The 72,089-nt window shown below is 30.1% G+C and overlaps 2 protein-coding genes and 1 long non-coding RNA gene across 13 annotated transcripts; 2 read left to right on the top strand and 1 right to left on the bottom strand.

The window, feature by feature from the left end:
• Positions 1 to 25,710: 25,710 nt before the first annotated feature.
• LOC111304419 (putative F-box protein At1g67623) lies at positions 25,711 to 26,655 on the bottom strand. The gene has a single exon (XM_022900972.2). It carries the CDS (start codon positions 26,653 to 26,655, stop codon positions 25,909 to 25,911), a length of 747 nt encoding a protein of 248 aa, XP_022756707.2. The 3' UTR covers positions 25,711 to 25,908.
• A 2,459-nt stretch (positions 26,656 to 29,114) lies between these two features.
• Positions 29,115 to 42,575, top strand: LOC111303945 (uncharacterized). Of its 8 annotated transcripts, none has more exons than XR_016327103.1 (6): positions 29,115 to 29,331; positions 29,543 to 29,618; positions 30,196 to 30,319; positions 39,537 to 39,674; positions 41,381 to 41,435; positions 41,751 to 42,575. It is a non-coding gene; the product is annotated as an uncharacterized LOC111303945 (long non-coding RNA). The 8 variants fall into 8 exon arrangements; XR_016327104.1 differs by having other exon boundaries at positions 41,096 to 41,435; XR_016327106.1 differs by lacking the exon at positions 41,381 to 41,435.
• Positions 42,576 to 44,998: 2,423 nt separating this feature from the next.
• LOC111303943 (uncharacterized) lies at positions 44,999 to 56,648 on the top strand. 4 transcript variants are annotated; one of them, XM_022900482.2, is made up of 12 exons: positions 44,999 to 45,354; positions 45,554 to 47,702; positions 47,886 to 48,125; positions 48,600 to 48,729; positions 50,087 to 50,239; positions 50,375 to 50,619; positions 50,703 to 50,772; positions 52,276 to 52,482; positions 54,185 to 54,420; positions 54,788 to 54,866; positions 54,942 to 55,079; positions 55,888 to 56,648. In XM_022900482.2, exons 1-12 carry the CDS (start codon positions 45,303 to 45,305, stop codon positions 56,086 to 56,088), a joined length of 3,900 nt encoding a protein of 1,299 aa, XP_022756217.2. In that variant the 5' UTR covers positions 44,999 to 45,302; the 3' UTR covers positions 56,089 to 56,648. The 4 variants fall into 4 exon arrangements, 3 of the variants coding, with proteins under 3 accessions (XP_022756217.2, XP_089598925.1, XP_022756216.2); XM_089742799.1 differs by having other exon boundaries at positions 45,155 to 47,702; positions 50,129 to 50,239; XM_022900481.2 differs by having other exon boundaries at positions 45,155 to 47,702.
• Positions 56,649 to 72,089: the final 15,441 nt, after the last annotated feature.

The following is a 72,089-nucleotide window of genomic DNA, read 5'->3' as shown; positions in this document are numbered from 1 at the left end:
TATTGACCAATTCAAAAGATCGATAGGAGCATTCCAATGCTTCTTCAGCAGCCTCTACATATGGAGTGTTTAATGGTTGAGTCACCAGCATGTCTTCCTCCCCAACTACTACTACCAATTGACCTTCTACATTGAACTTGATCTTTTGATGTAAAGTAGAGGGCACAGCTCCTGCCATGTGAATCCATGGTCTTTCTAATAAACAGTTGTAGGAAGGAGAGATGTCCATCACTTGAAATTTTACATTGAAGGTGCATGGCCCAATTTGTAATGGCATCTCAATATCTCCCAAGACTTCTTTTCTGGTCCCATCAAAGGCTCTCACAATCATCTGAATATCTCGCATATGAGAATAGTCGATGGGTAGCCTTGCCAAAGTTGACATAGGCATGACATTGATGGCTGAACCATTATCGATAAGGACTTTAGCTATGATATGGCTCTGGCACTTTACTGTGATATGCAAGGCCTTAGCATTTCTCTTTCCCTCCAAAGAAATCTCATCATCACTGAATGAAATGTGATTTGGCATGACTAAGTTTCCAGCCAAGTGATTTACATATTCAACAGACACGTTATGTGCCACGTATGCCTGATTCAACACTTTCAGCAAGGCATTCCGATGTGGCTCTGAGTTCAGCAACAGTGATAACAATGAGATTCGAGCTGGCATTTTATTCAACTGTTCCACAACTGAATATTCGCTATGTTTTACCAGCTTCAAGAATTCACAAACCTCCCTTTCTGATACTGGCTTTGGCTGATCTTCTTCAGGCTCTATCTCTGGATTATTTCGTCTTTCTCCTTCTTTAACCTTCTCCCTTCTAGCCTTTTCTAGCATTTCTGGGGTGTAACATCTCCCACTTCGAGTAATGCCTCCTACACCAGTAATATTGGAAGCATCAGCTTTGGAGACCTCTTCTTTTTGCCCCTGCACTATAGTGTCACATCCATATCTCCAGGGCACAGCTTTATCATCTTTGTATGGAAAAGGAGTCGGGACTTTAAAAGTTACCGGCCTAGGGAGGAGCTTGTCTATGACTGATTTTGGTTTGTTTCCACACCGAATTGTAACTGGTTTGGGAAACAGCTTTTCAGGCCTATCAGTCATGCACACCTCAGCATTCTTCAAGCTTTCTTTTTCTTCGTAGACCTCCATCTGATGTGAATTCAAAAGTTTTTGCACCTCTCGATGAAACTGTTTACAGGTCTCAATGGAGTGGCCTCTTGCCCCACTATGATACTTACAACTAGTACCAATTATATATGCTCCATGATAGCTGTGTGGACTTACCAGTTGTATCATGTCTGCTTTTCGTAAGACATCAAACAATTGATCGGGAGGTGTCTTAATATCTACCACCTCTTTCTTCACTTGGCGCTCATGCTCTTCACCTATAGCATTCACATTATGATTTGGCAAAGGATTGCCACTAACATTTGGTACAGTCATCCCTCCAGTATCAAAGCAGATCATCCCATCCTTAATCAACAGTTGCACTTTATATTTCAGGGTAGTGCAATTTTCGGTGGAGTGACCAGCAATCCCATAATGGTAGTCACAGTGGGCAGTGGGATCATACCACTTTGGGTAAGGTGGCTTGAGGGGTTCTAATTTACTTGGAGCAATCAAATGATTGTTGTAGAGCTCCTTGTATAATTCCGTATAGGTCATGGGAATAGGGTCAAAAACAGGTCTTTCACGAGTGGTTCGTTGCTCCCGCGAGCCACCAGCAGCGTTAGTTGGGCGAATTTATGGTTTTGGGGTGGGTTGAATGTTAGAACTGTATATGGTGTTTTGGGGTCTATGAGAGGTTTGATAGGTTTGGGGGTATGGTGGTTGGTATGGGTGAAAAGAAGTGTTATTTACAGTGGGGTGATAGGGCAGATATTCTGGTGGGGGGTAGGGCGAATAACCCCTAAGTTGCTGTTTATCAAAGCTCACAGCCTGAGCTTCAGTTTCTTTTTTCTTTGGGATTCTTTTGCTAGATGCTTCATTCCCTTCTAGCTTGCCATTCTTGATGGCACTCTCAATGATTTCTCCCGAAATTACCATATCGACAAAATTCTTTGTTGCATTCCCTATCATCTTTTCATAATAGAGAGGTTTTAAAGTGCTAACAAATAGCACTGTAGTTTCTTTCTCGGTCAGAGGAGGTTGTACCTGAGAAGCAATATCTCTCTACCTCTAGGCATACTCTTTAAAAGATTCGTTTGCCTTTTTCTCCAGATTCTGCAAAGACAAACGATCTGGGGCCAAATCGATGATATGTCGGTATTGACTGATAAAGTCATGTGCCATATCGCTCCACGAGCGAATGCGAGTTCTGTCCAGCTGAACATACCATCTGGCCGCAGAGCCAGTAAGACTGTCTTGGAAAACATGCATCAAGAGTTTCTCATCCTGTGCATGAGCTGCCATCTTCCTGCAATACATGGTGATGTGGGTTTTGGGGCACTTTGTACCATCATATTTTTCAAATTTTGGTACCTTGAACTTATGGGGGATAACCACATCAGGAACTAAGCAGAGCCCAGCGGCATCTACTGACCCATAGAAGCTAAATCCTTCCACAGCCCTTAGCCTTTGCTCTAGCATGCTAATCTTGGAACTTTCTTCAGCCTCTACTCTCATCTTTTCCTTCTCCTTCTCTTTTAAATCATCTAGATCAGGAATTGGTTCTACTGCCTTTTCAGTGAAGACAGGATTTATATAGCTATTATACTGCCCGGGGTTGAAAGTCGATGGCATTCCAGGATATGTTGGATATGCGAAGTGTTGTGGTGGGACCTCTTGAGCAGACTGAGCTTGAGGTGGGCCAAAACCTGGAGGGTACAATGGGTCAGCCACTTCTTGCTGGCTTGTACTTCCTTCAACTCCTTTTCCTTTATTCATATTATTAAGAGCCTCCAGAATCTTGCTTAGCTCACCCTCAATCTTCTCTTGGGCTTTCTCTATCTTTTCAAATCTTTGGGAATTTTCCTGCTCCATTTGCCTTACTCTGAATCTGGTGTTGAATCGATGGGTTGGATTTTCGCTAGACGGAGCTATCCTGGAACCTTGAGTACCATATCTTAGAATCAGTAAATTGGCATGATCATCACATGGTTATTTTGTAAGTGTAATGAATGAGAATGCAATGAATGAGAATGTAATGAATGAGAAATGCATGTATGCAAAGAACATTTGCCTCAAAACGGTATTCAACTAAAAAATTTCATTTATTCCAAAAAACTTTTGTCTACATTAAGTTTATCATCCTAGCATTATAGCCATAAAATTGTTTGATCTGTTCATACTGAGCTTTGGCTTCTTCTATGAAGTTCAAGAGACGCTGTCCATGTTCTCCTACTGGGGCCACCACTTGTCTTAATGCCTCTGCCTCTTCCACCATCTCTCTTGCCTTACGCACCCCTTTATGAATTTGGGCTGTTAAGTGCTCAATGTATTTCTGCCTCCCTAGGTTCTCTCTTTTACCACACCAGACTTGGTATGATAATTCTCTATGTTCTCTAACCAATGCAGCAATGTGGTCTCCTTGTTCATCCAACCTTTGACTTAGCCCGCTCAAATAACTGTTTAGCATGTTAATTTCTGCCTGTGCTTCAGTACTTTCTTCTTCTAATTCGGCATACTCTTGCTTCAGTCAGCTCGACAATGGTTATCCCTTTAGCCCTTTCTCTCACACATAGCCTCTTATGCTCCTGGTGTAACCTTGCTAGATCTTCAGTAGCTGCATCACGTTCTCTAGCAATCTTATGAACTTTAACTTCATAATTTTCAGCTCTACCTTTCCACTGGGCTTTTTCTTCTTGAAGTTCTTGAATCTCTTTCTTTAACTTGATCTTTTCAAATTCAAACTCTTTTGTTGCCAGCTCTAACTCTGATGGTATCTCTTCAAGCTTTTCTTCTGTCGGTGGTTGAGAGACTTCATAAGTGAATACCATTTCCTGTCTTCTCTTTGTTCTCCAAACCAAGTAACCTGGAGTGACTTTTTCAGTGAATGGTCCAGGACTCACTCTTTGGGGATTTTTCCATGCTTTGATCATCCCATTCATCCTCTGAAATGCTTTAGGCTCACTATAAGAGAAATCTAACTGATGAAGCCCATAAGTCATAGGAATAAACTGTTCTCCTCCCAATTGTCTCCTCACTAAGAGCGGTGCATAATTCGTCACTCCCCATAAACCTAGAAGTGGAACCACTGTATTATCTCCACATTGGTATAACATAGGCTCTCGATTCATCCATGGGGCTAACCATCTCACCTTGGCACCTTCCAACTTTTGCAAGAAAGTTATCCATTCTTGTTTAGACTTCTGCTTTGACCACCCACTTTCACAGAACTCTTTGATCGGAAAGCGATTACGGACATAAATCTTCGAGAAAGCCCCATTTCCTTGTTCAAAATGGCTTTTCATCCATACGTACAATAGCTGTATGCATCCTATGAAGCGCCCTCCATTCCGACGACAATAACTCAAAGATCTGATAGTCTCTGCTAATATTACCGTTGAAAGATTACAGCCATTGATCACACTCTCAAAGAAATCAACCACTGCTATCTCAATATGTCCCAAAACCTTTGAAAAGATTACCAGTCCGTATATAGCCAAGGCAAATATGTCTAACCCTCGTTCTTCATTGATGTGTTGCATCAGAAACTCATGAAAGAACTTCCAAGGTAAGCAAACCTGTTCTTGTTTCTTCTTTGTATGAGAATCCACAACTTCCTTGTCTATCCCCATGAGTTGAGCCAGACTTTTACGAAATCCTGACTTATGTTTTTTGACATATATCTTGTCAGGAGTCTTTAGATGCAAACCCAATAAGACCGAATATTCTTCTATGGTGGGAGTCATATCAGCTTCGTTAAAGATAAAACACCTGTATGCAAGATCCCAGAATTGTGTTGCAGCTCTAATTAGTTGATCATCAACAGCCACTGCTAGAAGGTGTGCTATATGCCCATGCTTCTGACAAAACTGCCCTTGTCTTGACAGACTCATCTTTTTCCAGATGTCAACCAAATCTTTTAAATTGTTCTGTTTGAGGAGGATAGATGTTTCTTGAGACAGAGTAGACTCATACCCAATTGGCAAGTAATCTCCCATCTTCAATTGAGTCTTTTCTGATAGGGCCCTTACTTCATTAGGTGTCCCACAGGGTGCTAATACTGATGAAGAGCAAACTAGGCGTTCATTGGTGTCCATGAAAAAAATTTGTTGAAGACCGTTTTTCAAGCAAATGTTCTTTTATGCAACCTTATGATATGCGTATGAACCAATGCAAAAGAAATAAGAAAAAGGTTAGTATACCCAGAAAAAGAACAAATAACTAAGTAATTTTACACATCACACATCACACAAAATAAAAGGGATGAATCCTATGCTTTTGGTCAATTCTAAAAAGGAAGAGTGATAGCTCTATCTATAGGTTAGGCATTCTTAAGGTTCACTATATGTGGTTTTAGGGTCAAAGTCTAAAGGTCCTCAAATTGTTCCTTACATCCTTGTCCATCACAGACTAGTAAGGCACCCTAATCCTCACCCATTACAGGCTACAAGCGGAAAAGGTTCAATTTGAGTGGGAGTATTTCGCTAGCCACTGCGGAGGCATTAGACCTCACGAAAGCAATAGGTACTTTACTCCCTCCTAGAGGGACGAAGCTCGGGTATAGAGCTCATGTTATGCACATGCACATGAATGACATAATTAACAAGATAAATAAACAGGAATGAATAATAACACATATATACAAAAATGGTTCAATTTTATTAGGCTTTTGGATAACACAAATTATTTGCTGGCCTGACTCTCAAAGTCCCCAGTGGAGTCGCCAAGCTGTCGTAACGTCTAGATCCGGGGATCTATCGCTAGACATTGACTTTAGGGAGTCGCCACCAATCTTTTTTGTCTAGGTGCGATTGGCCACCTAAGGAATCTGTCCTTCCAGGGAACACCTAAGTTTAAGGGTCCCTAAAAGAATAGGTTCAGGTCTACAAACCAGAACAGGGTTCGGGAGTTCGGTTACGTGTGAGGAAGGTTATAGCACCCTCACAACGCCCATCAAAAGATGGTACCAGCTTAAATTTGTGTTATCCAAAAGCCTTAAAATTTTACCAAGTAATTAATTATTGGAAATTTTCTCAATTGACTCTAATACTTTTAGCAGAAAATTGAGAAAATTCCCTCACCTCAAGAGTATGTAAGAAAAACTACTGTTTCACTTGCAAAGGCTCCGTCGTCGGATTATTTAAAGAAAAAAAAAACAAAATCAAAATTAAGATAGAAAAGAAGGAAAGAATGAATTTTTTTTAGGGAAAATTGATACTTTCAACTTTTCCTCAAAAACCCTTTTTTTGAAAATTTATTTCTAAGGAAAATTGATACTTTCAACTTTTCCCCAAAAATATTTTTTTGAAATTTTGATTTTCAAGGAAAATTGATACTTTCAACTTTTCCCCAAAAATACTTTTTTTGGAAATTTATTTTTCTTTTAAGGAAAATTGATAATTTCAACTTTTCCCTAAAAATATTTTTTGGAAATTTATTCTTAAGGAAAATTGATACTTTCAACTTTTCCCTAAAAATATTTTTTTTTGAAATTTTTTTCTGAGGAAAATTGATACTTTCAACTTTTCCCCAAAAATATTTTTTTGGAAATTTATTTCTAAGGAAAATTGATACTTTTAACTTTTCCCTAAAAATATTTTTTTAGAATTTTTTTATTTTTATTTAAAGAAAATAAAATAATAAAAAATAAATAAAAAGAATATTACATAAACCTAATCTAATAAATAAAAAATAAAAAATAAAATAAACAAATAAACAAAGAAATAAAAAAAATTCAAAAAAAAAAAAAAAAAAAAAAAACCTGGAGCGGCTCGGATCTCAGCTCGACTCAAGGAAGAGAAAACGGCTCAGGGGAGCGGCTTGGCGGCTTGGCTCGGCTCGGCTCGGCTCGGAGTGGGCTGGCACGCGCGGGTCAGAAAGCGGGTCGACGTCCGGGTCGGGTCGGGTTGAGGCAAAACGCGCGGATCCTCTGGGTTACTTAAGGCCAAAACGACGTCATTTTGGGAGGGTATAAAAGGCACCTTCCTCCATTTTTCGGCAGAACGCTCCTCCCCCTCTCTCTCTCTTCTTCCTTTTTCTCTCCCTTCTCTCTAGAAACCGAAGAACACCGGTGCCGAATTCTGGAAATTTTCGCCGGAATCTGGAAATTTCACCGGAAGTTGGCCGGAAAGTCGCCGGTTTCTGGGATTCTTCGCCGGAAACTGGGCAGGTCGCCGGAAACTTCAATGTTGGTCGGAATTTTCACCGGAAAATTCAAACTTCGCCGGAATTTTCGTCGGAATCTGGAAATTTCCCAGAAATTTCCAGAAAAAATTTTCGCCAAAAATTTCTAAAAAATTTTTCTCACTCCCAGAACACTCCTAAACTTTTTCTAACTTCCTATACGCCTCCTTTTCTCTCAAATCAGTAGCTTTACTTACTATTTTCTCTGTGTTTCTGAACTGTTCCAGGAGGTGCTTTATATAGGGATTGATCAGGAGTTTCTGATCAATCCCAATTCCTCCTTGGACGGGAATTCAATCTTTGAATCCCACTGGACTCTTCTGATTGAATTCCCACTTCCAATGGGATTCTTCAGCCTTCAATCTCAGCCCTCCAAAATCAAAATAAAAAAAAAACTAGATAATTAGAAAAGAAAATCAAAAATTAAAAATAATATCAGATAATTCGGGAAAAAGAAGATAGAATTAACAGATGATTAAAAAAAAATAATAACAAATAAAATAAGATAAACCCAAAAATATATTACACAAAAAAAATAATAATAATATATAACTGTATAAATAAAATACATATAAATCTAATCTGAATAAAAATAAATAAATAAATAAAGATATACATAATAATAATAATAATAATAATAGAATACATAAAATACAAAAGAAGAAAAAAAAATATACAGGATTGAAATGGGCCTTACCCATTTGGGTCAGGCCCAATTGATCTGGGCCCGGACCCAATTGGGTGTCTACAATATGTATTTCTGATATCGGAGTAACTTGGCATCTCTTATCTCCCATTCTCCACGCAATTGATAAATTACCAAAACTAAATCTCCAAACACTCTAGCACCTCAATTTTCTTCTCAATTGCAGCTTGTAGTCCCATTACATATGCTTCATATTCAGTTACATTATTAGTACAACTAAAATTTAATCTAGCGATGATTAGGTAATAATGGCCATATGGGGATATTAATATTGCCCTAATCCTATGTCCAAAAGTATTTGGAACCTTATCAAAGAACATCTTCCATGACTTTTTTATAGATACATCTTTTTCAACAATCATTAAATCTTCATCAGAGAAATCAAATTTTATTAGCTCACAATTATCAGTAGCTTAGTCTACCAAGAACTCAGTTATTGCACTTTTTTTTATTAATTTTTGAGTCACATAAACAATGTCGTATTTTGAGAGTATGACTTGTCACTTTGCGAGTTTTTCAGATAATGAAGGCTTTTCAAAAATATACTTGAGAGAATCTAATTTTTTATTAAGCCATATTGTATGGTATAACATATATTACTTAAGTATTCAAGTTATCTAGGTTAGTACGTAGCACATTATCTCAAAAAGTGAGTATCTTAACTTATAGTTAGTGAATTTTTTACTCAAATAGTAGATAGCTTGTTCTTTCTTGCATGACTTATCATGTTGCCTTAATACATTTCCCATGAAATTCTCATTCACTATTAGATACAATATCAAGGGTTTGCTTAGGATTGGTGTTACTAATACTAATGGGTTTGATAAGTATTCTTTTATTTTTTTCAAAACCTTCTTGACATTCATCATTCCATGCATTTGGATTGTTTTTGTGAAGTAATTTGAAAATGAGATCACATTTAAAGGTAAATCGAGAGATAAAATAGGTAATGTAATTCAATCTTTGTAGAAAGCCTTTCACTTCCTTGTGTTCGTTGAGGAGATAGTTATTAAATAGTATATACTTTATCTAAATCAATCTCTAATCCTCTTTTGTTAACTATAAATCCCAACAATTTTTTAGATTTTGCACTAAATGTGCATTTGATTGGATTTAGCTTAAGTTGGAATTTACTTAATCTTTTGAACAAATTTTTGAGATTGGTGACATGATCTTTTCTTTTTCGAGATTTAACAATCATACTATCAATATACACCTTGATCTTTTTGTGCATCATGTCATGAAAGAAAGTTATCATTGCTTTTGATATTTAGCTTTTACATTTTTTAAGCCGAACGGTATTACTTTGTAGCAGAAAGTTTCTCACATTATTACAAATATGGTTTTCTCCATGTCTTCAGAGCCATCTTAATTTAATTGTAGCCTAAAAAGCTATCCATGAATGAGAACATAGAATGCTTGGTAGTATTATCTACATTTGTGCCAATATGTGATAGTAAAAAATTATCTTTAGGGCTTGCTCTATTCAGCTATTGATAATATACACACATTTTGACTTTGCTATCCTTTTTGGGGATTGGGATTGTATTAGCCACCTATTTAGGATACTTGGCTATTCAAGAAAATTAGCATCATATTGCTTTTTGACCTCTTCTTTGATTTTTAATAATACTTCAAACTTCATGCATCTTAGTTTTTGTTGCACTAGCTTGCATTCAAGCTTCAAGGGTAACTTGTATTCTACTATATCAGTATTAAGCCTTAGCATATCTTTATAGGACCATACAAATACATATATATATACTCATGAAATAGATTTATTAACCTTTTCTTTATCATTTAGTGATAATGTTATGCCAATTTTAACCTCTTTCTTATTTTTTTTTTCTTCCCCAAATTAATCATTTCTAAAGCTTCTTGGTGTGGTTCAATTGGTTTTTTCTCTTATTCCATTAATCTCATTAATTTAGGAGCCAAAGTATAGTCATCTGAAAGTTTTTCTTTACCAAGTTCATCAATATGAATAGAATTTTTAAAGTCATTTTAGATTATTGTTATAATTATCTTTACATTCATTATTGGAAACCTAAAAATGGGTGTAATGGAAGGATGTGGACAAGTGTTTATGCAAAAGAATGAAAGAATGAAATTAAAAGAGGAAATATAATGATAATGGATTATACAAATCATTTTATTGGAATAATAATGAGTAAATTAGCTCATACATAAAAAATACCCCTAATGCTTAGGCTTAAGTAATTAGGGTTTGACTCATTACATTACTTTTTCAAAAGTTTCAAAGATAATAGGTAACATTGTCATCTTTCAATTCTTCACTTTAGTGCCTAGCAGGATAAGATACAAAAATGGCTCCTCTGTTTGATCTTTAATATCTTCATCATTCATTATCATAATAGCGACCTTAGAAATGATTTTTCCTAGATTTCATGCCGTATCCTTATTAGTAGTTTGAAATGACTTAGAATAAATGCATGCTTTAAAATGAAAGCTATCATAGAGATATGAAATAATTAATTTCTCATCCTTAAGTTCATATCCTTTAAGATCGGCTATTCTTTTTTTTTTTTGGCATTCACCTTTTTCATCTTGTCTATCCTTGTTGGCTTATATCCTAGGCCACTTTGGTCCTTATTTTTTGGTATCATTATAGGTTATTTTATCCTTTGTAGACTCTTTCCTAATCCTTTCCCAAGACACTAACCCTTTTCAATGACTTTCTTGATAGTCATACCTATACTTGCAAATAGCTTAGGAGTATAGAGTTTATATCTTTCCTCCATATATGATGCATTGATTAGTTCAAAGGATCTATATGAGCACTTCAATATTTTATTAGCAACTTTCACATATGGAGTGGATAATAGTTGTATCACCAATATATCTTCTCTTAAAATACAAACAAGATAGCTATCAAAAATGAATTTGACTTTTTTGTGCAAAAAAAAAAATGATAGCACCTGTCTTGTGAATCCATGATCTTTCCAATAGGCAGTTGTATGCTAGAGATATGTCCATCACTTAAAACTTAACACTGAAGGTGTAAAGACCAATAGAGAATGATATCTTGATATCTCCCAACACTTCCCTTTATAAACCATCACAAACCCATACTATCATATGGCTAGCTTTCATATATGATGTATTAATAGGTAGCTTAGCTAAGGTACTGGTAGGTACCATATTAATTGAAGAGCCATTTTCAATCAAGATCTTACAATGGTATGGTTTTTACATTTAGTAGTGATGTGAAGGCCCTTTATGCTTCATCGACCTTCGGATGTATTTTATCATCATTAAAGGCTATATAGTTTGAGGCCATCAGATTCCCTGTAATATTGCTAACATCATCCATAGATATGTTATGGGACACATATGTTTGATTCAATACCTTCAACAAAGCATTCATGTGGATTTCAAAGAAAAAAGCAGTGAGAAAAATGAAATCCTTGTAGGCATTTTGTTTAGCTATTCCACCACATCGTATTTACTTAATTAATTTCAAGAATTTGCAAGCTTTTTTTTTAGTGACTAATTTTTAGTATCCTATATCAAGAACTTTTATAGGTTGTTCTTATTTCTTTCTTTTACTTTTTTAGTTTTCTCTTTTTGGGCCTTATTTATCATCTCAAGCGAATAGTTTTATCCATTTTTAGTCATGCCCTTACTCCAATTACATTGGCAGTATCCAAATTTAAGGTTGTTTGATCATTACCCAGTTCTTAGGTCACCATATCATAATTATACCTTCATAATATTGCCTTGTTACTTTGGTATGAAAAAGACATAGGACTTTGAATGTCATAACTAGTCTTGGAGCAAGTATTTCTTGACTTTGAGCTAGCTTACAATAAATTATGAAAGGCTTGACCAATAACTCTTCAATCATTGCATTCATTACAATTTTTTTAAGCTTTTTATAAAACTCAATTTAAGAGGCATTCATTATTTTTTGTAGCTCTTAGCGAAAGGCATCACAATTCTGAATAAAATGCCTCAAAACCCCTTTATGATATTTGCAAGATTGGTTTAAATCAAGCTTGTCATAGTGGACCTTGTGACTTAAAGGTATTAGACGAATCATGTTTGCCTTCATTAAAGCATCCAATAGTTGATCCAAAAGAGTCTTGACATCATTAACGCTTTTCTTGATATAATAGACCTTCTCAACATGATTTGGTAATGGATTTCCATTGTTATTTGGTCTTTTTGAAGTATCAAAATTTAGTAAACCAGCAATGATCAGAAGCTGCACTTCATGTCTTAGAGTAGGGAAATTTTTAGTTGAATAACCTGTATTCCCATAATGATAGTCACATTTGACATTAGTATCATATCATTTGGTGTAAGAAGACTTCAAGGGTTCCAAACGGATAGGTGCTGGGAGATGACTTTTTACCAGTTGAAGGAATAACTTAGTATAAGTCATAGGGATGTGGTTTATTTGAATATTTTCTTGAGTATTTTAAGGCTTTCTTGAGTAACGAGTTTATGTATTCAATTAGGTAATGGGTCTAGTGCCACGCATAAGTGTCATTGGTTAGAAGCTATGCTGATAAATAGGTGATGTAAGATGGTACGGATAGATGCTTGATGACATATTATGGTGAAATGGTAAGGGCCTTGGTACATAGGTATTGAGGATATCAATGATATCTTTTAAATTGTTATTTTTCTAAAATATAACATGAGTATCAGCCTCATTTTTTGGTGCAGTTTCCTTTTTTACATTGGATGTCTCACTCTTTCTAACTTTTCATTTTTTATAAGATTTTTAATGATTTCCCTAGTAATTATCATATTAGCAAAGTTCTTGGCGGCATTACTAATCATTCTGTTATAATAAGGAGCTTTTAGAGTATTGATAAATAGAACTATAGTTTTTTTTTTCAGTTAATGAGGGTTAAACTTAAGCAGTCATGTCTCTCAATCTTTAGGCATGTTTTTTGAAGCTTTTATTAACCTTTTTTTTCATATTTTAAAGAGACATATAGTCTGGTGTTAGGTCTAAAACATGCTTGTATTATGGTATAAAAACACTTGCCAATCTCTTCAATCAAGTTTGCAAGACCTATCTAATTGCACATACCATATTATGGTTAAATTAGTGAGACTATCTTGGAAAACATAGATAAGCAACTTTTCATTATGTGTGTATACATTCATTTTACGATAGTACATTGTTACATGTGTGATAGGGCTTTTGGTTTCATTGTGTTTCTTAAATTCAAGCATCTTAAACTTTGGTGGAATCATAACATTAAAAATCAAGTATAATCCAGCAGCATCTATTGACCCATAGAAATTTATCCCTTTAATTGCACTAAGCCTCTCTTTAATAAGATCTATCTTTTAAGATCCAAAGCTTTCTTTAGCTTTTATAAGGCATATCTTTAGCTTCTCTTGCTCATTTGGATAATCTAGATTAGGAACTTGGGTTGGATCAGATGTCTTAACATAAAAATCATAAGCAATATGAGTAAGAGCAACATTTGAAAGCACGTCAGCATGCACATAGGGATAACTTGCAATGAATAGCATTTGGTATTGGGCCTCTTGAGATGCTTGAGCTGAGTATGGGCCAAAACCAAAAGGATATAATGAATTAGTTTCATTTTGGACCACCATCTTTTCCATTATTTTCTTCCCCTTGTTCATGGTTTTTAGCAACTCGATAATAGTCTATAATTGCCCTTTCAGTTCTTTTTATGCCTTTTCTAGCTTTTGAAAGCACAAAGTTTTTTTTTTTTTTATAATCCTCACTTGGTATCTAGTATTGTAGCGTCTTAGATTGTTTAAAGATTTAGCTATCCTTGAAACCTTGATTTACCATAATTTTTAAAATTAGGATGACTTATTACCATACAAATTTAGAAATAGATCTATAATGATTTGGTCAAGTAGGCACTCCAATTGGTCATGTTTTCTCACATATGCCTCATTTTCTTACTCATATTCTTCATTCACATCTCCAATTTGTGTTCTAATTTCAACAACAATCCCATTCAACATTTGGATGTACTTTTATGACTCAAAGAATGCTTTCTCACTTTTTTTCACATTTGCTTTCAACTATCCATTTTCCTTTAAAAGTTGGGCCAACTCAAGTGGTAGATGATAGTGTGATGTTAAGATAAAAAAAAAATAGATTCTTCCATTTATCAGCCTTTTATTTTCTAGCTCCAATTCCTCATTTTCAACATAAAGCTTTCTTTTAACAGTTTCCACTACTAATAAAAGATTAAGAGGTGGTGATTTTACTGGGCCATTTGGGGTTGTTTCTTCAGGGAATGCAATTTCTTTACCTTGCCTAATATGCCACAAAAACATTTAAGGTAACCCTATTTGATCACCTGTTTCGATCTTCCCTTTAAAACAATTTCTATGCTTGCATAGCCTTTGCTATTCTCATGGAGGCATCAGTTTCAAAACAGGAAAACTCCATCTTGCTAAGTCCAAAAATGGCTGTGATAAACTATTCATAGTCATATTGTCTTTGCACCATAATTGGAGAATAACTTATTATACCTTAAAGACTTAAGAGAGGAACCCAAAGCTTATATTCAGAACCATATAATACTGGTCCATAAAGCCTCTAAAGAGTTTTCCATATCATATCTTGGCCAATGAGCTTGCGTAAAAATGAGATCCATGACTCATTGGATTTTTGTATAGGCTATTTATTCTCATAGAATTCCTTAATGGGAGTACATGTGGTGAAATATGGCTTGCGAAATTTACCTTCATTGTTTTCGATATGGCTTTTCATCCAAATGGTTAACAATTGAGCATATCTAGTAAAACACCCATTTTTATTTCAAGGGTAATGGTTCAAAGATCTAATAATTTCAGCCAAGATTGTAAAAACATGGTTGATTTGATAACCAATTTAATCAAAGAAATCCATCACTGCAACATCAATATACCCTATTACCTTTGGAAATATCATCATCCCATACAAAGTTAATGCCATTAAATCTTTTCATCTCTCAATGCCCAAATACTTGTATATAAAGTCACAAACAATGGAGCAGGGAATGCCAGTTCTTTCACCCTTTCCTTTTACTTAAGTATCAATAGTTTAGACATATACTACCAGTAATTGAGCAAGCTTTTTTGATAACTAGTTTTCTTGTTTTTCCAATATACCTTGTTAGGATTAGAGAGGTCCAAATGGATCCCAAAACTGAATTGTTGCCCTAATAAATTGATCATCTATAGTAACTAAGAGAACTAATGCAAGATCCTTAAACTTATTTTCTAAGGTTTCCTTGGTAGTGATATTCAATAAACTCTAAATGTTAGCTAAATCACTAAGATCATTCTTTTTTAGGTTAAGACGAATTTTAGCTTGAAGAGTAGACACATAATTTATTGGTAAGCAATCACCTTCCTTAAGTGAGCGTTCTAGAATTTCATTCTTAGGTCAATAGGGGACTTTGATAGGCTCCCTATAGATGAAATTAAGATTCTTTTTGTTAAATTATTTTGTGACAATCACTGCTTATGATAAATCTAATGATACATGCATATATAGTAAAAGAAAAAAAAGTTAGATGCATATAATATATACGATGAACAATATAAATTTACAAGTAGAATAATAATAAATGTCCCATCATGTGTCTTATTTAGGATTTCCTAATAAATGGGAGGGTAGGGCTCTAACTTAAGTTCAGATTTTTAAGATTTATTTACATACTAAGTTCAAAGGTAAGACACTTTAAAAGCTCCCAAATTGTTTATTATATCATTGTCCATTATAGACTAGTAAGGCACCTCAATCTTTACCCACAAGAATAAGCTCAAATGGAAATAGTTTAATTTGAGTAGAAGTCTTTGCTAGCTTACATAGAGATTATCTTCCAAGAGTATAGGTATTTATTCCTTCCTAATAAAAGACAAAGTATGGTATAGAGCTTATGTATGAATGTAAGAGTGGTGTGTATAGAGGAACATGCCAAATAATCAAATAAATCGGTTCATAAAAAAATAAAATATGCAAAATAAATAAGAAATCATAAACAAATAGGTTAGTACACATAGAAAATCATAGATAATTACATAAAACCATAAAGTGGGACTTAAGATAACACACAACTAACTGATGGCTTGACTCTTTAAAGTCCCTAGTGAAGTTGCCAAACTATCATAATACTTAAGCTCGAGAACCTGCTTATTAGGCACAAAAATATGGAATCACTACTAATCTTTTTTATTTCGGTGTGATTGACCACTTAAATGAATATATTTTTTTAAGGTTATCCTAAGTCTAAATGAAGGATCCTTAAAAAGAATAGGTTTTGGTCAACATCAATAGAATTAAGTTCAGGAGTCGATTACATAGTAGAAAGGAATTAGTGTCCCATTACGCCCAAAATTGGTATCAAATTTATTATGTATTATTTTGCCTAAGTCTTAATTTAAAGATGGTTTTATATCATGCAAATTATACAAAAATCAAGAAACAAAATACAAATCATGCAAATCTATAAAAATCATACCAAAATTATGCAAAGATCATGCAATAACTATAAAATCATACAATAACCATTTAAAAAAATATCATAATAAATCAAGTAAAAATAAACATGTAAATATATCATGCAAATATTTAACAAATTATGCAAATAACAAATCATGCAAAAAATACAAATATATTAGTAATCATGCAAATATATTAAAAATCACACAAATAAAATATTATCATGCAAATAATAAATAATCATGCAATTATATTAGTTATCATACAAATAATCAAACTAATGCAAAATATATATTAAAACACTCGTATAAAAATAAATACTATGCAAAAAAAAAAAACACTATATTCATCATGCAATAAACTATAAATCTCACCAAAATTTCCTTTTTTTTTTCCTTATCCATTTTTAACTCAATCACACAATTAAAATAAAAGACAAAATAAAAAAAAAAAAACAAAAACAAAAACAAAACCAAAAAATAAAAATAAAATCAAAATAAAAAATAAAAAGAAAAACGAAAAGAAGAAACATACAATCGGGTTAGATTTTGACGTAGGTCGGTGCATGGGCTATCAGGTCGAGATGCTGATCAAAGGGTTTCTTTCAAATGATGCCATTTCACGTTACTATAAAAGCCAACTTTCAGCCATTTTATCTCAGAATTACTTTTTACTCTCTCTTTCTAAAATCAATTCTTTGCCTTTTCACTAGGTTCCACCAGAAATTCAACCAATTCCAAAAACTGATCACAAAACCCAAATTTTGGTGTCAGAAAATTCAACCGACCGTAAAAAAATTCAAACTTTCCTAGAAGATTCAAAGAACTCAAAAACCATTAACCGTAAAAACCCTTCGACCATTATGGACTTCATCAAAAAATTTAAATCCTAGCTAGAAAGTTCACACAGAGTGTGAAAACTCTAGATAACGCAAAATTCAACCACAATTTCAAAAAAACAAATCCGTAAATTTAAACAAAAAATGTTAGAGAAAGCTCAAAAACCCAACATTTCAAAACAATTCTAAAATCAAAACAAATTCCCTAAAGCCCAAAAATTCAAAACAACTCTAAAATCAAATAAAAAAAAACAAATTCAAGAAAAATCTAGAATCCAAACCTAGAAATATTTCTAAAAACCAACAAAAGATTGAACTAGTACTCATAATAAAAAACCTAGAATTTGCTCGAGGCTATACTATTTATTACTTGGTTGAATTTAATAGATTGCTTGATGTGTCCCTTATATGTGTATAGACTGGATTTTTTATAGGTATTGAATCCCTTTCAATTTGAAAATATTCAATTCTATTGATTCTAGGATTCCTCTCCAAATTTTATTTTTTGTGTAATTTTTTTAATAGATTGTAGCCCAAGTTTTTCCATAATTAATCAATCAATAAATTCAGAGTCTGAGGTTGAATCTAAAACCAGAATCAAATCCAAGATTTTTTTTTTTTTGCAAAATCCAACGATTTTCTTCTTTTTTTTTAATTTTTTTTTACTTTGACCAATAAAATAAAATAAAATTCAAAATTAAAATTAAAATTAAAATCAAAACCAAATTTAAAATTTAAAATTTTTTGCTTTTAATTTTTGGGTCTAAAATTTTTCAATTGAAACCTAATTTACAATTGAAGGTCCGTTTTTGTACCAAAAAAATTCTCAGATAAAATGAGATATCTACATTTATATAACAATGCAAATCTAAATCAATTGTTTAAATTTATCTTTCAAAACATAATCAAGAAATAATAAAATAGACAATTTTAAAAAACAAAAGAAAGTGAAAACTTAAAAAAAGGCTTAAGCAAAAAAAAGAAAAAAGAGTCAAATTGGAGTGCCATATGCACACCTTTATTTAGGGATTTAATAATTTAACTTGACTCTTACTAATACCGCATTGAGTTATTATTTTTTATTCTTGGTCCAATTGACAGATATATGTATAATCACATCTGGCTTGACTTAACTCAAAATGAATTCAATAATTTTAATTTTTTTATAGTATTTATAAAGCTATTATTTTTTGCCAACAATCGCATAGTCTATTGGTAAAGTGTTAAATTCTTAATTTCAACAATTAAAGATCAAATATTGGTAGTTTTAAGAACAAAAAATGTAAATTAGTATTTTTTAATATAAACTACATTTTAATTATATATAAATGTAATATTTATTTAATTAACATATTAAATAATAACTTGATTAATATAATATATAATTAAAAAAAATAAAAAATATAATTTTATATCTCGAGGAGGATTGAGGTGGAACATCCTAAATCTACCTCCGACTCAATCCCAAATTTTAAAAAGAAAAAATTATTCAATCTTGAATCAATCTCTATTTTCAAAAGAAAATCACCCTTATTAGATAGGGACGAGTCGAAATTCATCAGATATGGGTTGTTTTATCATCAATACCTCTAATGAATCATTTCCATACAAAATTTATCTAATTAAAAAAAAAAACTAAGAAAATAAAGAGAAGTAAAAAAAAGGCCAAACAAAAAGTGCCATATGGACACCTCATTTGGCCATTTATATTTTCAAATATAATTAAAAAAACTATAATAAATAATTTAAAATATAACAAAAAAATTAAAAAAAGCTGGAGTTAAAAAAAGTAAAACATGGACAATGTAAAAAAAAAAAACTAAAAAAAATCATATGAGGTGTCATATGGACATTTTTTATTTAAAGATAATAACAGGTTAGGTCGAGCAATATATGCGCACTCTGACCCCAACCTAACTCTTTAATATTTGCCTCTTTTAAATCGAAGTGGTTCGAAGTCAATCTAATAAGATTTTGCATTAGTAACTTTATTAATATAATATATATTACAATGTAAAATTAAATAAATAATAAAAAAATGTATTTAAATATATTTCGAAGTAGGTCGAGATAAAGTACTTTAAACTTATTATCATAACATAGAAATCCGTAAATCTATAACTAGATTTAATAAGAAGAGTCACCATCAATCTTTAATCTAGGTGTGATTGACAACTTAATGAATCTATTATTTTAATAAGCTTTTAAGCTTGACTAAGGGTTCCTAAAGGATAGGTCATGACCTTCTAAATATAATTAGGTTCGGGAATTCGATTATATGTGAGAAAAGTTATAATACTCCCATAACGCCTATCCTAAAATAGCATCATTTAATTTTAAATTATTTTAACAATTAACTTGGTTATAATGGTCTTTATTTTAATGTTAAAATATTGAAAATGACTTCTAAGATTTCTCCATCAATCTGATAGAATTTTTAAAAAGAATTTTTCACCTCAAGAGTATTCAAGAATCTAATTTGTTTTCTTAAAGAAGCTCCATCGTTGGAAAGCTTAATCAACTATTTTATTAATTTTTTTTCTAAAATATATCTAATTCTTCCACTATTTGGGTTTATTAGAAATATTTTCTCACCTAGAAACACCTTAGATAATCATTCATTTGCAATTATTAAGAATTTCATCATTGAATTTTATTTTTATAATTTTTATTTTTATTTCTAAATTTTTCATAATTTGGGTATATTTAGAATCTAAAGTCTTATTAGTTTCTTAATCCTTAGAAGGAAAATAATATGACAACTATTTTTTTGAAGTCTCATTTAAATTCTTTCACTATTTGAGTTGAATTTAAATAAAATTCTCACTTAGAGATTTCTTAAGAAATTTACCATTTGAAATTTCTAAGATTCTCATCCTTAGATAAGTGTTAAATATTTTCCTCCAAAATTTTAAGTTATATTGTTAATTAAAATTTTTTATTTTAATTTGAAAAAGAATTTAATTACTTTTATTGAAATTTTATCTAAATTATTCCTACATTTGGCTATAATTTAGAAAAACTTCTCACCTAGAAATTTCTTAAAAGATTTACCATTTGAAATTTCTATAAATCTCATCATTAGGTAAATAGTATTTAATTTCAAAATTTTTATTAAATTTGTGTTTTTTTATTTTTATTTTTTTAAAATTAAAAATAAATATTAATTATTATTATTGAAACTTTATCTAAATTTTCTTCCATTTGAAACAAATTTTAAAAAATTTCTCACTTAGGAATTGTATAGAAATTAACCTTTTGCAATTTTAAAAAATTCTATCATTGGATAATTATTATTTATTTTCAAAAGTGTATTAATATTTTATTTTATGTTATAATTCTCTTCCCTAATTTTTCTAAAATTTAATCATGCATAATATTTTAAAAAATAAAAATAATAGCATAAAACAAAAATAAATAAAATAACAAAAATAAACAAAATACCAAAATAAAAGTAGTTCGGCTTGGCTATGGCATGGCTGCAGGGCGACAGGTGGTTGAAGTGGCTGACTTCCCTGGCTTGGCTTGGCTCAAATTGAAGACTGAAACATAAGTCAAAGGTAGGTCAAGCGTTTGGGTCAAACTTCTAAGCAGTAAAATGCGTGGATCTTGTCATACTAAAATGCCAAAAACGACATCGTTTGGTAGACGTAAAAGAGGGAAAAAATTATTTTTTTTTCTCAAACTTTTTTTCCCTTTTTCTCCTCTTTTTTTATCTGTTCTCTCTCTAAAACAAAGATAAACTCCGAATGAAGCTTTGTTGGATTTTGGAAAACAATGCCGAAATATGAAAAATTTCATCGAAAGTCTTGTCGAAACCTGGATTTTATCATCTGGTTTTGAAATTTTCACATTGGAAGCCTGGGTTTCTGTCGGAAACTAGCTGAAATTTGGAATTTTTCAAAAAATTCAAAATTCTAAAAATTTCTAAAAAATCTTCGAAATAAAAAAAATTTTCAATAAACATCAATCAAACTCTTTAAATCTCACCAATTTGATTCCCAAGCCCCAAAATCCTTAGAAAAACCAAATCTAAAATAAAACCCTTAACAAAAACTTTTCTAAAAAAATTGAGTTTGATTGCTTTCTTCTTTTTTTTGCCTCTGATTTCTGCGTATATTTATTTTTATTTGCTATCTCCCTCTATGTTCTATTATTTGATTTGGGTTTGTATTTATAGAGATCTGATTATAAAGAGTTTCAATTACTCTTCAATTCTAACTTCAAACTTTAAGTCCAACTCAATCTTTACAATCCAAACAAATAATTTCATACAAACTCAAACACTTGATTTTTTTTTATTTTCTTATTTTTTTAACAAATTAAACAATTAAAACCCAAACATATTAGGGTGTTTACACCTGTTTTCAATTTGGCTATTTCTTTTTTAAAGAACCCAACCTACTCCAACCCAATCTCTATTTTTTTTTTAAAAATCACTCCTTATCAAATTTGGGCTAATCAAAAGCCTTTGATTACAGATTGTTTAGCTGTTTCTATTTACCAACTTTTTTTATAGCAAAATTTATTTGATTATAAAACATAAAAAATAAGAAAGGTAAAAAGAAAAAAAGAAATGGAATGTCATGTGTACACTTTCGTTGGTTTCTTTTTTCACAAAATTTATCTAATTTAAAAAATTAAAAAAATAAAAAAAAAACCAAAGGAGTAGAGCAATCTAAACCTATCTTCTACCCTATCATGATTTTGAAAAAAAGAACCACTTGCCTCGATCCAATTTCGATTTTAAAAAACCACTCATATTGGATTAGAACAGGTCAAAACTGATCAAAAATAAATTATTTTCTCATCCTTACCTACATTAACCTAATTTTTTTAAATAAAATTTATCTAATTAAAAAAATTAAAAACTAAAAAAGGAAATAGCAAAAAAAAATCATATGAAAGTGCCATTTGGACACATCCATTCGCCTCTTTTTTTATTGTAAAAAAATAAACTTGTAAAAAAAACTTAAAAAGCAAAAAAAACAAACAAAAAAAAAAAACAAAACTAAAAAAAGAAAATGTTGAGAATAAAGAAAAAAACAAATTTGGATATCACATTGACACTTTCTTTTAGTATATTTTTTACAAAATTATCTAATAAAAAAAGATAGAAAAATTTTAAAAATTTAATAAAAAATTCGAATAGACCCCCACAAAGTTTCTTTAAAAAAATGAGAATAAAATTATTTATTAAATATGAAAGAATAAAAAAATAGAAAAAGTAAAAAAAAAAAAAAAAAACAGAAAAAGAAGAAGAAGAAAAAGAAAAAGGAAAAAAAAGCAAATAAAGAAAAACAACTCATTGGGATGTGCCACGTGGTAAAAAAGAGTAAAATTTATTGTATAGATAGATAAATAGATGTGAAAAAGAAAATTAAAGAAAAATAAAAAAGGTAAAAGAAGAAAAAAAAAAAGGCTTATGGGATGTGACGGTGAAAAAATGAGTAAAATTTATCGTACAAATAGATAGATAATAGATAAATAGATAAATATCATTTTTGCTAATAGTAGATTCAATATCTAACCAGAATAATGAGAAATTACTGTCGTAGACTACGTTTCTAGAAACACAAATTTTCTCAAAATCATGAATTGAATGAGGAGAAACTGTAATTTTTTTATGCTGGTATTAATTTAACAAAACTTGGTAAAACTATTTTTTATCCTGCAAGCAGATATATCTTCTTGCAGGATAAAAAATAGCTTGAGTACTCCATTAATTTATGATCTACTTGGTCTTTCTGGTTATTCAAAGCTGCTTTATGTACATAAATAGATTTCTTTTAACAGGTTTGATTTGCACCACCACATAATTTTCCTTAACAAGTAGTAAAACTTTAACTGTAAGAGTTAATTCCTCGTAGTTCTCAGTACCCACATTGCTATATTCAAAATGGAGCTTTGATTCTTTGACGGAGTAAATTGCCTCAGAAGACATCCATATTTTGCAGATTTTTCATAACAGTAATGATGAACAAACAAATTGTTCAAAAAAAAATTCTAGAAAGAATGATAACAGATTCAAAGTAGATAGAAAATCTGAAAAAAAAAAAAGTTGAATATTCTATAAAGGGAAGGGAGTCGTGCAATTCTCACATGTGATGGAAAAAGACAGAGAACTTCACCTAAAAAAGATCAGAACAAACTGCAGTAGGAAATTCTAGGAATTTGAATCGTTGGGTTCTCTTTCCTTCCATGAGTTTTCATCTATCATCCTCACCCTTCTTTTCTTTGGAGGAGTTGAATTAGATGAATGAGTCCTTGAGAAAAAGATATTACCCTATGGATTAGAAAGCATTTACATATGAAGGGGACATGAGAGGTTATATAGAAAAGACCCTGACAATATTAATTTTTTCTTGAGGAATCTGTAAACATCATGGAAGACAGCAGTGACAGCTCCCGCTATCCAGGTACCAAATTCTTGCTACTTTACATTAGTTTTAATTTTCCCTTTGCAGATGGATATGACACCACATATTCTGAACTACCTTAATTTATTACTATTGTTGACTTTATTCCCTAATGCTGTCCACTCCACTCTGCATTGTCACTTTTATATATGTATCATCATCACCTCCCATAAGGCCATACGGTAGTAGAACATACGGTTCTGTTTCGAGTATAATGATTTTCGAAACTTTTAAAAAATAGTTTTAATATTTTCAGATATTTATTTTGAAAAAAATTGGCCTAGGAACATTTTTTTAAAATTTTCTTACAGATTAAAAAAAAAGATATTTTTCAAAAAAAATGTTTATGATAATAATTGCTTATCAATGTTTTTTAATATAATTTTACTTATAAATAATATTATATTAATATATTAATAAATAATATAATATTAATATAATAATTTAATAAATAATAATATATTAATATATTAATAAATATTAGTATACTAATTAATTAATATTATAATAATATATTATTCATAAATAATATATTAATAAATAATATAAAGAATAACAAATAATTTTATTTTTAAGTATTTTTATATTAACATAATATTTTAGTATTAAATATTATTATTAAAATATAATTATTTTTTAATGTTAATAATTTTAATAATAAATAATTTCAATATACTTTACTAATAAATTATTATTTAATATTTTAATAATTATATTAATATTATTTGAAAAAAAACAAAACTTTCAAAAAACAATCAAATAACATAAAATATTTTTCATTAACTTATTTAAATAATAAAAAATCTCATTCAATTAAAAAAAATGTACAAACTTTCATTTTTCAAATATTATTTTTTGCAAAACAAATAAAGCCTAAGAATCTTTTTAAAAATAGTCTTGCCCTTGAATTACTCTTAAATATATAAAATCATGGTAAATCCAACCTTGTTTATACTTAAGGCTACTAAGATACAAACTTAGATCACTAAAATTAAAAATTTAACGCTCTAACTTATAACAAACAAAGGTTAATGATACTTTTAAAAATTATTATTTAATCCAGACACACCAAGTTGGGGTTAGAGATGTTTATAAAAGCATGGAAGCTTTCCTGCTATATTGAAACACTTCCTTTTAAAAATTATTATTTAATCCAGACACACCAAGTTGGGGTCAGAGATGTTTATAAAAGTATGGAAGCTTTCCTGCTATATTGAAACACTTCCCCTCCATTGTCTTTCCCCGATAAGGCAATATCATGCATATTAGTTTTCTGAAATCATAGTAACATCTGATTGCCAGTCTAGAGTTGGATTTAGTAACATTATATATCAACTTGAATTATTAATAACATTATCGGACTTCAGAAGCTCTTGAAAATAAATTGAGAGATTAGCATGATAAGAAATACGAATAGCTTATATTAAAGCTGTTGTTATTTGGTTTTCGGTTATCTGAACACCAAACTCTCAAAAGCTTTAGCAAAACCACCGTCAGAGTTGGAAACACTACAGAAACAGCATGAAAAGAAAGGATTTTAAATCCAAGAGATCAAGAGACAAATCGAAACTGAAGCTTCGCCTGGAGAAGAAGAAGAAGAAGAATCAAGCTTTCAATAACCTGGGCAAGAAATACAACAGCCTGAGAGAGGAAAATAATGCATTCTTGGGTGAAAGGTCAAGGTAGCAGAATTAAACAATTGCTTCAGTTTCATCTTGCAAGTCTCGCATATACTACCCTACCGACCTGACATCATATGTATTAGAAACTGCTCGCTGTATATGCTTTCTCGTAAATATTTAATGTTGTGTTTAGTGTATCGTTCTGTTTAATTACTTTGCTTTGTTAAGACCCTTTTGGATTCAAACGGAGTTTCGGCGCAGCATGGGTGGGGTCATTTTTTTTTCTTGTCTCAACTGCTACACCACCCATTTTGTTCCTAGAGGTGTAGCATGGTGGCAGTATTTTGGGTATTTACTAATTGGAGCCAATTTTTTTTTTTTTCAATTTTCACATGAACCAATCTTATTGTCCATCCAAGTAGATCTAAATTGACAAGATTTCAATCATCTTTAATTATTGAAAGCAGCTATACTTAAGCACAACTTCTAATTAATCCAATTATATATATTAATTTTTGTACATATTTATATGCACTGGACCAACAAGGACTTACCGACTTTAATTAACTAGGAATTTCCTAAGAATACTACAAAATAAAGCTGCTTCACGGTTCCAAAAGCAAGAATCACAACAAGGGAGGTTATCAACTAGGTTGTTGCTTGCTTCCCAAGACTGGCCTTCTGAACTCAAACAGTTTGGTCTTGGCGTAACATCATGATCATCACAATTGCAGCACACTACTTTTGCATTGTTGACACAATATTCTTTTGGCTCATCCAGCGATACATAGACCCACATGCTGCTCAGAAACTTCTTTGTTTTTGAACGGCAGCTAGCAATCTTGAAACTTCTTTTGCTACAACTTGTCATGAGATTGGAAGAAGACAGAGCTTGAAGCCCTTGTTTCCTTAGCTCACCCCCCAAACATATCAAGATAATACCATACGTATATATAGCTTCGACATGACCTTTTTCGACTGCTTTCTTCAAGTAACGCAGACCTGACTCAGCATTCCTTCGACTAAAATAATTGACCATTCCTTTCCTGTATAATGCTTCTGCATTCCTGGCATCTTTGCATCTTTTTAAAAAATGTTTCTCGCTTTTACGCCATGGGACGAAACTGAGTTTCTTCATTGAAACATTCTCAAAGATATGATCATAGTTTGATGCTTCAAGAAAAGCCTTACAACTTAGCTTGACATTGACGAAATCATTAACTGAATTGGAGGCCGCATGCATAAGAATCTCTGACAACATCTCCTTTGGAAGAGACCCAACGATGTTGTTGGTTTTATTCTTCATGGTTTTGATATTAAGAAGCCTATTCCAAATCAAACCCTTCAATACAATTTATTATTAGACGTAAAAAGAGGGTTAAGAAGAAAGCTAGGTATATATAGGAAGGAAATCATTAGAAGAAAAAAGTCCTACCTTACCAAGGATTAATGCAACGTTCCATTTTTTTCGGCCATCAATGCAACGTTCACTTTTCCTGCTTATTATTGGCCGCTGATTCTATTGCTATTTCTTTTTACTTAAAATATCCCACAATTTTAATAGGCTAAAGACTAAAGAGTTTTTCCCGATTGTAAGACACATCTAAATCTTTCTTCTAAGCTAAGAGTAATTTTAATATTTCTTTTCATAAACAAGGTATATATTCTACGTCGCTGCCATATCATTATCTAATTATCTATATGGCAAACGTTGTAAAAAGATTTAAAAAAAAAAAACCAGTCTTATTGTATATGTAGACCCAATTTTTTGAGATCCCTCCAACCGATTACTCCACTACCAAATCACACTCCCTTCACCTTTTCTTTATAAACATCCACACCTTCTTTCCTTAATCCACCAATATTTCACCATATATATATAAATATTTTTAAGGTGATTGACTACATTATTTGATTTGGATTTTTAAATTGTTGATCCCAAGCTTTCAAGTTTTTAGCATTAGCCTGATGAAAATTGGAAATGATGATTCTGGTGGCAATTTTAGTGAAGCTAATAGAGGAGTACACAGTATTGCTGGCTAGAATAATAAACTTGTAGAAGTAATAAGCAAATAACAAAAGCCAAAAACCAAATAATACTCAAAGTAAAACCAATCGCTATGTCTGCTTAGAACTAATTTTTTAGCTCATCAGTAGTTGCAGAAGTACCATATTCAATAAACTGTAACAATCCTATTTCAGTTCTAATAGAAGATTGGGGATAGAACTTCATCATGCCGAAGGAATTGGGGATCTGTGCGAACGGTTGTACGAAACGGAAGGATGTTTATATTATTACAAATTTGTTGATTATTTTATAGGAAAAAGGATAAAAAAGAGAGCTTTGGATGTTGAATAAATATGGGAAACTCAAAAGTGAAGACTGGAAAAAGAAGAATGGGGAAGAGTGGTCCTTTGTTAAGGTCCCAAATTCGAAAGAGAAGTGCTTTTTTTTTTTTTTAAACCCAGGAGGGAGAGAAGGAATGAGGGAGAAATCTAAGAAGAGAGATAAAGTAAAGTGCTTAGGTGGCTTTCTTGATGCTTACATGTAAAAAATGCTCCATTTGAGGAAATAAGAATTAAAGTAGCCCTCCCAAGGAATTAAGAATTTTTAATTCCTTTGTTTGGGAAAACACTCGAAGACTAAACTTTTGAGTTGTTGTGTTAATAAAGATCATACTTATTTTTTGTTTCAGACCAGGATATTGCATTTTTTTTAATTTTTTTCATTATAAATTAAAAAATATATCTAAGATAAAGAATTATCACTTTCCAACGCACTATTTTTTGAATTTTCAGAATTGGTAGTCTTACCGTTTGAAGAAGAGCAATTCATTGCTCAAAGTTTTTTATATACCAAGGGAAAAAAAGAAGTTAGGGCAGTCCATTGCTATTCAAAGGGTAGTAGACTTCCAATTTTTTTTTTTTTTCAAAATTTCAATTGAAAGTTAACAAGCAAAACAGTTGATAGAACAGTTGTTGCTCTTAATCCTTTTTATTCTAAAGGCTTATTTTCACTTTCCAACATGCGAAATTCAAACTTTATATAAATTATATGGTTTCTAACCTTTATCTTTTATAAAAAGGAGTAATGTCACAAATAATTTTTAAATTATAATGACATATTTAATATAGCATAATTTTATAAATTTATAATATTATAATTAAATTATAAATTTATTAATTAATATGATATTTAAATAATTATTTATGAATCATGTGTTATTATTTGAAGTTAATAATTTTTAAAAAATATTATATTAGTTAATATATTAATAATTTAAACATCTTATTAAAAATTTTAAAAGTTCATATATCGCATTAAATTTTATTATACTTTAAGGGTAATTGTTGATTAATCCTTTATTAAAAAAAAACATTTTAGAATATTCATTATTTATAATATATACGTGAAATTGGTGTATAAATGAACTTTAGGTGACACTTGATAAGGCATCTGATGGAGGGAGGACGTTCCAAGCAAAGCTGCGGCCACTGTTGTTTAGACTTGAGACCTTAGTCTAGGGCTGAGCAAAATTCTACTAAAACCGAAAAAATCGATCAAAATAAAAAATTTGAGGTAAATTAGGTCGATTTAAGTGGGTTAGATGAATATCTCAATTATTGTTTCGGTTTCAATGGTTTAATGATCGATTTTCGAATTTAGAATTTAAAATCGAATAAATAAAAAAACCCAATTTGAAATCAAGGTAAATAGTTAAAATAAAACTATTAATAATATTTCAAACCCCTTTTACTGTTTTTCTTTTGCTTGTAGAAACTCTAGCCGCAAGCCATTATCACTCTCGACATTTCCCATTTTCCCTCACTGCCCCACTGCCATCTTCTCCTCCAGTCCGCCTCTCACCACACCAGTCTCCAGACACCTTCACTGCCTCACTTCTCATTCTTCACAGATTTGAGATCTGAGTCTTCACACCTTAGAGTCACAACCACTAATCGTCGGTCCCCCTTGCCACCAGTAAGTTCTTAGCCTTTTGCCCTTCCCGGCTTCAATCAAAGGCTAATTGAGAATGAGCTATTGATATTTATTTTAGTTGTTTTGTAACTTTAATTAATTTTACAGATCTTGTGTGTAATATGATATGTGACCAGCAATGCATCAATTTCTTCAATTTCATTCTTTCTGGTGGTTTCAATATGTGTAATAAATTTTAATGCATCTACTACAGATTAAGCAAGTTTGCTCTGCCCTACACGCATAGCCTATACACTCTAACAAATACAAGCTGAACTATAGCATCAAAGGTATATACAAATCACCATTTTTTTTAGTTTATGTAAATATGTGGTGAACCTTGATATCTTGAGTTTAGCTTTGAAAAAGATTTTGAATATATGCTTAAAAAGTCTGAAATTTTTTATCTTGAGTTTAACTTTGGCAAATACATGCTTACATGTTGCCTTGAAATTCTGGTTATTTTCGGCTAGAATTTTCGGAGACAGAATCAAATTTCTGTTTTAAACTTCTAGACTCCAAGTCAACATTGGCTTTTTTTAATGCAAAAGAAATTAAACTTTTTGTAATGGTAAGAATGACTAATTTTTAAATAGGAAGCCAGTTTAAATTTGAACTCTTTTATAGAATCAGCCTATGCATCAACATAATTACAATTTTTTTTTTAATTTATCCTTGTTTATGGTCTTTTTGTGGAATTTAAATTATACCATTTTTTCATCATAATTATACTGTTGGATGCAAGCAGTTAATTTTCATTTCTTCTTTTCTTGATAAGTTATTTTGAAATTTGCTTTCATGTCCTAGAAATGCTATTCATTTCCTTGTGTTTATATATAGCTTAACTTTTTAATTTTTTTCTTAAAGGTGTCAAATGAAATGACCGATTGAAATCCTACACAAAAGGATATTCAAAGTAGACACACATGGAACAAAAAGTGAAGTTGTGACTATTCAATTGAAAAGGAGACGACCAAACACATGGTTGGATGTATGAGACTACTTCACCAAATTTACTAATGATAAAGGTGATCTTAAAGCTAGATGCAATTATTGTGATAGGGAATTTTATTCTCACCCTAAAAAAAAAGGGAACATTTGCATTAAAGAATCATGTGGGTTCTTGTATGAAATTTCCTCATGCTAGTGGTGATCTTTCCTAAACAAAATTAGTTTTTAGCTCGATAAGAGATGGATCTTTAGATACTTGGAAGTTTGATCAAAATGCCATTAGGAAATGTGTGGTTGAAATGATTATAATAGATGAGTTACTTTTTAGATTTGTGGAAGCGAAAGGATTTAGGCATTATATGTTTATTGCATGTCCTAAATTTTGTGTACCATTATGATGGATTGTTGCTAGGGATTGTTTCAAATTTATCTAGATTAAAAAACTTGCCTAAAGTAATTTTTGAAATCTTCTTCTACAAAAGTCTATCTTACCATTGACACATGGTCTTCATTGTAAAAGTCAATTATATGCATCTCACAGTTCAATTTATAAACAATTATTGGAAACTTAACAAAAGGATATTAAACTTTTGTCCCATTTTTAGTCATAAAAGTGAGGCTATTGGTAGAACAATTGAGAAATGCTTATGTGATTGGGGATTGTAGACACCTAATTTTGTTTGAGCAAAAATTCGGTTATTTGTGAAGCGTTTTAAATTTTGACTCAGTTCAAATCTAACATTTCTTTAATTATGACGAATTTTTAAAATAAAAATTGAGATCAATTTGACCAAAATGCCACAAAGTTAACTTTGATTAAATTTGGTCAAACTTGGTCAAATAAAGTTAAAATTAGTAAACTTGATCAAAATTGATCAAACATGATGAAAACGGATAAAACCCGAGTCAATATTCAAAATTCAAAACTAAATTGAGGTCAATGTGGTTTAAAATAGAAATTTATAATTTTTTAAAGCACTAAAAATTTTAATTTCACTTTGAAAAGTGTAAAATTACTAAAATACCCTTATGAGTATTTTTGTAATTTGACTTTTTCGAAATCAATTTTTTGTGAAAATTTTTAGATCATAATTGAATATTTTAATGATTTTTTATGCATTTAAAACTCAGATCACATCTTGGGAGGTGTGAAATTACCAAATACACATTAGGGTTAATTTCATACTTTGACCTTTTCGAAGTTGGTTTTTCACGAAACTTTACAGATCATGATTTTATAATATTTGATGATTTTTTATGCATTTGAAATCATAGCAATACCTTGTGAGGTGTGAAATTATCAAAGTATCTTTAGGGGTAATTTCGTAGTTTGACCTTCTTAATGTCAGATTTTCATGAAAATTTTTAAATTTTAATTTTATAATGTTTTATGATTTTTTGTACTTTAAAATCATAAAATTGACCACGAGAACATTGATTTCCAAGAAAATGCCCTAAATATTAAAAACTTTGTGCTAAGGGTAAAATGATTATTAGCTTTATATGTTAGATGGTGATCCAATAGGGGGTGAATTGAATTTCTCTAAATTTTTTTCAAACAAATAATTTCAATATAGTTGAATGAAAATTAAAACAATAAGCACTTTTGATGAAAATATAATGCAAACAATAACAATTAATGAATCTAAAATCAAATATAAACAATAATAAATTGTAAAGAGATAAGGATAGAGAAATCAAACACAATGATTTATGGAGGTTCGGTTCTTCTTCACAAGGCATCTACGTCCTCTCTTCTTGGTTGTCCACACCAAGGCTTTAATCCACTATTCTTGAATTGAAAATACAACTTATCTTTTTCTTTCTAAGGCTTAAGATAACCTCTACCCTTTGTAGTATTTTACTTAATCTCATTACAAAGCTCTCAAGAGGATATCTCACCTCATGTTCTCTTCCACCATTGTATATCAAAGGTAATTTTGCAAACAATAGAACAACCTCTCTAAGGCTAAGTGTTTGCTAAGTTTAAGTACAAAAAAATGATGAATGAACAACAAATAAAAATTGGATACAATAAATACAAAGATATAAACTTTGAAGTTCTAAAAACTTTTGATTCTTTGTGAGAATGAAAATGTGGCTTATTGACTCTTACTCTCTTGATTCATCAATCTTATTGGTGTGTTGGAGTGCCCAATTTATAGAGAAATTGAAGAGGTAACTGTTGTAAGTGTTTGGGAGAAGAAAATAGCCGTTAGAAGCACCAAAAAGTAGCCGTTGGAGTGTTTTCACCCAGAACCGATTGATCCCCTCCCATAAAGGGATCGATTGGTTCATGTTTTGAATCAATTTTTTTTTTGAAAATCATGACCCGATCGATCCCTTCCATGAGGAGATCAATCATGTCAGTGACTGGGTGGTTATCTCTTGTTTTGCACTCTACTCACTAATTTGTTCATATATTGAGTTATACAAATCCAAATCACAAACTGTTTGAAGATTTAGAAACTAGACTTAAAGGGCTTTCTATCCATATAAAGTTCATCACCTAATTCACTATACAAATTATAGTGAATTTTCAAAGTTATACCATGTGCAATTTTTCTGACAACTGCAGAGTGTCTAGTAAAAATTCAAAATCTTTTCTTAAAAAATTTGGATTTTGATTTTGTTTAATCCATTAGAAAGTAAACTCAAATAACTTTCCAACCATATAAAATTTAAATATTAAGACTTTGTGAATTAATACAGAAAAATAAAACAAGTTTGATGTTGGAAAACTTTATTATTGTAAAACAACTTTCTTAAGTTAATCTATTTCTTAAAACCAATATTATCAAAATTGTATTAAGTCCAAAATGAATAAGTTTACTTTAAAAATAACAATTGGACTTTCATTTAAGCTCAAATAAATAATTTTTAAAGATAGATTTGGTTTCAAAAATATGAAAACAAAGAAAGGTTTGTTTAAGCTTTGAAAATCATATTATTTATTTAGTACCAAAATATAAAACTTAAGAACATGTACTAAATAAATCCTTTTTCAAAATCTTGATCAAGTTTATTTAGCTTTAATGTTTTGTCATTTCAAAATAAGGATCAATTCAAGGCTAACAATGATCTTTTCACTTGATTTAATGGTTGTAAAAATCCAACCTTTACAGTGAATAACATGGACTGTTGGATCTTATGAGGAATCTTGGTCCAATGGCTAAAGTGTGCTCATTGGATTAAAAACAAAGGGGAAATTTTGGCTTTTAGAGATGTTTTGATCTTATGACTATAATTCAATTTTTCAAAGATATTTTTCACCATCTTTTACAATGTGTGGGGATGTTTCTGCATGCAAAGAAACCAGTGAGCAACTTGGGGAAAAAAGAAAAAATAGAGGAAAAAAAAGAGAGAGCAATCGGTGGAAAAAAATAGAAAGAAAAAAAAAACCTTTGGTGCTTTGCTTGAAGGTATAATATCTCAACATTCATTCTTTGCATTTCTAGCATCCCCATCACATTTTTCATTGCATTTTCATTGTGTTTCATCTATTTTTTTGTTGATTTTCTTGAAAGTTTTTGGTTTTTTTTTTTAATCTTGCTCAAAGTTTGAATCAAACTTCATCCAACTAAGCAATAGTTGGATTGGAGTTAGAAAACAAGCAAAACAACACAAATCCACCATTGTAAAACCAAGTTGGAGGTTTAGCCAACCTTTCCACCCATGGCCAAAACTCCTATTGGCTTCTCCTCCAAATATGTTCTTTGTTTCTTTTACTAATATATGTTTGATTGATTGTGCTTTTTCTATTTGTTAGTTTATGGTATAGTTTTGAAGTATGTGATGGTGTTTGGTTTATGTTTAAGTTTTCCTTCTTTTTTTTTAGTTTTTTTAACTTACTTCATGATTAGATAAATGTTTTTTTATGATTCAAATGTTTTTATGTGATGAATGAGTAAGTAAATGATTCTTGTTTGGACGGAATAGAATGAAATCATGCTTGAGGAAACATCATGGAAGGTTCAGTCATTGTGCTCTTCCCCTTGGTTGAACCTTGTGCTTGATTTGGTAAATATTTGTTGCTTGATTCATGGTTGATGGGTTATGCTTTAGTTATAATTTTCAAATTTTCATGTGGTTAGATTAAATTTCTAATGAAAAAAGGTTGTTCTAATGAGTGTTTTGAATGAAATGTGTTATTGTTTGGTTGGTGCTCTTGTTCATGAGATTTTCTAGCTACATTGGTTCATTATGTGCTTAATGAAATTGTTCTAATGATTTTCAAGTGATTAATGCTTATTTAGATGAAGTGGGATGACATAATGTTTGGGAGAAATGCTAGGTAGGTTCGACCATAGTGATATTCTTGTTTGGTTGAACCTTGCTTCATTGTTTCATGGATGATGGTTGCCTTGATTCATGTATTTGATTGTGTTTTTATGATGTTTGGTAAGTTTTTAACGTGTTTGAACAAAAGTTTCAATGAAAAAATGTTATTTGATGGTTGTTTTTTTATTGATTTTTTAAGTTTGGTTGGGTTTAATGATGAAGGATGGTGGACCATTCAAACAAGTTTCAAAGTTTTTTTTATGTTTAATCTATTTTGGTTTTGAATTCTCATGCATAACATGTTTGTAATTTATGCTTGGAAATACCTTAGTTTGTAATTATTTTTCAAGGTCATAGTTTTTGTATATACATTCATTAATACTGTTTTTTTAATTTGCTGTTATTTCATGTTCATTTTCATAAAATCTCAAAATTTGAAATCACAAATTTAAAACTCCAAAAATTGAAATCCAAATTCCCATGAAACCGTAAACCTCAAATTCTATGAAACCTTAAAACTAACCCTAAACCTAACTTTAACCTTAATCCTAAATCTAAAACCATAAATCTTAAAACCTAATCTTAAACCCTAGCCCTAAACGTAAAACCTTAAATCTTAGCTTCAATCCTAAATCGACCCAAATCTCAACATCAACCCAAACCCTAAAATCAATCATGCATTTGCATTTTATATTATCTTGGCATTATGTGCATTTTTATATTATCATGCACTCATACTTTGTCATTCATGTTATATTATCATGTATTCATCATATTTTATTATGTTTATGTATCTCATGCATCTGTTTTCAAAAATATATTTTCAAAAAAAAAAAAATTGAAATAAAATAATATCTCAAATAAATATAGTTATCGAGATCTTGTCTAACTATAGGGGACGTTCGGTGATTATTATTTATTAGAAGTGTTATTTTGGTTTTAGTGAGATAATTTGAAAACTTTTAAATTAAAAATATTTTTAAGCTTTACTTAATTATAAGGAACTGAAGGAAATGTTTCAATATTTAAAGTGTTTTAATTTTGATCTAAAAATTAAAAAAAAAAAATTTTTCAAAATTTAATTTGTTTTTTAAAAAATAAATTAATTTAAAACATTAAAAATAGAACCATTTTAACCAAAATTAAAAGATAAAATGCAACCAATTGGTATCGTCGGGCGTTATGGAGGTGTTAATCATTCTCATGCGTAACTAACTCCTAGATTCAACTCTAATTTCATAGACTACAAATTGTTTTTTTTTATAAAACTTTTAAACTCATTTTAAAATATTTTATTAAAAGAACAAAAATTTTGGGTGAAAAATCACACCCTAAAAAAGATTGGTGGCGACTCTTTATTTTGTTTTTATTAAAAATATTTTTAACCTTTGTTTTTTTTCTAAATTTCTCCATTTGTCCAACTTTCAAGTCACCCGCCCTTGAGTCTCGAGACATCACGACAACTTGGTGACTCCACTGGAAACTTGGGGGTGAATGACCCAAAAGCTAGAAGAATGGGCAAATTTGGAAAAGCAGGGGCTAACATATTTTTGATAAAAATAAAATAAAAAGTCGCTATGAATATTTCTTTAAGGTGTGATTGGCTACCTAAAAATTTTTTCCTTGTAATAAAACATTTTATAACGGGTTTAAAAGTTTTAGAAAAAGAATAAATTTACAGTCTATGAAATCAGAGTTTGGGTTCAGAAGTCAATTACGCGTGAGAAAAGATTAACATCCCATAATGCTTGTTGAATACGGTACCAATTGATTGCATGTTATCTTTTATTTTTAGTAAAAATAATAATATTTTTCTTAATGTTTGAAATTAATTGCTTTTCTTTTTTCTTTTGGAAAAAATAAAAACAAATTAAATTTTTTTATTTAGATGAAAACCCCTTTAAATATCGAAATACCTCTTTCACTCTCCTATAATTAAGTGGAGTTTTAAAAATATTTCTAATTTAAAGATTTTTAAATTATCCCACTAAAATCAATATAACACCTCTTATAAATAATAACCTCGAGCGAACCCCTATAATTAGGTAAGATCTTGATAATTATATTTACTTGATATATTATTTTATTTTAAAACATTTTTCTTTGAAAACATATTTTTGAAAATAGATGCATAAATATAATAAAACATGATGAATGCATGATAATATAACATAAATAACAAAATATGAATGCATGCCAATATAAATATTCATGTGATGACCAGGTAAAATGAAATACAAGTGCATGATTAGTTTAGGGTTTGAGGGTTGGTTTTAAGATTTAAGGTTAGGGTTAGGGTTAGGTCTAAGGATTTGAGAATTTTGGGTTTCAAGTTGGGGGTTTCAAAAATTTTTTTTTTTTTTGGGTTTTATAGAAATTGACATGAAATAAAAGCAAATTATAAAAATGTCATTAATAAATGCATGTACCAAAAGTATGATCTTGAAAAATAATTACAAACTAAGGTATTTTCAAACTTAATATTACAAACATGATATGCGTGAAAATTTAAAAACTAAATGGATTAAACATGAAAAACTTTGAATTTGGTTTGAATGTTCTACCATTTGTTCATCATTAAACTTAATCAAACAATTTCAAAAATCAACCAAAACAAACATTTTTTTTATTGAAATTTTGTTCAAATACATTAGAAACTTGCAAATCATCATAAAAAAAATAATCTATGACAAGAATCAAAGAAACTATCATTCATAAAACAAGGAAGCAAGGTTCGAAAGGAAGCAAGGTTCGACCAACTAAAGTCCACCATGGTTGAACCTTCCCTATCATTTCATCATAGCATTTTCACATCATTTAAGCCAAGCTTACCTCATTTACCTTCCAAATCATCATGTAAAAGTATTCATATCACAAGGAAACTTTCATCAAACATAAAACAAACTAAAAATAACAAAGAAATCATAAACACTTGAAACATGAACCAAACACCATCACATATCATTAACCAAGATCATAAACTAACAAATAAAAAGTGTATCATCAATCAAACACATATAGGTAGCAAAAGAAACAAAGAACGCATTTAGAGGGGAAGCCAATAGAAGGTTCGATCATGGGAGAAGAGGTTGACTGAACCTCCACTTGATTTTTTAATGGTGGATTTGTGTTATTTTCTAACTTCAATCCAACTATTGAGTAATTGGATAAAGTTTGATTCAAACTTTGAGCAAGAAAATAAACCAAAACCTTAAAAAAAAATCAGTAAATAAATGAAAGAAACACAATTAAAATGCAATAAAAAAAATATGATGAAGATGCAAAAAATGCAAAGATGGAGGTTGAGAAAAGCTACTTTCAAGCAAGCAAGCGACAAAAATTTTTTTTTCTCTTTGTTTTCTTACATTTTTTCCTTTGGTTCTCTCCTCTGTTGCAAGCAAGCGACAAAGAATTTTTTTTCTCTTTGTTTTCTCACATTTTTTCCTTTGGTTCTCTCCTCTGTTTCAAATTTCTTCCTCTGGTTTTTTCATGCAGCAAAACGACCCCTTACATTGTAAAAGATGCTAGAAAACATCCTTAAAAGATTGAATTATGGTCATAGGATTAAAACATCATCCAATGGCCAAAATTTTCCCCTTATTTTTAATTCAAGTAGCAAGCTTTAACCATTGGATTAACATTCTCATGAGATCCAACGGCTAATATTATTCACTGCAAATGTTGGATTTTAACAGCAATTGAACCAAGTAAAAAGATCATTTTACCTTTAGTACAAAGTTTTCGGTATTTAAGCTATTTTCTTGGAAATTAATGTTCTTGTGCTCTTTTTTAAAATTTTAAAGTACCAAAAATCTTGAAATATTATAAAATCAAAAACTGAAAGTTTTTGTAAAAATCCGACCCTGGAAAAGTCAAATTATGAAATTACTTCTAAAGGATATTTAGGTAATTTCATATCTTTCAAGGTATTGTTGTGATTTTGAATGCATAAAAAATTATCAAATAATATAAAATCATTTGGAAAGTTTCACGAAAAATCGACATCGAGAATATCAAATTACGAAATTACCTCTAAGAGGCGTTTTAGTAATTTCACATTTTTCGAGGTACAATCAAGATTTTCAAAATTTTAAAAATCATCCAATAATATTAAACCATAATCTGGAGTGTCTCGCTAAATTTCGACATTGGAAAGGTCAAATTACGAAAATAACCCTGGATATTTTTATAATTTCACACATCTCAAGATGTGATCTGAGTTTTCAATGCATCAAAAATCATTAAAAAAATTTAATTCTGATTGAAAAGTTTTTATGAAAATCCGATTTCGAGAAAGCCAAATTACGAAAATACCTATAAGAATATTTTGATAATTTTATATTTTTCGGAATGTGATCAAACTTTTTAATGCTTTAAAATCATAAATTTAAATTTTAATCCAAATTGATTCCAACTTGGTTGTGAAATTTGAATATTAACCTGGGTTCTATCCATTTTGACCAAGTTTGATCAATTTTTACCTTGTTTGACTAAGTTTGATAAAGTTTAATCAGAGTTGACTTTGAGGCATTTGAGTCAAATTGATCCAAATTTTGATTTTAGAACTTTGTCAAAATTGAAGAAATGTTGGATTTAAACCGGGTTTAATTTTAAGAACTTTACAAATGGTCAAAATTTTGCCAGGACTAAATTAGGTGTCGACAGGGATTGATAAGATTTTTGCTATTACAATTGATAATGTTAGTTACAATGATGTTGGAATTAAATATTTGAGAAAAAAAATTTAACAATGCAAGAAGTAGTATTATAGGAGGCAAATATCTTCATTTGAGATGCGTTGCTCATATTGTTAATGTTGTTGTGAGTGATGGATTAAAGGAAATTATTGATTCAATTGCTCGTGTTAGTGGGGCAGTTAGATGTGTAAGACAATCACTCTATAGGATAGCCAAGTTTAAAGAGTGTGTTGCCAAAAATCACATTCAAAGTAAAAGCTTGTTGTGCTTGGATGTTAGCACTAGGTGGAATTCCACTTACTTGATGTTGGAACAAGGCCAAACGTTTGAAAAGGCTTACGAGGCATTTGATGATTTGTTCCTTACTATAGAAGTGAGCTCTTGTTGGAAGATGGGTTGCCCAATCAAAATGATTATGTAAGTGTTAGAAGATTATGCTTTTTCTTTTAAAAAATTTACAACTTCACAGTTAGAATTTCAGGTTCTTTATATGTCATCACTAATAATTCTTTTGAAAATATTTATGGTGTTTATGGCATTTTGCAAGATTGGCAATTGAATGTTAACGTTGAGTTGAGTGCAATGGCTAAGAGAATGAAAGATAAGTACAAGAAGTATTAGGAGAATGTGAAGAATAAATATGTTACTTTATATTGCTTACATTCTTGATTATAGGAAAAAACTTGCTTTTGAGGAGTTTTGTTTTATGAAAATGTATTTTTGTAATCGAACTTTAATGATGATGATACAAGTGTAAGAAGTAATTAGTGAGTTATTTGATAAATACAAAAACATGTTGTAACCTTAATCTAAACAAGTTGGTGAAAGTAGCCAAGTAGTCAAGTTACAGAATCCATTTACGAACTTGAAATTGGGAATTTATGTGACTCATAAGTTGTTATGATTGAGTTTAGTAGGTTTAGGAAACAATAGGGTAGAGAAGAGAATAAATCAAAGTTGGAGAAATACTTGAATGAAGAGTCTAATGCTATTAAGGAGGGGTTGGAGTTTAATGTTCTTCTTTGGTGGAAACTCAATAGTCATAGGTTTTCTATCCTTTCCCATCTAGCTCATGATGTGTTGAAGGTTCTCATATTCATAGTTGCTTTTGAATTTGCTTTTAGTACTAGTGGTCATATGTTAATACATATAGGAGTTTTTTAACTCATAAACTTACGCAAGCTTTTATTTGTGCTCAAGATTGGTTATGTGGATCTTCAAATTTTGATCCAAATGACATAGAGGATGAAGTGGAACAACTTGACAAGATTAATTTGAGTAATTATTTTATTTGTACCACTATTTTTTTTTTCAATTCTTATTTGTTTAAATATTTTAGTAACAGTTAACTTTTGTTCTTTTTTGTTTATGTATTTTTAGATTTATTCAAGATTGGATTGAACCCATAATTGATTAGTAAAATGCATTTGATTAATTGAGGCAATGTGAATGAAGGTTTTGTTTTTTTTTTGTTTATGTTAATTTTTTTTTGTATTTTCGCAATATACTTGGAATATTATATTGTACATAATAAATCAATAATGTATGTGACTAGAAATTTTGTCATTACTATGATTAAAAAAAGAAAAGAAAAAGACTATGGGAACTTTACAAGATTAATGCAGTCAAAGATTAAAAAAGAAAAAGAATATGGAAACCTTACAATATTAATGCAGTCGATGATTAAAAAAAATGGGAATCTTACAATATCTATGCAATCAATGATATAACGTGGCAGACACTGACTTAAAACTTAAGTCTTGTTAAACGCTAAAGGCATTGCTGTGGTAAAAATTTCAATATTATTCTTATTTTCTGATTTGGTTTTTTTTTTTTAGGCAATGCAATCATGGTTCATTGGTGTGCACTTTGCACCTCAATCAGGAAAGAAAGAATTGTTGTTGTCTGCTGGATAAATTAATGTTATTTGAGATTTGAATTTTATGGATTGTAATTGGTTGATGTTGGATAAATTAATGTTGTTTAAGACTTGAATTTTATGGACTGTAATTGGCTAATTACACTATGTTATTTAAGTTTGTGTTTATGTTATATTGTATTTGTGTTTTTATTTGAGTATTGTTAACAATATTTGGACTTATTGGATTATGTGTTGAACACAGGAAACCAAAACCGACTAGCCCCAGAAAACCAATCAAGATCGATCAACTTAATTCGGTTTGGTTTTTTGGTTTTGTTTGCATATATTAGTTAATTCAATTTTTATAATAGAATTAAATCGATTAAATGAGTTATTCGGTTTTTATAATTGAATTAATTGAATCAATCATTTGCCCTGTCTTACCCAGAGGGGAACTAAAAGGGATAGGCATGGGTTATGATACCCCTAAATTTTTTACACCATTGTAGTATAGTAACTCAGCTTATCTAACATCTGTATTGGCCCTCCCTTCTCCATTATTTTTATTGTTTGGCTCCCTCTTTACCTTATGTCTGGCTTCACCCCTGGCTCTACCTTATCTGATGTTGCAGGCCAGCTGCTGCTAGGGCATGCTGAACATCTGTCATGGCAGGCGGAACAAATTGTGCCCGTTGGTAACTCAGTTTAACTTCATTTCCAATTGCTATGACATCAGGAGATCTAGAGAAGCAGACAACATTTCTCTGGATCCAGTCCTTTGCAGCTGCAGCATCAGAAAAGGCTTAGAGGCTGTCAAGACGGGTTCTTTTTGGCTCCCCTCTAGGACATTGAGGGTTTCCTGATCTGGATCATATAATTATTCCATGAATGCCATTTGAATTTTGATTGACAAAGACTTCCAACATCTGCCGCTCTTGGTAAATCGTTTCCATTTCTGGCATAGCACACACCTAAATGGAATGTGCACACATACAAAATCGGGTCAAGATTTAATAGACTCCGTGTATCATTGATATAAATGTTTCATGGCAGTAGCAATGCTCAACATGTTGAAAAACTCTGATCAGGAGGAAAATATTCAGAATGAAAATGAAAGCCAGGAGTCGTTACTTTCAAAGATCAAATGCTTGCCAGAAACCCTTCCCCTGCAAAAAAAAAAAAAAAAAAGAAAAGAAAAAGCAGCAGAAAGAAACTCATCAAGCCAGTACCATTCTTGCAAAAGTTTCACTTTTGAGTAGTGTTGCTGTCCTTTCCTTCATGGCAAGGGCACACATCCGTTATAGTAGTTGGGAAACTGATGTTCTCGTGTAAAAGCTAAGCTACTTGCAGGAGTATATGATGTTATCGAACATCTAAAATATCTCAGAAATAAAATTATTTGTTCAAGAACTTGTCAAACTAAATGTGAGAAAAGCAAGCATAATTTTTTTTTATTAAATCAAGAATTAGATGATAAACGGTACATGTTTTGGTCATCCTCATGCATTTGAAAGGACACTCTCAACATTTAACAGTAAAAATTACACTTGGATTAAGATTTTCCTGAAGGTTTTAGTGTACAACGTACCAATTATGAATATGCCAAAAGCAGCAATATAGCAGCCATGTAGAACTATATGACATCCATCTCTCTCTCCATATATATAGAGGCAAGCTCTCCAGGATTGAAAAAAAGAGGAAAATTCCCACATTTTCAACATCTATTGCCCTGTCAAGCACTCCATTGAAATATTCAACAAAAAATTATGCTGGAATAATATTGAAAAAACAAGCTAGGAACATTACGCAGATGAATCAAAACCTTATAAAACAGTGTTTATTAATTTGTCTATATTTTTTGCTTTTCTTCCAGGAATTAAAAATCTACCAGGTTGCCATGATACCTATTAATCATGGCTGCCTTAAATGGTGAGCATTAGAGTCCAAAATTATGGCATGCAGTAACAAGAGTAAAGTTTCAATATTTAGTGTTGAAAATTGGGATCAATGGAGAAGACCAAAACCTGGTTTCTTTGGACAAGTCACACAGAAAAAGTTCTGATCATCCATTTGTACAACAACATTGCATCTATTACGTTTATAACTTGATAGGAAATGCCACTTTTGTCACTGTTCTCCTTCATGGAAGTTCCATTCCAGGATTATCCGATTGATGGTATATAGAGGAAATTATACGTCAATTAGTAAATTAATGGTCTTCTACCTGTTTTGCGAAAGATGAACCAATTGCTTGAAGTTTTAAATTTGACTAATGCATTTCGATTTTAAGTCAGTCTTGAGTTAGTAGAATTTTAGGTTAGAGACTTGTCTGACTTTACTTGAGATTATTTTAGATAAATAATATATATTTATTTGAACTAGATTTAAAAACATTAACTTAATAGATTTTGGTTGATCATTTTAGATATAATATTATAATGCAATAAAAAACAATATGAAAAAAATTAATTAAAAAATTATATATATAAATTTAATAAAAATAAAAAATATATTTCATATGAATTATAATATAATAATTTTATATTTTTAATATATTTAATATAAATAAATATGAAACAAATACAAAAATGGTAAAATCTAAATATTGGTGATTGAAATTTTTTGTTTGGATCAATCCGAAACTAAAAAAAAAGATATTGGCATATAGCAGGATAGTAAAAAAGAGTGTTGCTGTGACCTCATCAGTAATCATGAGAGGGAAAACAATGTCAAAAGAAGTAGAATAGATTTTTCAACAAAATAAGTAAATAAAAAGTTAAGACTGCCAACTTAATTCAAGTTTTTAAACAGGGATTAGCATATAAATAAATATATATAGATAAAAGTAGAGATTTATTTATATTAATATAAGTATTATATATATATATTTTTAATTTTGGATTAAAATTAAATTTATAACACTTATATAGATTAAAATATATATAATAGGAATTCATTTATATTAGTATAAGTCTTATACACTTTTTTAATCCTTAAATCAAAATTAAATTTATAATACTTATACTTAATCATTTTGATTTAAATAATAAAAAATGTAACAATTATATTAATGTAAGTAAATTTCTTCTCTCATTTATATAATTTATATTTAATACACTATTAATATATAAAATATATACATTATCAATAAATTAAATAATATTATTTTATTAATAAATAAATATTAATTTTTAAAATAAATATATAAAAAATTAATATTTTTTAATATTATAAACTCATATACATATATCTATATATATATATATATATAAGTGGATGAATGATTGATCGCATTTCTTAATAATAAGAGGCAACCTATAAATGGATGATGCCTTGATGCCTTACAAAAAAAATTTCCTTAGGTTAGATTTTTTTAATACAAATGAAATTGCAATTTAAAAATAAAAAAGTTGTAAATATTAAAATTTAAAATTATTAAATATTATTTTAAAAATTTGATTATATAAATTTTTTGAATTAAATTTTAAATTTTTTTCATTAAATTGATACTTTTGTTTATTGCTTTTTATTATATATTTTTTATTTTCATATTATATATTGATAGTTGATAGTTTTTTTCATATTGTACATTGAAATTTGCAAGCTGTTTTGAAATGTATGGGGTACCGAAATTTTTTTTTTTTTGTTTTTTAAATATAAAAATATAAAATATGATCAATCATCCATTTATAATAATAATTATAAAATTATGAAAAAAAAAAAGAAGGAGTGCATTATTTTATCCACGTAAAAAAAAGGCAGTTGCAAACTGTCTATTTTAAGACAATGACAATTCAATATCAAATTTTTAATTTTTTTAAAAAATAAGAAACAATAGAAGGAATAATAAATAAATAAAAAAAACAAAGGGAACAAAAGAGAGCTTTTCCAAAGCGACATCAGAGGATCAAAATTTTAAAAGAAAAAAAAAAGGGGAAACCACCTTCAAAAACTGTGAAAATGACCTCCCTTTTCTCTAGACCTTGCATTATCAATCTATGTTTTTATTGTTATCACCATCCTCAAAACCAAATTATTTGTTTCCATTTCTCTTTGCTTATTCAATGAATTAATAAAAAAAAAAAAGGGAACTGCGCCATCAGCCACCTTTTGATCGATCAAGGAATCCAGTTTTCAATCCAAACACATTGACAGCCGTTGGATTTAATGACTCCGATGTTGACATGTCGCCGGCGTTGCTAGACCCTGGAGGAGCTTCTTCTTCAACTCCCAATGGTCAGGCTTCTTCTTTTCCTTTTACAGTGAATTCTTTTGGGTTCTTTTCTGTTTCTCAATCTAAGTTTTTACAAGAAAAAAATGAACACATCTTCCAGTTTTGGTTTTGGAGGTGATTTTAGTTCTGGGTTTTCAAACTCGATCCCCAATAATCCCAATTTTAGCTTCAATACGCCTTCTTTACCACGACCTTCCGCAGGCCTTTCTAAACCAAGGCTTCCCAAAACTAGAAGGCAATCGAATTCTCATAATTTGAAATCTTCAGGCAATTTAGAAACCCGGGTAGGCCCTGGTTTTAATCCGTTTAGACCTGTTTCCGGTGTTCCCCGCCCTAGCCCATCCGATGGAAGTGACTTGGGTGGGAATTTAGAGGGAGGAGTCGTGGAGAAAATCAGTAATTTGAGAATTGGGAAGAGTTCTGATTTAGATGATCAAACTTTAGTTTCCAAGCTTCGGGATGATACAAGGAAGTCGAACATTGAGGATGGTTCAAAGGGTGATCAGAGCGATGAGAATGATAGCAATGTAGGTAGTTGTGTTGGAAGAGGTGCAGAAACGGAAAAACTTCCAAATGAGTTGCCGAGCAAGTTGAATATTAGAGGCAGTAACGATGTTGATGATGGAGTTAAGAAGGGATTCATATTTAAGAGCGGAAAAGGTAGTGATTCTATGGTTGTAAGCTCAACGGACGCATTTCCGAATGAGTTGCTGACCAAGTTGAATATTAAAGGCAGTAAGGATGTTGATGATGGAGGTAAGAAGGGATTCATATTAAAGGGTGAAAAAGGTCGTGATTCTTTGGTTGGAAGCTCAACAGAAGCACTTCGTGACAGCATTAAGAATTTGAATATAAAGCGGATTGATGATAGTTATACCAATGAGAGAGATAATTTTTTCTCTAGGAGTAGTGAAAGCTCTGGTCATCTTGGTGGGAAAGGAGAAGATGTATTGTCGACTGAGATGGAGAGGAAGTTGAATATTGTGAGTGTAATGGGAGATTCTAGTGGTCCAACAGACAAGGGATTTTCTTCTTGGCAAATCTTTGGAAGGAATGTACAAACTGAAAAGTTGGGTGATAAGAAGTTCCATGAGTTTTGTGAACCAGTTCACAAAGAATCTACTTTCCAGGAGGCAACACCAGGTTTATATCCAACTAGTAAAGTTCATATGGATTTACTAAAAAATGATATTAGGCCTGGTGGAGCTGCAGCATCAGCAACTTTGTTTTCATCTTGTTCTGTGCATTTCCAGCCTGGTGCAAATGCCTTTGGTATGACTTCTGATAAACCAGAAATGAAGGATGAGTTTGGTTTTACGGCCAAACATGATGCTACAGAAACACCCTTTGTAGAATTCAAAACGCCAAATTCACAGCAAAATATATTCTTTGGCTTAAATAAAAAATTGGAATTTAGTGCAAAAAGAGAAGCTGGTACAAGTACAAAAGTCAAGAAAAGGAAGGGAAAGTTGAAGCAGCCTACATCGGTCCAGCTATGGCATGGACCTGATTTTGTTTCAGGTAAAACTGGTGCACAGGATAATGCAGAGGCTTCTGAGTCTTATTCACCAATGGATGTCTCTCCGTATCAGGAAACCTTAGCTGATACTCAATGTTCAAGAGAAACTTCTGTAGCTTCTGATGAGTCTTTCAGTCTTTATAACAAATATGCATCCTGTGATTCACTACCAACAGTTTCAAGTGATGCAATAGATGAGGATCTGGTTCCTGCAACAAAGCATATGAATATAAATGAAGGTGGGGAGAAAGATGAAGAAATAAAAGTGGAGGCTTCTGGAAATGTTTTTGATAAAGGTGTTGCTGCTAAAGATCCTCAAGAAGATTCTGTGTCTGGGGCTGAAACTGAAAGCTTTATATCTGCAACTGAGGAAATAGATTATAACAGTGGTATTGCTCTTATTTCAGCTGAAAATGAAGCCACTTCAAGATCAAATATTGAGAGGCAAGATAGTGATGCCCAAATGCACGTTACTTCCCTTTCTAATTCAGAATATGTAAGTGGGTTTGACTTCACCTTTGCAGCATCTTCTTCGGCTCAGAGTCAACTGTCAATGTCAAAACGCCACCACAAAAAGAAGAATTTGGCTAAAATTGCTTTTGATTCTCCTAATTCTATTCCTTATGCATCAGCCTCTGTACTGTTTTCTCCTTACCCTGGAGCTTCATTGCATTTATCCCCCGGGCAAGGCCAGAAAACAGATTTATCTACTTTGCAAGGCAAGGTTGGAGGGAATTCTGTTGCGGACAAAGGACCTGAGTTCAAGCATGAGCCTGATTTGACTGGTGCAAGCACTTCATCTCAGGAATCATGTGAAAAGTGGCGATTAAGGTTATTATTAGTTTTTGATAATTTACCTTCATTCTTTTAAACATATGGTTTCTAAGTAGATTAATTGTTCATATGTTCTCATAGATCATATTCGGTCCATCTTGTAATTTGATGATGTGACCTCTATTTGTACTTGATTTCCATTCACTGATGAATCCATTTTGTTTAACTGATATATACTAGGGGAAACCAAGCCTATGCAAATGGAGATTCATCCAAAGCTGAGGAATATTATACACAAGGGATAAGTTGTATTCCTGCAAGTGAGACATCTAGAAGCTGTCTTCGGGCATTGATGCTGTGCTATAGCAACCGTGCAGCTACACGTATGTCTCTTGGAAGAATGAGAGATGCACTCGGAGATTGTATGATGGCCATTGCAATAGATCCCAACTTTTTGAGGGTTCAACTTAGAGCGGCAAAGTAAGGCTCTGCATTTGTTTCATTTTCTTTAATTTGAGACACCACTGTTCTGGAGTTGTATCTCTGCTACAACTATATAAATTCTTTTCTATGCTGTATTTATTCAAGATTGAGAAATTTTTTGATTTAAAGTCTTTGTTGCATGAAGATTTGTAAGTATTTGTTTCAAATTGTTTATAGCTGCTGCTCTGATACCTATTTTGAATCTTAACTTTTCATTTTAACTGCCCTTTTGAAGTAGTTAATATATGCCATTCCATGCAGTTAAATTACCAGCTTTGTTTTCCATTTTCTGCATATCTGTTTTTCTTTGGAGTTAATATTACTCTTCATTGTTATCCAGTTATCATTGTTAGGCTGTTGGTTTTGGTATTAATTTGCATGTCAGTGCTTTGATATTACTTTGATTCTTGTTTGTTATTAGCCTTCTCTTAGCTTTCCTAACTTGGGTCTCTTTATTTCTTTTCCTTCAAGTTGCTACCTTGCCCTTGGGGAAGTTGAGAACTCAAAGCGATATTTCAGGAAGTGCTTACAATCTGGAACTGATGTTTGTGTGGACCGAAAAATTGCAGTAGAAGCATCTGATGGCCTACAAAAGGCGCAGGTGCTTTTTTATTGAATTCCATTTGATACCGGTTTGTGTTAATTGTAACATTAAAAGATTTACAATTCATCCTTTAGGTCCATAAAGAAAAAGATCAATGGATTTTGCAATAGACCCAAGTGAATAAATGCATGTAGTCTTCATTTAAGCTTATGCTTCTGAGCAGCCCATCTTCTTTGAATTATGGCTGCAGATAGGTCAGTGTGTTGTTGTTTGAGTTTTCGATGGATTTTTTAAGTAAAAAAAACATGTTCTGTTTAGTTTGGTTTTCCACTTGTTTAGGATCTTAAACTACATTGAGCCCAAATTTTATGCACTGATCAAGATGTGCCTGTGCTTCTCATAATATATGATTTCAATCAGATTAGTATGATTGTCATAATGATTATATAGGAAATAATAAACTCCTAGCAAGCAAATAATTTCTGGTGCATTTGCAAATGAGTTCAGAAATTTGTCTTTAGGCTTTAAGGAGCCGAAGTCTTTTAAACAAGTTTCAGAGCTTGATACTTCTTAGTTTCAACTGTTGCTCCTGAATCCACTATCTGTGACTAAGTGGAATCTTTAATCTTTTCATTGGAAAATATTTGGTCATTAAGATATCCTTCTACAAAAGTAGTTCAGTGGATCATAGCTACCCCTGCCTAATCTCTTGATGATAGTCATCTAGGAGGATAATTAATTGGGAGATTTCAACTTCTTTGAAAATCTTATATGTTTCTATTACCATTGATGGATGAAAATAATACATCAATCAGAAGCTTTAGGGGAAAAGTGATGTTGAAAGTGAGAAAGTTGTGGAGTACTAAAGCAAGCTTCATATCTCCACTTGCTTATAATTGGTGGACAATTTTAAAGACATGATAATGCATCTTAAAGAGTTAGAAAATTTACTATTGTCCATTTATTAACTTGCATGGCTAAATTAATTCACTTCCTGGCTATATGCTGTTTTTTTAGAAGTTTAATTGCTATTTGCTATACCATGGACCCAGACAAGTCTGAATTAAACTTTCTTGCAAAGTCATGTTTTTTTGTGTGTCTGTGTTTGTGCAACTGCGTATGTGGTGGTGGTGGGGGTTTACATATTGGAAATTTGATATTATTAGCTAGTGGAAGGTGTATAATTATCTTTATAGCTGCTTTTGCCTGCATTGTATACTGAATTTTAGCTTTTGTATTGAATGACATTTGTTTGTACGTTTTTTATGTGTTCCTTCTCCTTTCTTTAATTTGTTTCTTAACCTTGATAAAATGTTCAGAGACTTTTCCAAATTTTTTTCACTTTTCAGCTTTCATAGGATGGTTTATTTGCAGTGAGGATATTGTAACTGATGTGTGGTTTCCTCTCTGGCAGAAATTGTCTGAATGTATGCATCATTCTGCTGAACTTTTGCAGAGTAGAACATCTGATGATGCAGAGAGTGCTCTGGAAGTAATTGCTGAGGCCTTGCAAATATGCTTGTACTCGGAAAAATTACTTGAAATTAAAGCACAGGCCCTTCTTATTGTATGTGTATTTTTGTTCATATATACTTGTCTAAATGAGGAACTTTTGAAAGTAGATAGTTTACTGTTTATTTAAGCATATGTTGAATCACAGGAAGATTGTTGGAATTGTAATAACATTTTTGCAATCTGGCAGCTGCGCAAATATGAAGAGGTAATTCAGCTGTGTGAACAGACATTGGATTCTGCTGAAAAGAATTCCCTTTCATTTGATATCAATGGACAACTGGCCAATTTGGATAGTTCTGGCTTCTCAAAGGACTCTACCTTTAGAATTTGGCGGTGTCGCGAGATCTTCAAATCTTACTTTCATCTAGGAAAGCTTGAAGAGGCCATCGCATTCCTGGAGAAGCAAGAGGAATTGCAATCCGCTACAGATAGGTAAAACTCACTGCCCTTCTTATACAAAATATTAATTTATGCAATGAAGTACAATGATTGTTGCACATTTTGAGTCTGTCCAGGGATGGAAGCAACAGTTTGGAATTATCAATTCCATTGGCTGCTACCGTACGTGAGCTCTTACGTCATAAGGTAGTTCCATGATATGCTTTTTACTCTAAGAAACAATTTCTAGTTTATGCAGAGTTATGCACAACATTATGCTTTTGTTGGTGTGACTGGCATTGTTTTTCTCCAAGGCAGTGGAATTGACTTTTGAGTGCTTCAACTTATAGGTGCATGTAAAAGCATTATTCCTTTGCATGCTTATAGAGGATTTCAAAAATTTATTCCCTTGGGTGTGTCAGTGTTGTTTTATATGGGGCTCTGCGTTAACTCAAACCAGCCAGTTTTGAGTGAACGGTATGTCCTGTCTCAGAACAAAAAAAAACATAAAATGTATTCCTTTGCCCACGCGAGCTGCTCACGCCCATCAAAGGTAGTTTCTGGGCATCCTATGTAAGTGGGGCCCACACCTTGCATTGGGTAGGCTCCTTCCATCAGGAAGCTTGAGTGTGTGTGTTGTTTATATGAGGTTCCGCGTTAACTCAAACCAACCGGTTTTGACTTAATGGTGTGTCCTGTCTCTAAACAAAAAGATTGGTGGGATTCACATCAAGCAGGATTTCATTCAGAAATTACTTTCACTGCTTACTTTTCGTTTTCAGAAGTAAAAGGTAAAGATATATGTTTGATTATAAAAGCAAAATTTTTTTTGAAAAACTACAAGTTTAAAACATAATTGTTTTTGGATAGCAAAATGCTTGCTTTGCTGCTATATGGAACCATTATATTGAAATTGGTGTTGTACGTTGAGGATTTGTTCATAGTTAATCAATTATGATTTGGCTTTCTGCCATTTTCTTTTTTTTGAGTACGCATCTTTCTAGTGATTCTTTTACTTTATAGCAACTTTTAGGGAAGTTGTAGGGCTGGCCAAAAAGAAAACCCAAATTTGATGGGTTCTGACTTGACTTGATCCGTTGGGTTTTTTTTATTGTGTGGAAGTCGTGGATTGGGTTGGGTTGGGTTGGGTATGGTTTTAAATTAAAAAGTTGGGTCAAGTCAAGGCAGGTTTTGGTTGCCTCATGTGGTATATATAAAAATAGAATATTTTATTTATTTATTTAATATTATATTCATAAATATATGTACTATATTCGTAAATTTATTATTTAATACAAATTGAAGACATTAATTCAATAATAAAATATAACTAAGATTTAATTTATACTAAAACATAAATTATTTCATGAAATTTATATTAAAATGAAATTTTCAAAGATAATTTGCAGGTCAGATCAATTAGGTGCAAATGATAAACAAATTTTTGAGTTGGGGTAGGGTATTAAAAATCATAACCTAGGTTGAGGCAGTTTTGGTTGAAGGTATTTATAAAGTCGGGTGAGCAAAAAGTTGATCCATTGCTATCCCAAAACAAAAAGATAGTATTAAGAAGTTGTAAAAATAACAGCCAAATGGTGCCTAGAAAAGTAGTGGCATCTATTACCTTACTACTCTAAATTTTCTTTCTCTCTTTGTCAGAGGTCTGATATGATTTGTGGTGTATAGATAAAAATTTTGGTATCAATGCAGGCTGCAGGGAATGAAGCATTCCAATCTGGAAGACACTCTGAAGCTGTTGAACATTATACTGCTGCTTTATCTTGCAATCTGGAGTCACGGCCTTTGGCAGCTATTTGTTTTTGCAATCGTGCTGCTGCGTACAAAGCACTGGGCCAAGTCACTGATGCTATTGCTGATTGCAGCCTTGCCATAGCACTTGATGGCAATTATTTGAAGGTTTTTTTGCATTCTAATGTTATCTTTATGCTCATATATGTGAATATGATTTTCTAGAGAAGCCATGGGAGGAATTTGAGTTATGAGATTAAATTAGTCCATTATATTTTCCTTATGAGTGGAAAAAAACAAGTATCTTAAATTAAATGTTGTCATAAGTAAAATATAAAGTTGTATAAACTAAACTGCAAGATACTTTCGAAGGGAGAAAGTGAATGAATCCATCTAATAGCTACTAAACACATCGCACAAGCTCAATTTGTAGGACTGCCCGGATGGTGTTATTGTTATATAGACAAGCTGGCAGTTGCTTTATATTTAGGTTCTACCTTGACAAAGTGATTAATGGAATTAAGAAATGTAATTTTCTTAATGTTTGCTAAGACCATTGGCATTTTTTCCTTTCTATTTTGGAATTATTTGTTTGAATAAATAAAATAAAAGGAAAAACAGATGATTTTCTTCTCTACTTTTCTCTCGTATCTGCAATATTTTGTGTTGCTTATCAGCTTTTCGATTATTTCTTTTTTGAGCAGCATCAGTTGGCACAGAAAATTTTATAAAATAATGCAATCTAGCCATACATGCTGAATGTAAAGTATATAAAAGGGGCATAATTTCTGTATGGTTTAACAGAATTGTCACAGGCTGAGACATGCCTTATGGTCCATCCACTTTGTTATGCGTGATGAATGATTATTAAGCTTCTTCCGTTTAGGGCATGCTTTAAGACATTTAAGACTATAACTTGTGTCTCCTGACACTTTAGTTTTCTATTCAGTTAGTTAATTCTGTTTTCTTTTATTCCTTTTTCCCCTTGGAACATCTTATTGCTTTGTGCTTGCCATGCTGTTATGTAAACCTGATAATGCATCTACCAAATACCTTTTTCTAGAGCTTTTTCTTATTTGTTGGTTAAAATGGGGAATTTCTTAATCTCTTTCTTGTTAACAACAATATAATTTTTCCAGAAAGTTTCTGGCATATGCCAGAGTAGCCTTGGCGTAATATTGTGTTCTATGGATCTCAAAATTATGTGGCAGCAATAGAAAGTGATTGTACAAATTTTGTACTTTGGGTTATTAATTATATTAATCGATTTTAAGATATCTATGTCAAATATCTCATCCTAGCAGATATTGATTTCCGAATTATTGGAGTCCTCAGGCTGCATTATTTGTTGTATGTTTATCGTCTTTCAATGCATTTCTCTTGTTCCTATTATCTTCAAGGGACATTTCTTCCTGATTTTTATTATGTTTGCACCGTGACTTAATCCTGTTTTCTATTTGATAGTGTCATGAAAAGATGTGTGAGACATTTGGTCATTTTGGTTATGTAAATTAATATGTAGAGTTGATGGTTAGCTATGTTAATCTGACTTCTCATTTTCCTCAGACCTGTGTCATGCTTATCGGACACTTCATAGATGAAACAGGACAAGGATATAACCCTCAGAACAAAAGGAAAAAATTACAACAACATTTGAATGTACTTGTGTGGGACGCTTACACAACCATGCTTGAACCCAAGTCCAAACAATATAGATGGTCAGGATTCATGTGAAGTCCACAAATAATTTTAAAATGGTGTCTCTGGAGAGTTCTTTTCTTCAAAAAACATTTATTCATTTTGGAAAATTTTGTTGTCTCCTATATCATAACTTTCTTGGTAACATATTTGTTTGTGCACACTTTTGCAGGCCATTTCTAGACGAGCCACTTTATTTGAGATGATTAGAAACTATGAGCAAGCAGCCAGTGATATTGAAAGACTTCTATCTCTTCCCATGAAGCAAATGGAGGCAAAGACCAATCAAATTGGAACATCTGACAGATCAATGAACTTAGCAAATGACTTGAGACAAGCTCGTCTGCGGCTTTCTGAAATCGAGGAAGAAGGCAAAAAGGAAGTCCCTTTGGATTTCTATCTGATTTTGTAAGTTTCTTATTCAGTTGTGATTATAGGTAGCAACTGGAATGCATCGAGGTTCATATGAACATGGATTTTGTGGCTGCTTTTTCCTTTGCTTAATATCAAATTATTTGTTAGCTTTTTTCTTTAAACCTTTTCAAATATTATTATCTGGGTAGTAAATTTTAGGTTTCATGAAGGGGCTTTAAACTTTCCGTTATCTTTTTTGGCCAAATCCATCCATCTTTCTTAGGCAATGTAATAGAGGAAAAGTAGCAAGTTTTGCGATATTTTGTTTTCTATTTGGCTTTCCCAGAGCCATATTTATGGATTATGGATCGTGGAACCATATCAACGTTAACCATATTTGGTATTTTAATTGTAATGGCAGGGGGGTTGAACCATTTGTTTCAGCAGCAGAAATTAAGAGGGCATATCGGAAAGCTGCTCTTAGACATCATCCTGACAAGGTTTCTTTTATCTGCTGCCATATGCATATTTTTAGAAGTTCCGTGCCAATCTGGGATCTTTTTTTATTTATGTAGGCTGTTCAATCCCTGGTAAGAAATGAAAATGGAGAAGACAGGCTTTGGAAGGAGATAAGAGAAGAAGCCCACAAGGATGCTGATAAACTATTTAAGATAATTGGAGAGGCATATGCAATTCTTTCAGACCCTATCAAGGTATTCCTTCCTTAATTATACTACCTTTATGTTTTTGGTATATGGAACTATTTGTTGCCAAATGATTGCCAGCAAAGAGTAGTCAAGTTACTCCTAGATGAGGTTTATGACTGGCTGAATGCAGGGGTGTGCCAGTCACCAGCATGCTTTAAAAGGCAAACAATCTTGGGGCGTGGCCTTGTATGCCACTTATTCCTTGTAGGAATTCTCTCTTAACACATGAATCAATTGGATTAAAAGGAATAGTGAAGGAAAAGATTTTTGTTTTGGAGAGAGAGAAGGGCAGGACATTGGAAATCTAATTCATTTCAATTGGCTCTTAATAGCAGATGCTAGGCGATGCTTAGTGTGCTGTTGGACCTTTTCTCCTACCTAAACATAGAAATGTATCTTCTTCACAACAGCTTCATATTTAATTAATGCATTTAATAGGATTGTCTTTATGAATAAAACAGTGAAACCACACACAGATTTTGTTTTGATCACCATTTCATATTTTCTTCAAATAAATTAATGTGGCCCACCATCAAATGAATAGGAATTGTCTAAGTTGCTTATATACGTGAAAAGCTCTCGTAACTGTTCCATGTAGTGACTGGTTAACTCACATCTTTTAGAATAAAAGTGAATGTTAATACAACTTTATTCCTTTTTTCTTTCGGGGATCATGCATGTCCTTCCTCTGCTTTGCATATCATTATGTTGACGAAGCCATATGACAACTGGCATTCTAATGTATCTTCTTTCTTCTTTTTTTTTCGTTACTGGGCAAATATGGTGTTTATCTTGCAACAATGTCTTTCTGCAGCGCTCAAAGTATGATCTTGAAGAAGAGACAAGGAATGTGCAAAAGAAACGTACTGGAGGTACACCCAGAGCAGCTACAGATGTTCAAAGTTATTCATTTGATAGAAGTGGTAGCAGGCAACCATGGAGGGAGGTCAGGAGATCGTATGGCTACTCGAGCTCCAAAGGATCGGAAGCCACACGATCAAACAGATTCTATTGACAATTGTGAGCCACATGTTTGAAGGGAATCTTGAGATATCTGATCAAGTTATACAATGATGTCTAGCAGATTCAGATTTGGTTTAGAAACTCTGCAGAATGGAATTTTCTCCAACCACTGTCACGAAATAGGTGTGTACCTGCAAGAGGGAATGCCAGATAGTTGAAAGAAAGAAACTTATCTAACAGAGGAATGTCTGGACATTGTAAATGTACTGGTGACATAACAGACACATTGAGACAAAATAAATGCAACCAAGGAGTTGCTTCAAGGCTTTTTGCAGTTTTCTACCCAAGGCTGACAATCCTCTAAATCGAGATAGCAGGTTGTTTTTTTTAATTGGTCACAGGCTTAGAGAGTTCATATCATTTTTTTTCTTTTATACTTTATATCCTCCTTTCCAGATTGATTGATTGCTTGATTTCATTGCTTGTTTATGAAGAGATATGGTGCTTTGAAATGTATTATAACACGAATGAAAGATGTTTGATTGTAAAGTTGTTTCAACAGTTTTAGCTGAACGTTTGAATGAGAAGAATTTTTTTTTTTTTTATCTTCAATTGCTTTGCCTCTTTTTTTTTTTTTTTTTGTTGATTTTGGTGCTTCAATGTAAGACTATATTTCAATTCACTGTGGTGATTTTTCTTATACAAAAGAAGTCACAATTTAAGATAGAAGAAAACGTTACAAATGTTGAGATTTGAATTTCTTATCTACTAAATATCTATAAACTAATTGAGCTCAACTCCATGTTCTTACCTATATGATTTAATCCTATCTAAAATTAGCTGTATTGGGTAATATTGCTATGTAATTGGTACCAGATAAAAGGTAAATAAAATTCATAAAATAACATAATAAGTAATAACCCTATCATGGCATTTGAAAATGCATTAATTTTATATTGTATTTTAAACATAAAACATAAAGAATTATTATATTCCTTGTGTAAGGTATAATTAAATTGAACAATCTACATTCCTTAAGATGTATTATGATAAAATTATCGTAATAATAAAATTAATAATAATGATAATTTTGAAGATGATATTGTATGTTATTTAAGTAAAAACCATTGGAAGGAATTTAATTTGAATTCAGCTTTATTCAATTGTCTAATTTAGTCTTGGATTAATTTTTTTTTATCATGTAAACTTACCAATGTTACACTAGTTGGAATAGGTTATACTTACCATTTATTTCCTTGAACGCTTGTGCATAATTAAAATTAAGTTATTTTCTGCAATAACTTTTCTTGTTTTTTCATTATTTATTATGGTGTCGAAGCTCCTAATGCTCTAAAATAACTTTTTAATCCTGTAAATTTCATTCTCTTTTATCTTTATTTTTTTCTCATGATTATCTCTGAAAACTCTCGCTGTCAATACTCGTACGGCTTTTAACAAATCTTCTACTCTTTCATCCTCTACCATCTCCATTAATCAACCATGCAGCTTATTACTATTAATGCACCATCACAGGTTCCTATTAAACTCACTTTTTTTAATTTTCCATCATGGCATGGACAGTTTAATTCTTTTTTATTCGCTACAAGTTATCTAATTATGTAGATGGTTTTTCTTTTTATTCACTTGAATTTAGTCTCAAAGTGGGTTCAGATCCTCCGCTTAGATACGATCCTGCTCAATGGCATCATATCTTTTTCCTTAGAAAAACAATAGTACCTTTCATTGCCTCGTCTCAATCTTCCAAACAAGCATGGAACAAAATCAAGGGCATGTATGCTAACAAATCTAGATCCATAATGGTGAATCTAAAGGAAAATCTTACCAAGTCTAGAGGTACAAAATCTGTTTCAGATTATTTTCAATTGCTCAGAAACATTTATGATTAATTAACACTTGTTGATCCTCCTGTTATTTATGATGATTTGGTAATCCATGCCTTTACTGGCTCTTATTCAAAGAAATAATTGTTGCCATTCGAGCTAGAGAGTCTCCTATCTCCTTTGAAGAGATACTCGATAAACTTACAAATTATGAATAATTAAGCACTAAAGCAACAAGACACAAATTGTTGTCCATACTTGCACATTTTGCCATAAAATTTGTTTACTATAATGCTAACAGGTTTAAACAAAACACCTTGCATTATGGAACCACGTCTAAGTTCATTTCTGTAACTCAAAATCAAAGAAGACAACATCATGTAACTTAGCCTTATGCCAAAGTGATCTGTCAGTATTGTGATAATGCTGGCCATTCAGCTAAGAATTGCTTTAAAATCAAACCGTAAGTCATCTACACCACACAAATTGACTTCAAAATCTACATCTTGAGTCTTTTTAGGGTATTCCAAAATATAAAGTGCTTATTTCTATCTTGATAGTAAACCTGGAAGATCTGTACTTCAATACATGTGTTATTTGATGAATCAAAATTTCCATTTACTGATACAAATTCCAATTTTCAAATAACACCAGGCGCCTATGCAACATGAATTCCGGTATTTGATTATACATGTTTACTTACAATTCAGACTTTATACCAGCATTTGTTTGATTAAAAACGTTCTCAAATCCAAACTTATCATTGATTGTCAGACATTTTCATAACAAGATTACTTTAATTTTGGCACGAGATCTTTGCTTGTTAACAGCAGCATTTGGTCGGTTGGTTCATGTTACTGCCAATAATTGTCACCAATTCAATCTTTAATTTGGCAATAAATGATATATATATATATATATATATATATATTTCAATTCCATGAAACTTACACGTGCATCAACAGCATTATTTTCATGGCTTGATAGAGAAAAACATTTCATTCTAATAGCTACTTATCTCCAAAATCTGAGTTTTCAAATGAAAGAGTACCACAATGCTATTGTTATCTTTTCTCTAGCAATGCCTTTCATTTTCTTTATGTATGTATACATATTTTCGCTCTGCCAAATCAATTATTAATATTTTATCTCATCGGCATCAAATCTCTTTACACCTAATTAGGTAGAACAAAAAAAGAACAAATGATTTTAAGCAAAATATATGTACTTTTTAAAGATAATTAACAATTTAAGATGTCAGAGAAATTTAAGACATATTTGATATATAAAATTATGATATGATAGAATAAAATAATATTATGAATATGATTATATTACATATATGAATATGATTATATTGCATAATATCATCCTAACTTGTGTTTGATGTGTGCAAAAATTAAGATAAGATAATTTAGTTATTGGTTAAAATTATATTTTCTCAAAATTTATACAATTTAAATTATTGATATAATTTTTAAGGGTAAATAAGATATATAAGTTTAATCTCATATATTAAAAATAATCCTTTCCACTTTAAGAGAATTAAATTATTTTATACCAAAAAGATAATTAATCATTCTTATAATCTTATCTTTTTCTTTATACACAAATCAACATAATATAAAAAGATTATCATCTCATCATATCCATCATTTTATGCACTAAACATGATCTTAAAGATAAAATTTAAGATTGATTTGGATTTCATCATATGAATTTGAACCCCAATTATATGATAGGATGCATTTGAGTAATATCGTAGTTATTAATTTTATTTTGGTATCCAATTATACTAAAATACGGTACATTTAAAGATGATTTTTCGTATTATATTTGATATCGAAAAATATCAATTATTTTCATTAGTTTCGATTAATTTCAATTAATTTCACTAGAATAACATGTTTCGACTAGTATATAAATGTAAAATATATTTTATAATTTTTAACTTATCTTTTGTTGTTTAATTATTTTTAACCTAATAAAAAAATTAATTAATAAAGTAATCTCTGAAAGTTGAGTTTTTTTTTTTTTAGTTTTAACTTGTTTGTTTTTTACTTTTTTTTTTCAAATTAAAGTTTATAATTTTATATTTTATTTTTTAAAATTAAAGTTTATAAGTATTTCAATTTCTTTAAGAAAGCAATTATGCTTTTTTTATAAAGTTTAACAATCATAAAATTTTGATTAATTTTTTCATTTTTTTGTTTTAATCTTAATATTTACATAAAAAATACTTATTTAAATATCATATTATCAGATTAAGTATTTAAAAGTATTATAAAAAATTTATAATATTATTTTTTATGCTTTTAAACTTATTTATTTGATTTTTGAAAATATTTCCTATTTATTTTGTAAATTATTAATAGTATTATAATGTATAAATTTATTTATATTTATAAATATATTTATATTAAATTAAAAATTAAAAATAATATATTAAAATAATTGATACCGATACATATTATATATTTTAAAAAAACCGATATGACATCCAATACCATATTAACAACTTTGAGTAGCACTCCAACTGTACAGTATGAGGAACAAAACATTCACTGCCCTTCCTCTCTTAAACTAGAAGAGAAAGGGTTTAATATACTAGTAGACCTCAAAATAATTAATTGCTTTAGTGTAAAATAAAATATAAAATATTTTTTAATTACCCATTATTTTTGTGGGATAATTGATAATTATATTTAATTTTATTATTATTATTTTTTATATTTAAATACATATTTTTATTATTTATTTTAATATTAATAATATAATACATAAACATACGACTTAAATATATAATCTCAATGATATCATTATTTTTATAAATTAATTTCATCACTCATTTAAATAAAATTTTCATCAATTTATTAACATAATATTTTTTATTTAATTGATAAAGAAAAAAATTATTTTTTTCAACCAAAATTTGGTTCTCATGAAGTGCACTTGGGAAAAAAATAAAATGCCCAAATTTAACGTAAGAAAGTGCGTTTTAAAATCTCCGGAAAAAAAAAATCCAACTAAAAGACGAGAGTATTCTGACTGCACTAACAAATATAAAATAAAATAAAATAAACAGGCTGTCACACACTCACGAAAAAGCGAAGTCTGAGCGAGACGTAAAAAACCAAAACCCGAAGGCGTGATCACATTCGCATCTATCAATAAAATTCCGACGTGGCACGCGGAAAAACGTGAGCGACTCTGCCCGAAGTCCAAGGTTAAGATTCAAAAGAGCGAGGAGGATGAGGGGCAAAATCGGAAGCACGGAAAATAAAAATACAAAAAGCAAATAAAAAACAGATGCGGTCCCCTCAATCATCGATGATGAGCTGTCAAACTGGGAAAAGGACACGTGTCGAGTCATTATAGCTAAGGTGGTCCCATCTAGCTGGAACGACTTACCGACACGAGGGAAACGCGAGCCCTCCATTTCACAACGTGCATTTCTTTTTCTTTTTAATTATTTTTAAAATACTTTTCTGAAATTGATTTTTGTTGTAATAAATAAATAAATGTGTCATAAATGGCTAGTAATTAATATATTAAATATTTGTTTGTTATTTAAAAGTAGAGGTGTTTATCTTTTTACAGCAACAAGTGGTCCGGTTCTGGAGATGGTACCGTACTCACCGGTTCGTACGATTGGTGGCTTTAGAAGCAAGCGTATGTCTCGGCTTCGGCTTGAAAAATACAAATTATCGTGAGATTTTGTGAATTGTGAGAGATAATAGAATATTTCTTGGCTTTTTTAAAAAAAAATTTATTTTCTTTTAACATCTTTGAATGATTACAGGTTGGACTTGCTGGCTAACACTTTGAGGCATAATGATTTACAATTGGACTTTGAGAATTTAAATTCAATCATTTTTTTTTATCACAACAAAAATGTTTTTATTAAGAAAACAATGGAGCTTCATGCATTGGAGATCCATTCTAGAGTTTCATAATTTAATTCCACTTGATTTTTTTTATTTACAACTTCCCTAAATTTTATTTAAAATAAATCTGATTATTTATATATTTATATTTATTTTATATTTAATATATATAAAATATAAAAATTATCTTATTATAATTTATATTAATACATCAAATATAAAATATTTTTTATTTTTATCAAATTTATATATAATTTTTATTAAAATTTTAAAATATATTATTTTTATATTTTTTATTATATCATTTTATCATATTTTTTTATAAGTTTTTCATAAGGTTCCGACTGTTACGAAAACATAATTAAGTCCAAGATTTTTAATACATATACAAATTAAGAAAAAAAATTTACCGATTAAAGCTGGTACTTTTGGCCAATATTGGCCAATGTTTTTTAATAATTAGATTCAAAGAAGAATAGATTAAGTTATTTATTCAACCAATTTAATTGGTCTCAGGGATATCATTATTTTTGCTCTAAAGGGATGATTTGTTATTAAATATATATTAAATATCTTTGATTGGATGATTAGTGCATTAACGAAAAATTAATAGGATAAAGGTTTATAAAATTTTCCAAGAATAAATAATATTTAAATGATAAAAGCCGGTTTAAATATGGATTTTTAGTATCCACCGATTTAACTGGAAATTTGAATAATTTTTTATCTGTTGGATGTTGACTGATTTTTTTACACTTCCGAAATAGATAATAAGTCACCGATTTTCATCCAACCGGTCCATCCGATTTGGTTTTTTTTTTTTTTTTTTTTTTTTCATTTGATAAGGGATAAGGTACGGAATCTTAGGATTCCAAATCCTACTTTAAATATTTTCTTAAGCTTTTTTAGTTATTAAATCAAAAAGCTGAAAATAATCTAATCTGTTTTCATAATCATGCTTTTGGCTGCCTCGTAATAGGGATGACACCGGATTTAATTGTTTTGGATTTGATTTAGTTTTTTATAATATATATTATTATGAATTTTTAAAATTTTATTTAAATTTGAATTGATTTTTTTAAATTAATTAAATTTGAATTTAATTGGTTTAATTTAATTCATTAATTTTTTAAATTTAATTTAATTTTTATATATTATTTTAATATAATTTTTAATATATTTAAAAAAATTTAAATATAAAATAATTATTTTTATTTTATAAAAATTTAAAAATAATAAAACTATATCATTCAGTTTTTTTTTTTTTTTTCATTCAAAACTTGATCTAACTTAATATATATATTTATTCGAATTTAATTTAAATCGAATTAAATATTATAATTTTAAATTAATTTTTAATTTTTTTAAATGTTTTCTCACCCCTACGTAATAATACAGTCGAAAGATGAAATGTATATAATTATAATTATATAAAATTGTAAAAATAGATATGACAAAGGAGAAAACTTTGATGTGGTAGCTTTGAATTAGACGGAGTGGAGGCCAAAACCCCATAGTAATGTAAGAAGTTGGGTTGGTAAAAAAATGCAATGAATAGAGCAGTAGTCACGGTCCAATTTAAAGTCACAAGACACGAGGGAATAGAATCAACAGGTTGTAATTCACCTTGCTTTGTGTTGGCCACTGGCCCCCATCTTTTTCTATTGTTTTTTGTTGCACCCATGAAAATGACCTCCATTTCTACGCCTAACTCACATTCCCATTTCCTAACAGTTTTCCATTTTTTTTCTTTTTTTTTTGGTATTGCTGACCCCTCAAATGAATACGAGAGAGGAACATGTCGACTTGGCGATATGTGTAGCCAAAATGGAATTTATAAAAGCCCTTCGGACATTAATATCTACACAGATATCAGGCTATTAGATGTGTACGTTTGGTCGGCAGGTTGTTGGAAAATTACCTTTCATTATTTTTATTTCTAAAATTTTTAACGTATCTTTCAGTTTTTTATTTTTATATTTGTTTTATTAATAAATAATAAGCGTATAAATTTTTTTTAATTTATAATTTTTAAATTAAAATCTTCCAAATCTCTCCTCTTTGTCCATTATTATTATTAAAACAACGTGTTTTTGACTAAGTTGTCCTAACGTTAAAAAGAAAGAAGATGAAATTAGGACTTGAGATTTGAAGCATAATTGTTAATCTTCATTTAAAAAGAAACAATTTCCTACTCCATTAAAAGGCAAAAGCAGCACTTTTAGTTTTAAATAAAGAAATAAATATGGTATTGATTTGTTGTTTGACAAGTCAAATATGCTCGAAATCAAATTTCAAAAATATTATACATGAAGAATTGAAAATGGGTTTTTCTTATCGATTCATCATTTTCATCCTATACTTAGCCATGATTGTGACTTATCTTTCTGTGTTACCCATCTAAAATAAAGTAGTAGCTTTTTTGGCCTGATTGGAGCGTATACTTCATTTTTTTGTTAGGGTTTTAGGTTTAATTATGTTAGGGGCGGCGTTAAATTAATACTAAATTAGATATAGAATAAACAATTAATTTGAGGTTAAACAACTTCCTCACTAGCTACGACCAATCACAACTACCATATCAGATCATATAAATATATATATATATATGTTATATTCTCTTTGTTTTTTAATTCTTATAGAGATTATAAGTAACATTACTGTAATTATATAATTGTGGTGGTTTTGTTCGAAAGAAAACAAAATAAAAAGAATTCAAATTGGAGTGGAATGGCAATGATAAATGCTCGATCAAATTGAGTCATGGACTTTGAAAAAATAATGTGTTGGGAAAAAAAATTTTATAAAAAAAGTTCAAGTGGCAAGTGATATGTCAAATGGCACCCAAAAAATAAATAAATAAATAAAATATCATTAAATGATTGAAATTAATGTGACATAAAAATTTTATATAATGTTTTCTCTGAAAAAAAAAAACACGTATTTTTTAATCAAGAAGCACATTAATTAAAATTGAAAATAAATGAAAAGAGAAAAAAAATTAATAAAAAAACTTTGGAGTAAAAAATTTTTATAAGTTTTTTTTTTCAATAAATTAGCTTTTTATTTTAGAAAAATAGCTTCTATTTTGCTTCTATAAGCAAATACCCAATCGAGTACCTTATATATATATATATAATATAATATAAAAGTAAGTTTAATAATTTGTATATAAGGTAAGAGGAACCATTATAGCTAGGTTTTGCTCATGTTCTTCCTTTTGTTTTGAGGCCACAAATTTACTTTACTAAATTTACATATATTGGTCACCTAACTTGTATAGTTTTTCTAAGCCCACTTGATCAGATGCTCAATGCACGCTCATTATAACATACAAAACATTATCCTTTTAAAAAAATCAACATTATCTTTTCAAAAAAAAAAAAAATCAGTAGACCATCAATCTAATTTGCTTTTGTTGTTCTTGTAATTAATTAAATACAATAAAAAAAAAAAAGATGTACCAAAAAAATGCATTAAAGAAAGACTAAAAATTTACAAAAAATTTAAAAAAAAATTGAAAAGTTATCTCATGTTTCGGTTGTTTCAATTTTAAAATCTATTCTACTTTCGAAGGTGGAGAAATCAGATAAGTGCAGGAATGGATTTTTATTTTTTTTTTTGAATCTTTGAATAAATTTTGAGATTTGAAATTCGAAATTGATCATGTTTGAGTTGGCAAATAAACTGTTAATTTGATCTAATTTGACCGATGAACAGCTCTGATAATTATTCTCCAAAATGATCAATAAGCATGTTTTAAAAGCAAATATGAATAAGAGGGGATGCATGTAAATGTGACAAAGTTGATTGAATTCGAAAAATTCATTTAACCCGATTGAATCCAAAGTCATTTAGTTTGATTTAATAGATAAAAATTAATAATTTAAATTTGAATTAATTTATTTAAATTAATTATACTCGAATTATTTTGAATCTAAAACAATATGAATCAAAACTAATTAAAATTTAAAATAATTCAAACTCAAACAACGTAAAATACTTACTTGAAATTATCTAAAATTAAATTAAACATGATTTTTACATTTTATTGTAGAAGGAAGAGAAAATATAAAAAGGTCAATTAATTAATTTAACTTTATATCTATCATTATAAATTAATAAGAAATAAAAAAAATTAATTATTAATTTTAAACAAAATATAATTTAAAAATATATTAATAATATTATGTATATCCATTTTAATTATTAAATATAATAATTTTAGAATATATAAATATTAAGATTAATAGTATTAAACAAATAAATTTCTTTAAGTTTTCTTATGAGCAAAATTTAAAAGGATTCTACAGTATAATTTATACTTACACAATTATACTGGTAAGAAATTATTTAACACAAAGAACTCTTTAACTACTAAGCCAAGACTTCTATCTTACTATTTATTGGTGACTTTGGTGATTCTTGTTTAAAATTCATTACTAATGAATAATGTGGACGAGTAAGATCAATATAAATCACTAATAATAAATAATAATTAATGATTAATACATGAAATAGTAAATTAATAATTATTAATAATTTTTTATCATAAATAAAGTTAGTTTTATATTTGACCTAACATAATTTTTATATTATTAGCAAATGACTTTTAAATTCATTTAACTTTGACATTTTAATTTTTAAATAATTTAATTATATTTATTGATTTTAAAAATTAATAAATTGAACATAAATGACTTGAGTATTAAATCTGAAATAATTCAAACCTGAATGGCAATATAAAAAATTTAAAACCAAAATGATTCAATCCCGAATTAACTCATGCTCAAAATGATCCAAACCAAATTGACTCTTGAATTAGCTCAATCTAAAATAACTCGAACTCAAAATTATTTGAATTTTCTTAATCCAAAATAAGCCAATTCACATCAAACCCAACCCAATCCAACCATTTTCCCACCTTTCGATTTATGTATAGAATATTATTGATATTGATTAATAGTGAATTGAATTAATGGTTTGATATATTATATTATTCAATTTGCAAAGTGATGTGGTCGTATAAATTAGGTTTTCGTTAGTCAAATCAAAGTAAAATTATTATGATAAAGGTTGGCAAAAAGGCATCGAGACGGATGAAAATGTTATGTATGGTTTGAATGATTATAAAGTTTAATTTAGGTGATTAATTAAATAAAGGTTTTACTAGTACTCATACTTTGAAATAGACTTTGGTTAATGGAATTGCTAGTCAAAATAATTCTAATCGACATGAAAAGGAAAGATCATAGTTATATTTGCCCTACTTCTACTAGCTAGGTTAAACTTTACGGTTTTAAGAAATTAAAAGTCATGATTTATTGACTAAAATTTTGATTCATTCAAATATACCTTACTAGCATCTGAATTTCATATCTTTTTAGCTTTTTTTTTTGCATTAAAAAAAAAAAAAAAACAAAAGAATGGTCCATTACAACAATCAATCATATAATTATGGTTGTTGGTATGTACATTATTAACATTAGTTCTCTTTAAACTCAAATTTTGGGCTTATATATATATATATATATATATAGATAAAAGTTCATGATAATTCTAATACCAGTTGTTAAGCTAAAAAGTTTCAATTCAATTAAATAATCAAACTAGCGAAAGTATAAATAAATAATTAGGCTAAAAAGTTTTAATCTAATTAAACAATCAAGCCAACGAAAATATAAACAAATAATTAATCAATTACACAAGAAATAATAATTTAACATGATTTAGTCCAATCGGCTTATGTCTATACATAAAAAAAAAGATTCACTAATTGTAGAGAATTATAAACACATTAAAACAATCAATATTCACTCACAATCAATACTTATAGACTCTTTCATTCTTCTATAATCATATGAAATATTCTTAACTCAAATAAATACAAACCCATATAGCTTACTATACCTATGCGGACCCTTTTCATTCTCTTTTAGTCTACTCAAACATACACTCATAAGGACCATCTCAATCTCATATAATCTTATGGATTATCTACCTCATAAAATCATACAACTCTCTTATATATTTTTCTTATATCTAACTCTATAGAGAATTTACTTATTTATAAGCATACTAACTTACCTATTAAGAATCTATTTCCTTTTAGATTTTTTTTCTTACAAGTTTTCTTATCCATCAAATAATATCCAACCAATCTCATCTCAAATAAATCTCTATTCAAATCTCTTATGGGATTTGATTTAATCCCAACAATCTTCACATTGACTCAAATTCCATCAAATTATCATTTTTCATGCTAGACATACTTGACTTTAACCATAATGAAAGTTTCGCAATTATCTTCTCTTATATGTCTTCAAACTTCACATAAATCGATTTTCAAAACACGAACTTGAATTTCTCTTTTGAATCAAGTTCCTCTAAACTTATATCTTCTCATGCCTCAAACCTACACTCTTATACCACTTGATAGGATCATGATAACTTTTATACCAGCTGTTAGGCTAAAAAGTTTTAATTTAATTAAATTATTAAGCTAACAAAAATATAAACAAATAATCAATCAACCACACAATAGATAATAATTTAACATGGTTCAACCCAAGTAGCCTACGTCTATAAATGAGAGAAAAAATCTAATAGTTATAGAGAATTACAAACAAATTAAAATAGTCAAAATCCATAAATCCTCTTATGCTCTTCTAGTCTTATGAAGCATTTTCAACCTAAATAAACATATACCTATATGACTTACTATACTTATGTGGACCCTCTTATTCGCCTCTACTTCGCTTAAACATACACACCCATAAAGCCTATCTCAACCTCATATAGTCTTATTGGTTGTTTATCCAATAAAATCACATAATGCTCTTGCATTTATTTTCACACCTAACTTTATGGAGACTCTACTTATTTATGAGCATACTAACTTGTTTATTAAAAATCCATTTCTTTTTAGATTTTTTCTCTTATAAGTCTTTTTGTCCATTAAGCTATAGCTATCTAATGCCATTTCAAATAAATTTTTATCCAAATCTCTTATAGGATTTAAGTCAATCTTAACAATATCCATATTGATTCAAATAACATCAATTCATCATTTTTCATGCTAGACATGCTTGGTTCCACCCTTAATGAAAATCTCGCATTCATCTCTTATGTTTTTTTAAATTTCACGTAAATTGATCTTAAAAATATGAACATAAACTCGAACTCTTCCTTTAAATCGAGTTTCTCTAAGCTTGCTTATTCCCATGTCTTAAACTGATGTTCTTATACCACTTAATAGGATCATAATAGCTTTGATACTAATTGTTAAAGTAAAAAGCCCCAATCCAATTAAACAATCAAGATAGCAAAAACATAAACAAAAAAATCAATCAACCACAATGTGATTCAACCAACCAGTCTCAATCCACAGATGAAAAAAAAATCCACTAATTATAAAAAATTACGAACACATCAAAACAATCAATACCTATGGACCCTATCATTCTCCTTTAGTCCAATGGAGTATTCTCAATCTAAACAAACACTTACCCATATGACTTATCATACCTATATGGACCATCCCATTCTCTTTTAGTCTACTCAAACATACACACCTATAAGGACCATCTCAATCTCAATTCTTACACTTTTTTTGACCCTTTAATCAAAATTACTAAAATTAAAAATATTATTTTGATTCAAATTAATTAAGAGTTACACTAGTATAAGTGGATCCCATATATATATATATATATATATATATATATATATATCTTTTTTTACTTAATTAGTACTTAATTTTTTATATAAAAAAGTTGTAACTTGAAAATAAAAAAAAAAGATTAAATACATATTTAGAACCTGTATAATATTATTTCTATTAGTTTGATATTTAAAAAATAAAAATTCACAATTAGGTAATTGAACTTACATTTTGTCAAGTATTTTGCCCCTCTGGACTAATATTGTTAGTTACATAACTGACAAGGCCAAAACATCCAATAAACTTGTGACACGTGGTAAAAATATATAGTCAATGATACATTATCAATTTGCCACATCAGCCTAACAAACAAAAATGAAAAAAGTAAAAAAAAAAAAGAAATATATATTCAAAATTAAAAAATAAAAAAATGAAAAAAAGAAAGAAAGAATCGAGAAAAGAAAAGAGAGTGAAGGAAGGGGAAGAAAGAAAAAAAGAAAAGAAGAGGAAGAAAAGGGTATATTAGCATAATGAATGCTCTGAATTGGATAGAACGATGTCAGTTTGTGTCGAACTAGCTTGTTTTTTATGGTTTACCCCTTCTCTTCATCTTTCTTCCTTCTATTTTTCTTTCATTTTTTTACTCCCCCTTTCTTTTTCCCCAATTCTTTTTTTTTCTTTTTTATTTTTAAATTTAAAAAACTATATATTTTATTTTTAAACAATTCCAAAATTAAAGAATTTTTAATTTCATTTTTAATTTTTTATTTTGAATCTTTTAAGATTTTATTTTTTCTTACCAATTTTTAAATTTTTTAATAAAATATGTTTTTTCTCATGTTGACATGGTGGCAATGACATGGCATGAGTTAATTGGGTATCCATGCCACTTTAGCAAAATAATTAATGGTGTTAGGTTAAAGTACTAAAATGCTTGATGAAATGAGAGTTCAAGTATCTATTGCAAATTTTAATTATTTAGGTACCAAACTAATAAAAGTTGTATACAATAGGGGTCAAATATGTATTTAACCTAAAAAATTATAAATGTTAGGATTAAACACTAAATCTATTAGATTTTAGGTGACTGTATAAATTAAATGGATTGAGCTTAAAATTCTAATTAATTAGTAGTTGATTTACTTTCCTAAAAAATTTTTTAAAAAATAACATTGGAGTTGAATATCTCTTTTTCACTAAAAAAAAAAAAGAGTAATGGGTATTAAAAATTAAAGAAATATCTTACTTTAAAAATGAAAATCATACTATAATTTATTCAACATATATATAACCAATTTGAAAACTTCAATTAATTTCTTTTAAATTTTATTCAATTTTCTTTTTGCACCCAATAGCAAAAGGATTCAAGTGATTCTATTGGTAGCACGACATCAAAATTTACTCATTTGCCTATTCTATTATGTAACTTAAATGACTAGTGGTGGTATATTTCTTTAACAATGAGAAATTGGAATAAAATATAGAATACATGTTAGAAATATTTTTAAAATATAAAAATAAAATGATTAAGTAAAGATATAATCAAAAAAGAAATCATGTTAAGTTTTTTAATAGCTTAAGGTAATGTTTCATGCTCAATAAGGATTGATTCTAGATTTAATGAATCGATGCAAGACGGTTTACCATAAGAGTAATCGACATCCTTAATAAAAGCAATTGACCGACATGTTCATGCTTAAGAAGTAATCGACTATCTATGATAAAAGAGTTGATTGCTATGCATTCCAAAAATGTACCAAGGTCCTTATCAAATGAACAGTTGGTTGTCTACCCTAGGGAACTGACTGCTATGGCAGGAATCAATTGCATTCTTAATCGCTTTAAGTTTTGAGTATTCTAAAATTGAGGAAAGTTAACTGCCCCAAATGAGCAGTGGACACCCTACTTTGTGGAACATTCTGGAAATAAAAAATACAAAGAGGTAGTTAGTTGCCTTTAAGGAGTAGTTGACTTTATAGTTGAAAAATTGTAATTTTTCAAAATTTCTATTGGAATGAAAAAAATTATCATTCAATTTTTTAATGATTTAGAAAGGTATCTTTCTTATTAAAGGAACTAATTTTTTATTGAAACAATAAAATTAAAGAGTCACGACCTTAAGATTAAATCTCTATAAATAAAAATTGTAAAAGTTCATTTGGGATGGTGCAAGGTAAGCCAAACATAGTTTTCATTGTATCTTGGAGGCTATTCAATACAATTTTTTTTACATATTGTAATTGGTCGGAATGAAATAAGCCTTAAGGAAAGTGTCATTTGTAACATGCCTTGAAGTTGGTTCATACATTCTTTGAAGGTTTCATCTTAGGTTTAACTAAGGCTTGGAAGATAAGAATATAACTAAAGATATAAGTGAAAGATCATCATCAACTAGAAAGTCGTGAAGATGCAAGTCTTGGAACTAATAATACGAAAGGTTAAAAGGTAAAAAATGCCCCTGAACTATAATTTAGTCACATAAATTGTAACATATATAAATGAATTAGTTCAATCATTGACTTGCCATGAAATTCTTTATTTATGTCATTATTTTGCGTTTATTTCATATTAAACATGTGTAAAAAAATAAAAATTACTATGTCACAATTCATGTTGACACACCAAACACGAAATATTTTTTTTTTGCCAAACCCATATAAGA

Source organism: Durio zibethinus, chromosome 13 (genome assembly GCF_047325235.1).
Source record: "Durio zibethinus cultivar Kanyao isolate XHJ-2024 chromosome 13, ASM4732523v1, whole genome shotgun sequence".
NCBI classification, from domain to species: Eukaryota; Viridiplantae; Streptophyta; class Magnoliopsida; order Malvales; family Malvaceae; genus Durio; species Durio zibethinus.
The sequence above is the reverse complement of the archived record's forward strand: the minus strand, read 5'-3'. Positions and strand labels throughout refer to the sequence as shown.

Bases quoted from the DNA above. Each gene is read 5' to 3' on its own strand.
- LOC111304419 (XM_022900972.2), bottom strand. From the start codon at position 26,655: ATGAAGAATAAAACCAACAACATCGTTGGGTCTCTTCCAAAGGAGATG.
- LOC111303943 (XM_022900481.2), top strand. From the start codon at position 45,436: ATGAACACATCTTCCAGTTTTGGTTTTGGAGGTGATTTTAGTTCTGGG. The intron at 48,730-50,086 runs GTGCTTTTTTAT...CCTCTCTGGCAG, and splicing joins ATGGCCTACAAAAGGCGCAG to AAATTGTCTGAATGTATGCA. The intron at 50,620-50,702 runs GTAAAACTCACT...GAGTCTGTCCAG, and splicing joins TTGCAATCCGCTACAGATAG to GGATGGAAGCAACAGTTTGG.